The sequence below is a fragment of the Haematobia irritans genome, chromosome 3 (genome assembly GCF_050003625.1).
Source record: "Haematobia irritans isolate KBUSLIRL chromosome 3, ASM5000362v1, whole genome shotgun sequence".
NCBI classification, from domain to species: domain Eukaryota; kingdom Metazoa; phylum Arthropoda; class Insecta; order Diptera; family Muscidae; genus Haematobia; species Haematobia irritans.
This window is the reverse complement of record NC_134399.1, coordinates 170,822,343-170,883,290: the sequence shown is the minus strand read 5'-3', so window position 1 is coordinate 170,883,290 and position 60,948 is coordinate 170,822,343. Positions and strand designations below refer to the sequence as shown.

At 30.8% G+C, this 60,948-nt stretch overlaps 2 protein-coding genes and 3 long non-coding RNA genes across 5 annotated transcripts; 2 read left to right on the top strand and 3 right to left on the bottom strand.

The window, feature by feature from the left end:
* Positions 1 to 1,323: 1,323 nt before the first annotated feature.
* Positions 1,324 to 8,566, top strand: LOC142229785 (uncharacterized). Its single transcript, XR_012720491.1, has 4 exons — positions 1,324 to 1,551; positions 1,616 to 1,942; positions 2,057 to 2,892; positions 8,387 to 8,566. It is a non-coding gene; the product is annotated as an uncharacterized LOC142229785 (long non-coding RNA).
* A 1,806-nt stretch (positions 8,567 to 10,372) lies between these two features.
* LOC142229264 (uncharacterized) lies at positions 10,373 to 11,716 on the bottom strand. The gene is made up of 2 exons (XR_012720371.1): positions 11,336 to 11,716; positions 10,373 to 10,832 (listed from the first exon to the last, which is right to left on the bottom strand). It is a non-coding gene; the product is annotated as an uncharacterized LOC142229264 (long non-coding RNA).
* Positions 11,717 to 12,991: 1,275 nt separating this feature from the next.
* Positions 12,992 to 13,856, top strand: LOC142228847 (uncharacterized). Its single transcript, XM_075299371.1, has 3 exons — positions 12,992 to 13,122; positions 13,180 to 13,307; positions 13,408 to 13,856. Exons 1-3 carry the CDS (start codon positions 13,045 to 13,047, stop codon positions 13,766 to 13,768), a joined length of 567 nt encoding a protein of 188 aa, XP_075155486.1. The 5' UTR covers positions 12,992 to 13,044; the 3' UTR covers positions 13,769 to 13,856.
* Positions 13,857 to 15,942: 2,086 nt separating this feature from the next.
* On the bottom strand, positions 15,943 to 16,418 carry LOC142232209 (uncharacterized). Its single transcript, XR_012721058.1, has 2 exons — positions 16,220 to 16,418; positions 15,943 to 16,152 (listed from the first exon to the last, which is right to left on the bottom strand). It is a non-coding gene; the product is annotated as an uncharacterized LOC142232209 (long non-coding RNA).
* Positions 16,419 to 20,489: 4,071 nt separating this feature from the next.
* bsk (mitogen-activated protein kinase dJNK) lies at positions 20,490 to 22,512 on the bottom strand. The gene has a single exon (XM_075299150.1). The coding sequence runs from the start codon at positions 22,048 to 22,050 to the stop codon at positions 20,917 to 20,919; it is 1,134 nt and encodes a 377-aa protein (XP_075155265.1). The 5' UTR covers positions 22,051 to 22,512; the 3' UTR covers positions 20,490 to 20,916.
* Positions 22,513 to 60,948: the final 38,436 nt, after the last annotated feature.

Below are 60,948 nucleotides of genomic sequence, written 5' to 3'. Positions count from 1 at the left end.
TTTCAGACAGGTAAGTATATTTTTCGGAGTGTAGTTTAACGGTTTACAGTATTAAGTTGATTCTTTTTGTATATCATGTGAATTTCTTTTTTTTCTGTATTTTACATGTTTTACATATTAATTTTCAGAATTTTTGTGGATTTTCAGAGAAATTTGTTGAGCACCTTCGATATTCCAACAGAAATTGTTATATCAAAGGTACTCAGGTCAAATATTTTATATTTTGTTAATTAACACGTTGGGACAATTACAAAAATGGACAACGACATCTTTACCTGGAATTTTTCCAATTTCTGCGGACAAATGTTTTTCTTTTTCTTCTTTTCTTTGTTTGTTTTCCCTTCTCTGGATATTTAACTCTCTCCACTATTGAATTCGCCAACCATAAGAATTCATACCCCTGTGTCTGTGCTGTCTCAAACACGTGGTGAGTACAGCTAGCATCACCACCACTGAGTCGAACCGGGTTATGTCTACGCTCTAATAGTTCCCAAACTGTAGATGATTATGAGTTGCCTATCATTATGGACATTGATACATTTGGGAACACAAAAATTAGTTTCCATTAGTAATGAAATTAAAGAGAAATTACATAGTGGAAATAATGAAACATTGCAGTTAGCCTTTTTTTACAGTGTAATTCGAAATGCATGTCTCACTGAACTCTGATTAAATCCTAATGCCAAAATTAATATTTATCATACATTTTACAATGATTTTCATTTATTTCAAATATGAACATATGTGAACATATGTGAACACACTTTTACAGCATTTTCTTAATAATTTAAAGGACATTTTTATACAATCTGTTAAGTATAATTAAACGTGAACAACAAACATTCTTTTCCACCGTAAAACCTAACCTCAAAAACTATTGTAAAATGTATGTATCACTAATGGATTGAAGCTGAGACATGTTTTACATAAAAACGTGGCTTGTCCTCACAAATTGCCAATCAATTCCATTTCAATCCATCGTCACAATTTCCTACATTAATTATTCAGCAAATGCTTACCTTTTTTACTTCACCAATCCTTTATTAATTTCCTTAAGTATTATCACCCACAAAACACACTATCAGTTCAAATATATACTTCACTTTTTTTTCTAATTTTTTGTCCAGGGGCTGATGTGTCTTTTTCCGCAACGTTAAACCAAGTGAAAGATGGGTTTGTTCAAGATTTCACTAAAGGTACCCTTACCATATTCCAGTCCGTTAGGACCAATCTTGTTCCCGTGCGGTACGTTTTCGTACTGGGTATGAAATTCGAGTGTGTTATTGTGAATGTTACTCATTCAATTAGTGTGCGTAACGTGTCGCAAACTTAACTCAAAGAATGGGCAAAACAAAAAAGGAAAATGTAAATAAATAAAATAATGTGATCTTCATTACGGACATCACAAAGCCATCACTTTTTGCGAAATCAGTGTAGCTAAAAGTGTTGGGAATATAAAATAAAATAAAGTGAAATCATAAAGATTACCCATGTGTCTTATCATATGTGTATTTCTGTAAGCGTTCCGTGTCTGTTTACATTGTTATACAGGTAAGAAATATCAATAACTCGTCTTGACAATTTTCATAAATTTTGTATTTCTCTTTCTACACAGGTATATGGAATGGAATTTCCTATGATAGAAGTGTTTCTATAAAAACAATTTTATGATGTCTGCGGTCAATGAAACCAATCTTGTTATCCCAATTGTTCCATAGACGTTGTGCTCTTGAGAATAGCCGGCCATAATACATTCCAAAGAATGTAAGAATATATAAGCAAATTGCCCCATTATATTTGAACCACTGGGGTGAATGTGCGTGTGGACAAAATAGACATGATTTTGTTTAAGTGCCAGAGAGGAAAGATAGATGAAAAATAATAGTTTGTGTTGTCGTCTGTGATGTAATTATGCCTTTTAAATATTGGAGTGGTTACAAAGGTACGTTATGTAGAGAAATTTTGTGGTTTTTGTTTATACGGTATTAGACTGTTCAATGTAGTGAATGTTATTGCCTTGACCAATTCTCATAAATGTCACTTTATTTTTATACAGGTACAAGGAATTTTCTTGTTGGTGAACATTCAGCAATTGATGTCTTTCCAGTGTCCATGGGTAGTTATCATGGATAAAACGGGTTGTTTTGTTTGTTCCAAGTGTGAATTGTTCTACCTGTTGCGTTCTTGTGTGTGGCTATAGACAATATATACCTAATTATTGTGGCCCAACTAATATTACAAAGAATTTGGTTTGGATTGGCAAATGTGTATATGGACTATGGCTATAGGTTTTATTTATGTACCTGATTTAAAATTGGAAACTATTTACACTGCAAAAAAAGATAAGTATTTTTTTGAGAAATCATTTAGATATAGCAATTTCTAATTATTTTCCTATATCCAGGTATATCACGTTCGTTTCCTTTAATGATATGTGTTTCTCCTAATTTAGGTACTATTTTCGTGTGGCTTGTGTGAATTGGTGGATTTTGCAAAATTGTAAATGTATAAAGACATGCGAGAATGATTGTTGGAATGTCTATGGCATATGTTACGAACTTTCTGAAGCGATGGTGGACATTATCCGATGACTCGATTACAACAATGTATGCTTAATGTCGGAAATAAGAGACAATGCCTTCCTCCTACAATTCAGCTAAGATAAGTTTTCCTCTTTATGAATTTCATATTAATTTTGGTAAATACTAATTCATTCTTTTTCTTTTTTTTTTCAGGTTTACGAAAAAGTATCTAAATTGTACTAAAGTCGTTTTCTCTTTTCCATAGGTGCTGCGTCAACAAAACAAAAATGGATATATTTCCTTGAACATTGAATGCCAAAATATAAATTTTACACCGAAGCCTTGAATGCCGATCATATAGATTTTGTCGGTAAGAATTATTATTAGCAAGTCATATGTATCCTTTGTTTTATACTCTTAAATGCTGTGCGTGTATGACCCCGATATATTGACCTTTTAGTGTTTCCACTTCGTATTGGCAATTTCCAATTGCTTTTCGAATTCGGCACTTCAGCCAAGGTCTACATAATTTTGCATTTATCCCCTTTGAGAAATTGCTTTGCACGAAATTTTTTCTAAAAACTTCTTGCCCTTCATGAAATGTCGTAAAGCGGCTTCTCTTGTTGTAAGACCTGACATTTCGCTCATATGCCTCGTGTAATTTTCCTTTAATCTTTTTATGCAAGATTTGCATTTGGTCTGCTTTAGGTAAAACCATTGTTTCGCCATCCTCCAGAGCATTCAATTTCCTTAAGATCTTATAGGCATCAGCATGTGTTATCATCTGATATCCTGTAAAGGCAAAATAGGGTGATGTACCTGTGGACGAGTGTATGGTAGATCGTAAGGAACACTCTATTTTCGAAATATTTTCATCCCATTTGGAATGATCTGTTTTCAGGTAACACCTAATGCTGCTTAAAATCGTTTGATTCACTCGCTCGCTTGCATTTGCCTGGGGGGAGTGAATTGGTGAACGAATATGTCGTATGCCAAACATTCTCAACAGATCTTGAAATGAATCCGATAAGAATTGTTTTCCATTGTCGGAGTGTATGAATTCAGGTACTCCGAATTTATGGAAAACTTCTTCTACCAGGAATTTATTTACAGATTTTGTTATCGCTTTGTTCATAGCCTTTAATAAAACAAATTTGGTCTTGTGATCCAACACTATAAAAAGAAAGGCTTTACCAGATTTCGTCCGTGGGTAAGGTCCTAAAAAATCAATATAGATTTTTTGAAATGGTCTTTGTGTGACAAATTCATTACCCATAGGAGGTCTTAGCGTCTGTTTTGGATGTTTCACTTCCTTGCAAACATCACATTTATTTATAAAGTCCCTTATTTGGGTGACCATTGATGGCCAATAAAAATATTGCCTAACATTTTCCAATGTTTTTACCATACCACTGTGAATAGTATTCTCATCGTGTGATTTCACAATTATCCCCTCGGTCAATCCCTGTGGAGGCCAAATACGCCAACAACTGCCTTCTGATTCAACATCATCTCGATTAAATCGAACTCTTTTATACACAACTCCGTCACAGACTTTTAAGTCTGGTAGCCGGTTTTGGTTTTGTTCAATAGTATCCATAAGAGATAGATAATCCTCACTTTTAAAAGCCTCCGATTCGAAATCGATTATGCCATTATTATCCACTAAAAGTTCATCTATGCTCAAGCGAGACAACATATCCGGGACTATATTCTTGGTTCCTTTCCTGTGTTCAATCGAAAATTTGTAACCTTGCAATTTCAAGCTCCATCTGGCAAGTCGACCATTGAGATCGCTTTGTCTCATCAGCCATTGGAGACTTGAATGGTCGGTGATGACAGTAAAGTCCATAAGTTCTACATACTGTCTAAAACGTTCAATTGCCAAAATAACGGCTAAACATTCCTTTTCAGTTGTTGAGTAGTTACGTTGGGCAGTGTTTAATTTCTTTGAAAAAAATTCGATGGGATGTTCACCATCGTTATCGTCTTTTTGAAAAAGCACTGCACCAACACCAACGTTTGAAGCATCGCACTGAATATAGAATGGTCGCTCAAAATCTGGGCTCGTTAGAACAGGACTCGAAACTAAACAAATTTTCAATTTTTCAAATGAATCCAAGGCCTCAGGTGTCAATATAAATTTAGGCGATTTTTTCAAAGTGTCCGTGAGAGGTGCTGTGAGGGTAGAGAATTCATGGATGAATCGTCTATACCATCCTACAGTCCCTAAAAACTTTCTTACGTCTTTCTGGTTCCTCGGTGGTTTTATGTTTGTTATGGCCTCTACTTTTGAAGGATCAGGTTTCAATTTACCTGCTCCGACAATATAGCCAAGGTATTTCAATTCGCGATAACAAAATTTCGATTTTTCCATGTTAATGGTCAAACCTGCGGCTGTCAACTTATTCCCTACAACATTTAACATTTCCATGTGTACCTGGAAGTTCGGTGACACAACCAATAGATCGTCTAGGTACACAAACACACGGTCTCTCAACTCTGAAGGAATCACTTTATCCATAAGTCGACACATTCGTTGCGCAGCGTTGCACAGTCCAAAGGGCATTACCTTAAATTGGTAATGTGGCCTGCCTTGGACTGTGAACGCTGTCAACGGCCGACTTGATTCCTCCAGAGGAATCTGCCAAAATGCGTCCTTCAGATCTATGGCGGAAATGTAAAATGTGTCACCAAGTCTAGCCAATAAACCATCTATGTTTGGTAAAGGATATGCATCCTTTCGAGTTACTTTGTTTAACTCCCTCGCGTCCAAACATAAACGATTTTTATTGGGTTTAATCACTAATGTCACTCTATTATTCCATTCCGCATTCTTTGCTACCTCGATCACATCTAATTCGATCATTCGATCCAATTCTTCATATAAGAGTTTTTGTACGGCTGGACTAACTGGAAAATATCTCATTTTCTTTGGAGTTGCGTTTCCAACGTCTATGGAGTGTTTTTCCAAGTTAGTTTTGCCAAGACCAAATTTCGAGTAGCATCGGAATGAGAGTTTAACCTTCTCCAAAATCCTTTCTTGTTCATGAGTCAGTTCATGCATGTTGTTGTTCCGTTCGGGAGACTCAATCTCACAAATGGAGCTGTTATCCATTATTATCTTTATTCCTAACTTTTGCCATAAATCATAGCCTATTATTAAGCTTTGTTTTAAATGTGGGACCAAATAGAAAATCATTTCCTCATTCTTATCGCCACATTGAACTAATAATTTAACTTTTCCAATGATTTGTAAAGGATTGCCACCAGCAGTATTGATGGTAGATTTAAAATCTACTATTGGCACATTCATGGCTTCTATATTCTCTAGACAATTTCTGCCTAAGCAACTTACTGCCGCTCCGCTATCCATTAAGCCATGAAATTTAACACCATTTAGTTTTATGTCCATGTAAGGTCTAATATCCCTTTCGTTAGATAAACAAGTCGATTCTATCTGTTTCCTCTCACTTTTCCGTTTCTTGTACCTTTCTCTTGCCTTTGATACCCTCTTAGTCATTCTCGGTATAAAATCCTGAAATATCTCGTTTCTCTTCTCGATATAGTTTTGTAATCGTACTTCGTAGGGAATTATAGGGTAAATCTTACTACCTGTATTCGGTTTCACTCCATGTTGAAGAATTTGTGTAGATTTCGAATTTGTTTCTAACAAAGAGTTGTCATTATTTCTCCCAATGGAGGAACTTTCAATTTCTTTACTAGAGTCCGAAAAAGATCCATTTTGAAAAATGTCTGTCGATTCCGTGTAGGTATGATTGGGAATATTTTGTGAATTTGACGAAATTTCATTTCCATCACAATATTCAAAATTCTCGTTTTCGTCAATATTACAGTTATTTTCATGAATAAAGTTTCCATTTAGATTCCGCATGTGAGTTACTGGGTCTATTCGGATTTTGAACATGTCTGCCCAGTTCTTGCCATGTTCCGATTCGGGTTTCCCATACATCGTGGGCATTTAGGCGATGTGGTCCCATCGAACCCACATCTGTAACAGAAAATATTCCGTTTTTCTTCAGCGCAATCTATAAATGTGTGGCCATTTCTTTTGCAATTCCAGCAGACAAGTTGTCTAGCTAGTCCAGCATCTTGATATAAATCCTCCACATCTTGGGTCACTTCTAAAGTTTCGTTTTCACCAATGTCCAATTCATTCACACGTCTATAATTTTGATCTTGTCTTCTGTAAGAGATTCTTTTCAAAATATTCTTTTCTGCTCTCTTACATTCCTCAAGAAGGCCGTCGATTGTCTCTATATCTTTTGGGAATATTAATTGAACAAGTCCCTCTTTTAAATTATCCTTCATGATACGAACTAATTCATGTTCATGAATAGGAATTCGAAGTTGGTTTCTTAATTTGACAATTTCCGATATATACATATCCGCTGTCTCCGAGGGCATTTGTCGTCTCTCCATGATTCGTCTTTGGATTTCGAAATCGCTTTCGAAATTCCTGAACTTTTTAATAAAATGGTACTTAAGGTGATCCCATTGACAAACAGGATTTTGTTGGCGAAATTGCCAAATCCAATCATGGGCTCTCCCAGTCAAGAGATGGTGAAATCCTTTAACAAAAGTGTCCCAAGGACAATTGTAATCGAGTCGTAAAGACTCAGCTCGGAAGACGAAATCTTCGACGCTCACTGATTTAGATGAGCCGTCAAATTTTAACCCCCACTTTTGCAATTGCAAAGGAGTAATTGGCTTAGGTGCAAAAGGCGAATATTGTGGTGGTATGTTTTGTACATTATGAATTGATTGCGGTTGTTGTTGTCGAGGAAAAGAAGGATGTATTTGAGGCAATGTTTGGTTTGGTGTATCATGCAATGATGAATGGAAATTGGGCAATTGTTGTTCTTGGGGTTGGCGGTTATTCATCCGGCCATATGCCGATATATTTTGTCTATGATTATAGTTATCGAATGAAAGATTTCCCTGAGAATCAATAGAATCCCTAATAGCCTGTGGTATCATAACTGCGAGTCTGTCTTCTAACATACGCATCATGTCAGCCTGTGCAGCTTCCACTGATGCACTCACATAATTCCTCAAACTTATTCCATCTGCGTTCACAGCAGCTTCTGAATTTACATTTTCGTTTACAGTTGGAAGTCTTGTGTCTTGATTCGACATTCTTGAAAATTCTCTCCTGATTGATCTAGCCGTGATGCTACTATACTCAGGAGTTGTTATTGAATGTAAAGATTCAGGTGAGGAAGTTGTTTGTGGGCCTAAACCGTTTTGAGGGCGTACTGACATTAGAGGTGGTATATTACCTCTATCTACAACTGTTCTATCCGCTATAGATCCTGCGCCAGATGAATTTCTATGTCCCGAATTATTGATATTAGTATTCTCGTTCGCGTTCGAACTCAAATTACTGGAATTGGGTCGAAAAGTTGCTGCGTTTGGGTTTAGGTTATTATTTCTTGCAGCTATTCTGCTAGAGGATCTCGATGGTATATTAGGTCCTTGTCTACCTGGCATGACGAATTCAATTCCTATGTTTCTCTGTCTTTGTTCCAATTAAATTTTATTAAACAAGTATGAGAACAAGTTGTAAAAAAGGTAGAAATTGGTAAAATCCAAAATAAAGAGGTCGATAAAAAAAATTATTGTAAATGATTAGAAAAAATATATGTATGTATATATATATTTTTTTTAAGTTATCTGTAATTCTGTAAATTTTCAAAATTCATATATACAAACTAAATTTTTGTTAAATATATATAGCTACTATTTTTGTTATATTTTTTTGTATAATTTATCTTTGTTAGTAAGACAATAACTAAACATATAGTAATACACATAAATATCTTTTTTTCTTTTCTTTTCAGATACTATTATTTTCATGCAAGGCTGAAATTTGGTAACTGGTCTGGTCGGAGACGAGAATTATGGAAATCCAAAAACAATCTTCAATTAAATATACTTTTTCTTAAATATTCAATTTAATTCTAATTTTAAGATAGAATTATAATATATAAAAAAAAATTTGATTGTTTGTAAATTTTAAATATTTGTTTTTTTAATAAACGAACAAAAAAATTCGATTGAATTTTAAATCTTGGTGGTTTAATTAAAGGTCATTGGTTTAATAAACACAGGTTTGAAAAAGCATTAAAAAAAATATAAACTAATTAATTGAATCTAAATTCCAAATCATAATCAGTTTGCCTTTAGAAAATGAAACAAATAGTTATATCTGGCTCTATAGCCTTAATAAACTATGCCTTCATTATCCCTTAAGCAATCGATATTAATTAGGAAGTTGGGCTGAACACTTGATTTTATCAGAATATTGTTGCGAATCGGCATGGAGCTAAAGTTCCTTCCGTGACATCCAACATTCGTAATAAATTCGCATGTTAGGCTTGGACTATTGGATGAAAGAGAAAACTGAATTGGATGTATGCTAGAGTTAAAATGTCTATGGAGATTTTTTTTGTAAGTATCGTTTTCCACTTTTTCGTTTGAGCTCTATATTTGTTAATAAGGCTCAGCTTCTGGACCTATAAACATCTCAACTGCTCCACGTTGCTGGGCGCCAAAAATGTCACAACCCCCTTATTAAAGCGAACCTGGTACGTAGTGGTGTTATGCTGCGGCCTAGCTCGCCGGATGGGGTGGTTCTTTCCGCTTTTTAGGGTTTTACATTTAAAATATTTAATGTACCAGTATGTTTTTCTGAACCAGAGCTGGGAGTATGCAAAGGGTGTTAAATAGCAATTAAGCATATACAGCTCTGATGTTTTTTTTCGGTATTTTCTCTCAATGAGTGAAATGGTATGGGTGATTCTCTCAACCAGTTAGTTCAGGGATGGGATGTGGCTATTGACGGTTATGCTTTTTCATGCCAGGTTTTATTTTCTTGAAGAGTTTAAAAATTCAAATGTATTGGATTTCCAAAGTGAGACAAAGATGTTGTGTCTCCTTGGCAAGCCCTCCCCATATGACATTTCTGTCATCCGTGATATTTCTTGTGCCAATTAAAATTTAGAAATATCCCAAATGTACATCTATCGTATCCTAACGACCGTTACATTTCAGCCTTTTTTAAATGATTTCTAACACATTTTGATTCTTTTTCTTAAACATTTACATTCTTAGATATAGTTTATTTTTATTGTTTTATAATTTTTGTATATATATATATATATGTTTAAATTCCTATATAATTTTTTTTAGAATTAATTTAATAAATTTTAAATTAGAATATGACGTTAGAAAATGTTTTAAATTTTTATAATTACATTTATGTTATATTTATGATATTCAGATTAAATAATAATTTCAAAAAATAAAATTTATATTTTTTTTTTAACAAAATTGAAATATTAAAGATTAATAGTCAAATATTTTAACAAATTGTCTGCAGTTTTTTTTTTATATACGGGTTCAGTAAAGATTTTAAGCAAACTTTTTATGTTAAATTTTATAAATTTAAATATCTTATTTTTTTAACAAATTTTTAGATATTTTTAATCCAATAATTTAAAAATTGTTACACTTATAACAAATCGTTTTATTTATATACTAGTAGTTTTAGAAATTATTCATATAGTAGCTTTATTGGTTTTTGGTTGAATTTGGTAATTTGTATATTTTTTTTTACAATGTAGTTATACGGTTTGTAGTTTTCTAGTTTTGTTTTAAATCATCTCACATTTTTTTTTTTTTGATATGATTTTTTTTTAATGTATTCGCATATTTTTGTTTTATATTTGAATTTTCAAATTTTTTGTAGTATTTATTGGTAAGTATATTTTTCAGACAGGTAAGTATATTTTTCGGAGTGTAGTTTAACGGTTTACAGTATTAAGTTGATTCTTTTTGTATATCATGTGAATTTCTTTTTTTTCTGTATTTTACATGTTTTACATATTAATTTTCAGAATTTTTGTGGATTTTCAGAGAAATTTGTTGAGCACCTTCGATATTCCAACAGAAATTGTTATATCAAAGGTACTCAGGTCAAATATTTTATATTTTGTTAATTAACACGTTGGGACAATTACAAAAATGGACAACGACATCTTTACCTGGAATTTTTCCAATTTCTGCGGACAAATGTTTTTCTTTTTCTTCTTTTCTTTGTTTGTTTTCCCTTCTCTGGATATTTAACTCTCTCCACTATTGAATTCGCCAACCATAAGAATTCATACCCCTGTGTCTGTGCTGTCTCAAACACGTGGTGAGTACAGCTAGCATCACCACCACTGAGTCGAACCGGGTTATGTCTACGCTCTAATAGTTCCCAAACTGTAGATGATTATGAGTTGCCTATCATTATGGACATTGATACATTTGGGAACACAAAAATTAGTTTCCATTAGTAATGAAATTAAAGAGAAATTACATAGTGGAAATAATGAAACATTGCAGTTAGCCTTTTTTTACAGTGTAATTCGAAATGCATGTCTCACTGAACTCTGATTAAATCCTAATGCCAAAATTAATATTTATCATACATTTTACAATGATTTTCATTTATTTCAAATATGAACATATGTGAACATATGTGAACACACTTTTACAGCATTTTCTTAATAATTTAAAGGACATTTTTATACAATCTGTTAAGTATAATTAAACGTGAACAACAAACATTCTTTTCCACCGTAAAACCTAACCTCAAAAACTATTGTAAAATGTATGTATCACTAATGGATTGAAGCTGAGACATGTTTTACATAAAAACGTGGCTTGTCCTCACAAATTGCCAATCAATTCCATTTCAATCCATCGTCACAATTTCCTACATTAATTATTCAGCAAATGCTTACCTTTTTTACTTCACCAATCCTTTATTAATTTCCTTAAGTATTATCACCCACAAAACACACTATCAGTTCAAATATATACTTCACTTTTTTTTCTAATTTTTTGTCCAGGGGCTGATGTGTCTTTTTCCGCAACGTTAAACCAAGTGAAAGATGGGTTTGTTCAAGATTTCACTAAAGGTACCCTTACCATATTCCAGTCCGTTAGGACCAATCTTGTTCCCGTGCGGTACGTTTTCGTACTGGGTATGAAATTCGAGTGTGTTATTGTGAATGTTACTCATTCAATTAGTGTGCGTAACGTGTCGCAAACTTAACTCAAAGAATGGGCAAAACAAAAAAGGAAAATGTAAATAAATAAAATAATGTGATCTTCATTACGGACATCACACAATTTTAAGCGTAATATCTATGTTTTCAGAACTTTATTTTTGTTTTTATTTAAATAAAATATAACAAGCTGGTTGCGCTTGGCGTTTCACAAAAAATAAAATGGCTCTTCTTAAAATTGATTTAGATTTATATATTTCTTTAATTTTCAACCAGAATTGGCGATCCATTATTAATTTCATTGCAGAAATGCCTGTTTTTAATGTAAAAATAAATTTGTCTTTGATAATGTTTGTCGAACATCCCCTTATGCTATGTTCCCACTGACTCGTTTTCCTCATTCGTTTTTCTAAAACATTTCACCGTTCATACCGAGTTGAGATGTTTTAAGTTTGACGGTTGCCATGGAAATTCGAAGTTCCCATTTTCTTTAAATTCAAATATACTCACCGCTTGTTCAAATAAATACCGCGGTCTCAAAGGGAAAACATTTTTTTAAGTTATTTTCACGTCCCTATGGTCTCCAAAGCCTTTCTTTATTAATTTTTTCTATGAAATTTATTTTAAAAATTTGACATATATTTTGAAATTAGTATGTTCAGTCAGAGCATATTCCAAATTAGGGGCGTTTACATTATAAAATTAACGTGTTTTGGAGGAAAACTTGTGCTTTTAACATGATTTTTTGTATGGGGAAAACGACTCGTTTTGAAATGCTTATAAAGGGAAAACATCTCAAACCCCAAAACATGCTTGGTGAGAACGCCGTATTACACTCAATGTTTTTTGTACCACCCAACCAGTAAAAATAAAAGTTGTTTTGATTTTATGCCAACACTTCCCCGCGACAGCCGAACACGACCTTATACTACCGGATTTGTCGCCACAACGTGTTGTGTCGCAGGGTTTATCCGACCATATAAGGTGTCCTTTACAGACTATCAGTTACTGGTCGGGGGCGCGACTCGACGGCTTTATTCTCTGCTTCCGATAAGTTTTAGTTTGTAACCGATTGTTTTTGATTCTACGAAGTGCCGTCGTATTAAAGGGATGGTTTTAATAAAATTGCAAAAAAAAACTTTCCCAAAAAATCATCCAAAGGAAGACTACCATTTGTTGCTGCAGAGTCCCCAACTCTGTCTCTCATTTTCTGACAAAAAGTGGGAACGACTTCCTGTATGAGTTTGTCATAATTATGAAAAATTACTGGGTACACGAACGGAGCTATTATTGTAATTATCGAGGCAATCTATTTTTGAGTAAAAAATTATCAAAATTGGCAGCCCTTATGGTACATATTACAAGGTTGTATCGATCGAGTTGACTGAACATCGAAATGTATCGTATGTTGCCCGCATGCAATACTGATAGTAAACAACAACATGAATTGTTTGGCAAAAAACATTAATAATTTATTAATTCGTGCAGATTCGGAGGAATTTCTCAGCGACATGTATAAGGTAATATTTAATAATTGAACATAAGCTTTAATAAACGGTAAACTATCGTATTTTCAGATATGTCTACAAAAAGTGAAGAAAGGCTCATTGGTGTTGGTCATAACCTCTAAAAATTTCAATTTTTTCTCGTCGCCGATAAAAAGAATGAAAATAACTAAGGAACAAATGAAGCGTTTTATAGTAATGTAAGATAGTATAGGGATTTTACGTTGGACATTTTGGATTTTGAATTTAAATCAAGCAAGGTATCTAAAATTTCCATTTTTTCCTGTTTCCTTTTAATAGAAACTATAACACGATTGAGCAAATCACACAGAAATTGATGGATTTATGCGAATGGTCACTATTACCAAACTTTGTTGTGGTGGACGTGTCTGATTTAATATCATCGGAATCGTGTTTATCATCAAGTCCTATCAAAAGTCTTGGTTTATGTGCCGCTTCATTTCTAGAATATTTGCGTGCAATAACTATTCAAAAAAACGATAATACCGAAATAGTGAATGGTCTTTTTGTTGTGAAAGAAGATGGAGAGAAAATCGGTAGCATACAACTTCAATTGCTACAGAATTTATTTTTCTACAAAACTGATATATTGGACGATCTTAACGATTTGACAATTTTTTTGGAAACTGATGCACAGTGAAATTGGAAAATGTGATTGCAAGTGAAGGCGTTGCTTGTGATTGCAGCAAGCAATAAACATTCAAGATTTTGTAAGATTGGAAATGTAAGTATCCTGTTGCATCTTCTCATTTGTATGTACTTTTGAATGGAATGCCGAAATGTCATGTATGAGAACACAACACTACCACTACCACAAGGACGTATTCCATGATAAATGGGAGGATTATCCCACAGACACTGAATACGTATAATCTACGAAAATAAATTAGACATATCGACCCCACTATGGATGCCTTTCCAGTACTGTGTAAAATAACAACAATAGTCGGAATGGCAAATTGTTATATTTGCCGGTCAGATATGTTTCCTGTTACTTTCCGTACTAATTATGGTATAAGAACGTTGCAAATAAATGCTACTACCATTATAATGTAATAAATGAAGCTGAAATTTAAATAATACGTCCAATTTAAACAGTGATATATTGACATAATCATTATAGAAGATATAGGGATGCAAAAGCCGAAAATCGACTTTTTGTTATCTTCAAATTCGACTAATTGACTTTTTGATATTATTGATTTCAACTAATCGCCTCTTTTGGACAAATTTAACTAATCGACGTTGTTGCCCAAAATCACATAATCGAATTTATAATTTTAAAAAATATTTTAAAAAGCATAGGTTGAGACATGCGGTGAATATAAATGCGCAAAAATATTCGGTTTCATGAAATATTAAAATATATATTTTGAGAAGCAGAACACAACTCTAAAGAGCAGAGTTGCATTCACCATGTAGTACCTAAAATAAAATCGTGCTCTTGTGTAATGTAAAGTGAGCTGGATTTGTCGTCCAGGTTTCAATACAAGCTGAAGTAAAGAATTAGTATAAAAAATATATATTTTGTTTTAAAACACGTAGTTATATTCAATTCCACTGCACAGCGACGCCATGATATGAAAACAGGACCTTGTTTATGCGCCGTTCACACTGTACTTTTATCCGTACAAAATGTCACAAACTTTTCGAGAAAAATACCACATTCTGAAAATAAAACAAACCCATTTTGCCGACGGAGAATGAAGTCGATGACCAGTTTTAAAATTGATGTAGGTTTTAGCTAATTTTTTACCTTCAATTCAAAAACATATCTAGTATCTATAATTATTTATGCGTCGTCCAGTCTATAAGTTTATCCGGATGGACGAACGTTAAAAATTTTCGGACGTAGTAAAATATCGATAAATGGTTATTGAACCCATTAACAAGCTCCGGCATCGATTATGTTTCGAACATAACTTATAGAGTGGCCAATATCTGGGATATGTTCTATGAATTTAGTCGGGCGGAACTGCCTCAAATGATCTTGAATTAAAGGGAATTTTTTTATAGATTGACAATATCACCCGTTTTTCACTTCCCTTATTTCTTTTAAATTACCAAACAATTTCCAATTTTGCAAATTGTTTTTTTGATATTCTTCCATTCGACCGTTTTTCGCGGCAGGGTTGCCAAGCGCAACACAGCTGAAATAACAGTTCTTAAAGATTAAGCCTAATGGCGTTTTCTTTTCTTGTTAAAAATGCGCACTTTTTTTGCATTTTGCCCGGAAAATGTACTTTTTAGGTTCTTTTCTAAAAAAACTGGCAAAAGTGCGAAAAGGCTTCGAATTCTGTTGGGAAAATAGCGCCACGCATAGAGGCAAATTACGGGCATTTTCAGCACTGCCAACAAACGAGAGTGCTGCGATTGCCCTGTTTCATTCTTTGAATTCTTTTCTGCCCGCTGAAATGATAGCATTTTTTTAGGTTGCTGGTAACATTTTAAAAATGCGCATTCTGTACAGACAAAATGAAGGCAAAGCACTTTTTTCAGAAAAGAAAACACCATAAGATCAAGTTTTCGCACGAAAAACTGTTATACTCCATCCCTGCCAGCATTTCATACCCTGCCAACATTTTTTGAATTTGGGGGCGCTTCTGAGAATCCCCATATATAATATACGACATCAAAAACTCGTCGGAAAAGCGCCGTCACTATTGAGAAGTTGTACCACACCAAGTTACTACGAAAAAGTTTCTCATCAGTGCAATTATTAGGTGCCTATTTAGATCAATTTTGAAGGACGCCATTAAGAACCCCTGCAAACTATCAGAAAAAGTGCATTTTAAGATAATTGTAGAAGAATCATTGTGGTCAAGTAAAACACGATTGTGTAGATGTTTATTGATTTGATTAAACATTTATAATTTCTTATAAATATAACTTTTTTCGGTTTATCTCATCACATTTAACATAATTTTTTGCATTAATAAAATAATGATGTTGAGTTTTAAGTAGCAAGTTACATATTGCAGCGTCTATCAGCCAGTTTGTTTATTTTCGATGGAGACAGCGTGCCTGGAAAAATATTTGAAAAACGATCACTTTATTCTATTTGAAAAGTCAAAAATTGTTCACCATATACCTTTCACAATTTTAAGCGTAATATCTATGTTTTCAGAACTTTATTTTCGTTTTTATTTAAATAAAATATAACAAGCTGGTTGCGCTTGGCGTTTCACAAAAAATAAAATGGCTCTTCTAACAGTAGTGACTTTCAAAATACTTTCATGTACATTTTGTACTTTTTGATATGCTTCCCCATCAGAGTTCGCGATGGTTGTGGTGACATTTACGAGTCTGTGGTAGCGATGAGGATGAAATGGAACTTTGAAATTGTCTGTTGTGTCTACTAACAAATTTCTTTTTGTGTAGCAGAGATCTACATTATCTTTTCACAATGAATGCTAATGCTGGACAAATTTAGGACTCCAAATTTTAAGATTATTAAATGGCCTGGCAAAACACGATTGTTTAAATGTTTATTATGAAACATTTATAAATTCTCATAAATATAACATTTATACGGCTATCACATCAATTTTAACACATTTTTATGCATTAATAAGAGATTGATGTTGAGTTACAAGTTGTAAGTTAAATGTTGTAGCGTCTATCAGCCAGTACTTTCTTTCCCAATGGAGGCAGCGTGTCTGGAAAAATATTTGAAAAACTATCACTTTATTCCATTTGGAAAATCAAAAATTGTTCAACCAATTTACTTTTCACAATTTGAAGCGTAATAACTATGTTTTCAGCACTTTATTTTCGTTTTCATTGAAATAAATTATAATAAGCCAGTTGCGCTTGGTGTTTCACAAAATATAAAATGGCTCTTGTAACAATAGTGATGGCAAAATATTTTCATGCGAATAGTGATGGCAAAATACTATCACAGTTGGCGATTGTTGCAGTGTCACTTACGAGTCTGTGGTAGCGATGAGGATGAAATGGAACATTGAAATGCTGGCAGGGGATAGGAGTATTTTCCAAAAACGCTATCTAGATATTTACAAAATGGTCCTAGTAAAAAGTTTGACATTCATTTTGGTCTAATATTAGCCTAGTGTGACCTTACCCTCATCCCATCTTTCAAAGCTTATTGAATTCAAATAGTTTTCAGACGTCCTCAAGAATGAGATGATGTGGCATTGTGCTCTTATAAAGAGAAAACAAATGTCAAGGTGTAGAGGGCTATGAGAAAAAATTGTTTTATTTGTCAATTTTTTCCAAAGCAGCTCTGCCCAGGAATAAATTTAAAACGGCAATATTCACATAAAACCATATAGAATATTCGCTTTAAAATACACATACGTTTTATTTTAATTTTCTACAATCGTTTTGGTATTACTTTTGTGGGTTTTTATTCAAAAATTTATGAAAAACACAAATGTTATGATATTTTCCGACGCAAACAGCAGTACATTTGAGAGACACGTCGACGCAAACATTATGATATTTTGTTGGCAGAGACCTCTGGTGCTTCAGTTTTGCTATGACAAGACTGCATCTTCTTCTCAATTATCTTTGGTTATTCGGAGAGAATAAAAACACAAGAGAACGAAACTGTGAAGCTCATTATCATGCAGTTTTTGTCGGCGTTCTCAAATATCATACAGTTTGCGTCGGCGTCACCCAGTTCAGTTCTCTGCCGGCTTTACGAAACGTAAGGGAAATAGGATTTAGAACCTACGTTATAGTAACAAATGTTCTTATTTATAAATGTTTTCATTCCATTATATTTATTGGCAGACAATTTAAAATTATAACTGCCGATGACTATAAAGAATTTATCAAAACAGCGCTTCGACCGCAACGTCGGTAATGCCAAAGCTGCAGGCATTATGCGACATCTATACGGTTGACATTTGTTTCCTGCGCAGAAGAGAACTTTTCGTCCTCTTGTATTTTCATTCTCTCTGAGTTATTTCTGGATGAACTACAGATAGCGCGCTATGCCAGAAGATTAACATTATCAAGATGGGCTATATGAGGAAACGAACTTTTCGTTAGTAGATGGCGTTAACTTACATTGAAAATTTGTTGTAGCGATTGTAGTGTAAAAACATTTTTTAAAATTTGTCGATTTTTGACATATGCAAAATTAATGATTTGTATTAAAACAAGCCTACATTTTTAAAACAAGCCTAATGTGTTCATGAATAAATGTCATTTGGTGTTTAGTTAGCATTTATAGTGAACCATATAGTTCTAAAGTCACTACGAAAATGTATTAAGATTCCATCCCCGCAATGCCGTAAGTGTAGACCTGCAGTAAGCATGCTTTACGATATCCTATTCATATACTTAAACAGGATTGTGAATAAATTAATTTGATTGAGGATTATATCTGCGAATTTTCTGATATATGCACCCAAAGAGAGTTGTTTGCAGACCCATAATCATGAAAAAAAAACAAAGTCCCCTGAAATATCGCATTTGGGAATTTTTAAAGATATTGTAGGTTAGGAATATCTTAAAATTTATATTTGTTTTTTTTTCAAAATATTTTTTTATTTTATTCTTTGAGTATAATTTGGTAACATTTTGGAAATTTTAAATTTTACAAGTTGTTGTCCGCTAAACAACAAAGAACAAAAATATGACAGCAGATTTGTTTCTATGAATGTAAGGCTATGGTCACACTAGGCAAATATTTGACCAAAATGAGTGTCAAACATTTTTCCAGAACCATTTTCCAAATATCTGAATACCGTTTGTGGAAAATAATCCTACCATGATGTTATATATCCAATATAAGATTAAAATGTTCGCTAGTTTGGCTGTGGCGACGGATTATTGTTTGATTTCTGTCAAATATTTGCCCAGTGTGACCATAGCATAAGTCTTACATACCTAAAAGTTATTACATAGAGTTGTTAAGGACCTATAAACTGATATGTTGAAAAGAGTTTATATAGGCCCATTATTGCTATAGTCTCCATATAGACCTAGCTCCAGTTTTGATCTCTGCGGAATCAAGAGCCAGCAATTTTGTTTCGTTGTGTTAGAAGTTGACCGATATCATTCGATTTCTTGATATAGCCTCCATATCGTGAGCATCAAGTAGCCAAAATTTGCTTACGATTTGTCAGATATTTGGAACCGCGATTTCTTACTCCAAAAATATTAATTTTATCGGTGCATGTAGTCGCCATTGGATTTTCAAATTTTTCTTCAGCATGTCGCAGTTTTTGGAATTCGCAATCCTGAATCCGTATTGTATCAAGTTTGGAAAGCGACTTCTCTTCAGTTCCGTAAATAAACATGCTAAATATAGTCTATATTGGACCACTTTATGAGGTTGGTGGATGTTATTTAAGCTACAGCGCTGCCGGACTTGGAGCCACATTTTACATTCTAGCGACATGGTATCCATTATATATGGACAACATTTATTTACTCGTATAAGTATAGTACACGGATCCCAATGCTGTATAATTATTTTTTGATTTTAAACTTTATGAAAGATCCATGGCAAATGTTATGCCCGGTCATATCACATCAAAAGAATAAATAAATCAAAAAATAATTTTCTGTAATTTTTTCCCTTCTGGATCAATTAAATTTATAAAATTCTACGTTTCTTTAAACTAGCATGTCTTGCTTACTTCCCTTACTTACCCGCATTGCTTTTGTTGTCCTTACCACAATGTCAAAGGGGCATGTTGTATTGGCAGGTTTGCCGCTACTTGGATTATATAACATTTACAACCTTAGGGATGCTGTTTAGTGAAGATATGCCCATACTAATGCACCCTCACCTCACTTGACCAATGAAACTACACTATCCCAGTATGGAAATTTTTGTTTGTGTACAAACACAGTATAGCTATTCTTAGACCTACATCCTTCAAAAAGCTCCATTCAAATATTTTTGTTTTCTATAAAAAGAACTTGCTTTACGAATATTTTCTAAACGCTCATGTAACATTTCCGTAAAGAGGGGTGGTGATAAATTAATGGGGATAAGATGGTTAGAGGTTGTGGTGGCGGTGGTGGTGTGGATGGTTGGGTATAGTATACAACATTCATTTTGAAAAGAACATTACCAAACAACTTTGGGCAAAACTTCACTCAGCAGTTCACATGTATGTATGTGTACACGCACAATTTTTATGAACACCAATGGGACTCACAAGGTGCTAGTTAAGTATGAAACCTTGAAACATTAAACAAAATGTTTTTTTTTTTTTTTTGGTGGAGAATTTTGGTGCATGTTTGCGTTGACACCACCATCACTACCCACGTTTACCACAAGTATATTGGTATATAGTATAAATGTCCTCTATTTAGAGAGTGAGTGCGGTAATGTGTACCCATTCCAATCTCTAATGAATTAAAAATTGCCACGGTTTTAATTGGTTTTGCTAAAAGGGTTCATTTTTGTTCTCTTTATTAATGTTTAATTCAAAATTTCATTTCATAGCCTTAAACAAATATTTGTTGTTGTAACCTTATGCAAAAGGACTCACCAGCTAACGCAGCGGCAGCAGCATTTGCACCACCACCACCTTTGTAAACACTAACAAGAGACGCCTACAAAAAACAAGTGCCGAAATAAAAATGCGAGCTGGAGTTTTTTTGTGGTTTTTTGTTTGTGATTTTTGGGGGGTTTTACTAAATCACGTACCTTTATTCGGGTTACGATGATATTTTATTAGTTATTTAATATTTTATATACATTATCGTATATTAAAAGCTTTTTTGAATTAAATTGAATGAGATATTGTAATTTATTGTTGTTATTTTTATTATTATTATTATTAATTTTTAATATTTCTACCGAGTGTTATTGGAACCAGCATTGGTATTATTACTTGTATGGGCTTCGTAATCCATAACTTCTTCATAGATCAGTTCCTTCCATTGCTCAACATTATGCTCTCTCTCATCGACACTGTGATCATAGGGCTCTGGGGCCGGAGCGTTAACCTCCTCATTGTCATACCAGACATGAATGTAACTGTGTAATAATGCTTTCTCTACCGAAATACGTTGCTCTGGGTCAATGACCAACATCTTGCTTAACAAATCACGGGCTTCGGCAGCCTTTCGCCGGCTCTGTTCATTATTGTCACTAGGAAACAATACATCCGGGAATAGACGATCAAATGAATAGCCTGAATATCGAGGCCTATTCTCGACATAATTTCGGACAGTTGGCTGCAAACGTTGCATAAAGTTTGTCGAGGGCGTACCCAGCTGCTCTATGATTTTATTCCATTGATCAATGTGATCGGTACCAGGGAATAGGACTCCACCTCTTATCATCTCACCCATAATACAGCCCACAGACCATATATCCACATTCTCCTTGTAACCCATACCCAAAATGACTTCAGGTGCACGATAATATCGCGTGACAACATACGGTGTCATCATAAATGTTGTACCAGCAGTTCTGGCCAAACCAAAATCCAATATTTTCAATGTACAATCTGCCTTTACAACAATATTAGATGGCTTTAAATCTCTGTGTATAATACCGGCCGAATGCAAATGCTTGATTCCGCACAACATCTGATACAGCAAATAAGACATACGGTCGTGATCCAAATCCATTTGTATGACCTGACATAGATTTGCATCCATCAACTCCATGACCAGATAGACATCTTGGAACTCCTCCAAGCTGCGCTGGGGCGTAAATGCATTAAGTAATCCAATGATATTCTTATGATTTACTAATTTCATGAGCTTAAACTCCCGATAAGCTCGTTTGGTATGTGTTACATTTTGGAATGGACGAGACAATTTTTTTATGGCAACATTTTGTTCGGTTATGGTGTCATATGCGGCACACACAATCCCCTGGGCTCCGGACCCAATGGGCCTTAAATTCTGATACCGATTGAGTATTGTAAAATTGGTATCGCCCACTTCCACCGTATAGAAATTATGACGGGAACTCATATTTCTTTCTGTTTTCGGTGGCTGGCTAATTTTTCCCTTTACCTTTCTTCAACAGCGGCAACGGACAACAGCGACAACGACGGATATTTTTATTTTCTTCTCTATTGCATTGGCATTGTGTATGGTACTCCTCGGTAATTTGCTGATGGCTGTTAGCTCTTTTTCTTTGCTTGCTGGTGACTGCTTAGATGTTGGCCCTTTTTTGCTTCATTTAGGGTTTTTTTATGTTGTGTATTAATTATACGCAAATATGACGCAAGGTGTTCTGCTTCGCGAAAAACTCCGTCTAATAACAATCAGACCTTTCGTTAGAAAGGTTTCTGAATTTTTTTTGTATTTCTACACACAATTTCCACAAAGAATCAATCGATCGATTTTATTAGTACTCCAACGAAAAAAACTGAGAAATACCTTCTGAGCTTCTTCTTCGTTCGTTTTTCTGCTACTGCGCTTTTCTGCTACTGCGCACTCTTGTTATCGTTGAGAGTGTTCAGTTCTTGGCTGGCCGTCAAAAATATGCAAGAGTGTATGTTCAGGCTGTCAAATACACAAAAAGTGGATGGAATAAAAACGATAAAAATAAAATGATGCCAGATCATTCAATTAAAGCAAAGGCAATAACCAAAGAAATAACCAAGGAAATTTTGAAAAAAAAAAATTTTTTTGCTTGGTTTATAAAACATAAAAAAGAGTAGCAAGAAAATATTTGTATTTTAGTTTTTGTTCTCATATATATTGTAAAACACAAACTATCAAATTTTACTATGTATGAATTCAAACGCGCATGACTGTTTTTTGTTTAGGCATTTCAAAAATTTCTGGCATCTCTCTTTAGCCGGCAATACTACCGCTAGGAGTTAGAGAGTTAATTTATTTGTGATAATATACATTTCCCCAAAGATTTTTTAGAAAATTATTATTATAAATTCGTTAAATGTTTTATTCTATTTAAGCTTTTACCATTACATTAACTGAAATGGAATTTTAAGAGCCATCTCAATTGCCATACCAAAATATGGCTACTCCCATATTGCATATATGTATTACACAAAGTAAAACAGGAAATGAGGGTTGTTAACAACATTACATATATTTGTTGACATACCTATTGCAAAAAAAAAATTGTACTAAATCGTTAAATGAACACATGTACTATATGTATAATAGAGTACTAAAATGTAGGTTGACACAGTGGAAAGGATGTTTTTTTTTTGAAGCACCTATACTATGTGTTGTAGTTTCCACCAAGAAGGTATGGAATATGCGAGGTTTGTGGTGGAAGTAACGATTTACTTACTTGATTTAAACTAGGGCTGTCTTTCGGGACCCTTTTTAAAAATCACGGGATTCGGGATTTCAAAATATAGAATTCCGGGATTCCGATTTCGGGTTCCCGAAATTTTCGGGATTCTTTAAATATTTTAAGTAATAATAATCTACAGCGTTGAAAAAATTGCATTACATTAAACCAATTTAGTTTGATTCAATTTTATTAACAAAAAAAAAAAAAAAAACACTACAACAAAAGAACATAAGAGTAAATAAAAAGCAGTTTTAAATTGCTATCATACTTAACGAACACTTAGTCCAACTCAACATTGTCAGCCATTTCATATCCCTATCTTACTCAGCAAAACATTTTAAGGATTAGGTTACATTAGGTAATTTTCGTATATGTTACTTGTAATCAGGGCTGCCAATAAAATTTCAAGAAAAATCGTCACTTTTTTCCGAAAAAATCGTCATAATCGTCACTTCTATTTTAAAAATCGCCAAAAAAAATCTCTAATGTAAATAATATTAAAACAAACAAATTTGCTTAAAAACAAAAGTATTAATTTCATATAGAGAACAGAAAATTAACATACATAACTATGCATTGCATCAACAAAAGCATAATGAACTCAGTTTTGTATAAAAATAACATAATAAAAACATTTTTATGATTTAAGTTTTTATTTACAAATAAAAATAAAGATCTTTAATATTTACGTCTATAATCGGGCAACGATCTTCGACAATTTGATCAAAAACTCTTATTGATTGACTCTCAAACTAAGAGGTACAATTTTCTATATAAATAAAATTTTAACAAAATCTTCTTTAAAAATAAAATGTTGAGGAAATTGTCTATAGAAATTGAATTTTTCAAAGATTTGTTTAGAAATAAAATTTTGCAAGAATGTACTATAAAAAAATAAAATTTTGACAAAATTTTCTATGAAAATAAAATAAAATTTTCTCTGAAAATAAATTTTTGACAAAATTTTCTATGAAAATAAAATTTTGATAAAATTTTCTATGAAAATATATTTTTGACAAAATTTTCTATAGAAATAAATTTTTTAACACAATTTTCTATAGAAATAGATTTTGACAAAATTTTCTATAGAAATAAAATTTTGACAAAAAATGTCTATAGAAATAAAATTTTGACAAAAAATGTCTATAGAAATAAAATTTTGACAAAATTTTCTGTAGATATAAAATTTTGACAAAATTTTCTAAAGAAATAAAATTTTTACAAAATTTTCTATAGAAATAAAATTTTCACGAAATTTTCTATAGAAATAACATGTTGACAACCTTTTCTGTAGAAATAAAATGTTAACAAAATTTTCTATAAATTCAATATAAAACATTTCTTTTGAATAAACCAAAAATGTTTTATATACTAACCACAAAAACTTCAAAATATTTTTTTTTATTCTGATAGATTGTTGGTAAAATTTTCTTCAAATTTTGGTGGTAGATTATTTTTGGAATGAGTGGAAACCGTGATACTAATACTGTAGATGTAAATTGAGGTATAGCTCCTACATGTGTGAAATTTCTAGCAAAAACTCTTTTTGCCTGGCTCTAAACGTGTAAACGTACTGCTTCTACACGCAAAGAAAAAAAAACGTTTGGAAAACGTCTACCGAAAACGTTTTTCTCTTGTTAGTTTTTTGAATTGCTTCGAAAATTTTAAACTTTTATCACCAAAAAAATTCGTTTGTTACAAAATTTTTATTTTTTTAATACAAAAAATTATTTTTGAAACAACAACACAGTCCATTTCGTTTATATCAAACACTGTTCTTTTCTGACTTTAGCTCTTTAATAAGACACATTTTACAGTTCAAAATTTAATATAGTACAATGTAATGTTCAACATTTTTTCGGAATCTTCCGAACATATCTGGAATATATGTAAAAAAAAACTTTGGTCGAAGCAGGGATCGAACCCACGACCCTTGGCATGCAAGTCAGACGTAGCAACCACTGCTCAACGGTGCCAAACTAACTGTTTCTGTTAAATAAACTTTGTTTATTCGGCTCGTGGGCGCCGCAAGCTATGCTATATAAATATAACTTATATGGATAATTATCTATTTATGACCATAACAGGTACATAGCTCAGTGGTTAGTGTGTTGGCTTACAAAGTGCATGATCCGCGGTACGATTCTCCGTCCAGGCGAAAAGTAAAAAAAATTTTAAAAATTTATAAAATCGTATAATTTCTTCTACATTGCTGGTATTACAGGATAAGGTGTTAAGAACTAAAAAACCTCGTGGATGTGAGAAAGATGTGAGGGAAAATGCAATTAGCAGGAAAATAATGTTTTTTTGAGTTAGTCTTTATGAAATTGTTTTTACATCCTGGAAAAGAATAAACGTTTATCACAAAAAGTATATTCTTTTCTTCCAAATACACTTCCTTACAGCGACAAGCAAATGAGAAACGAACTTTGTTTGTCTAAAATTTCGTTTGGGAGGAAAGAATTATTTTTTTGCGTGTATTCTAAACTTTTGAACGGAACTAATATCGTCATTTTTGGGGCAAAAATCGGAAAATCGGCATTTGCTATTTTTTGAGTAAAAAATCGTAAAAATGCCGATAAATCGGCAAAATTGGCATCCCTACTTGTAATAGTCCTTTTTAATATTAACTCAATTTATCGGGTATGAAATCTAAGGGCCGTTTACACTGAACGAAGACTCCCATTTATTAATAAACAATCATAAAACGCCACAGTTCTAATTAGGGCTGTCATTCGGGATCGATTTTGATAAATCCCGGGATTTCAATATATAGAATCCCGGAATGTCGGGATTTTCCGGGATTTTTTCGGGATCCCGAATTTTTCGGGATTCTTTAAATATTTTATGCAATAACAATTAACAGCGCCCAAAAATTGTTGTAATTCAATTTTATTAACAAAAAAATAACAAAAGAACATAAGAATTAATTAAAAACCAATTCCTGTCATACTTAACGAATACTTAGTCCAATTGAACAATATGAAGAAAAGAAAACCAAAATTAAGACAAAACAAATTAACACATAATTTCCTATCGCTATCTTACTCAGCAAAAGGACTTTGATTCGATTAGGTCTATCTTCGTACACTGTGTTAATCCTTTTGTACTTCATTGTTTTAAGTAACTTATTAAAAATATCAAGGCATCCAAATTTTTATCAGATAATCGCGATCTAGCCATGAACTCATTGTTCAAAGGAGGACCTTATTGGTTAGTTCGATTTTTGATGAAATTGTCCTTTTTGTAGTATACTTCATCTCTAATACATTCTTATTTAATTTGTACCATAAATTTTTCGGGTATGAAATCTAAGGGCCGTTTGTACTGAATGAAGACTCCAATTTATTAATAACTAATGCTAAAAAGCCACCAATTAAATAAATTGGAATTAGTTTTTCGGGATCCCGAAAAATCCCGGGATTCAAAACAAAAAATTCCGGGATTTCGGGACGGGATTTATCCCGATTGACAGCCCTAGTTCTATCAAATGGGAATTATTTTTTCGGGCAAAATCCCGGGAAAATAAAAAATCCCAGAATTCGGGATAATCCCGGGATTTTCGCGGAGGGATTAATCCTGAATTCCGGGATTTTTTGTTTTGAATCCCGGAAATCTCGTTTGACAACACTAATTTAAACAAAAAATTATGGCAACCTAAAAAGATTAATTAGAAATTCACAAATAAAATATTGCCAAATTTATGAGATTTATTGTTATTGAGTATGTGATGGTGCGATGCGATTTTTTGGTTCACTCCAAATCATGAAAATGGCAAAATACCGCTATTTATATGACAGTAAAGTGAAGAGTACTAAAGCCGGTTTAGTTATAAATGGACATAAACCCAAAGTAATTTGTTAGTAGGTACAGCAGGAAAGTCTGCAGGAAAAGGAAAGCGGTCACTATTTGACACTGTCTGCTATTTTTTCAACCCGATTATATTAAAACATGTTATAGTTTGGTTGAAACGAAAAAAAAAAAAATAAAAACAATATATTATTTTAAGAATATTTTGATCCAAATGATAGTTTCAATCACAGTAATAATTGGGCATAAAAAAATACTTTATTAAAAATTTAATTGATTTCATTAGCAAATTTCAATAATTTTTCATTCAATTAAAACTTTAATTGATGTTGATTGCAAAGGTCCATTATTTTTTAATTAAAACTTGTAACTTTTTTCGATCCCTTTGTGAACTGACTTAGTATTTTTAGTTTGATTAAAACATTGATTGTTTACAATAAATTTTAAATCAAAAAATTTCAATCTCTTTATTTATACTTAAAAACTTTAAATCATTGACTTAAGGTCACTCATTACCTTCAATAAATTTTTTAATTGGAAATATTTTGATGATATTTTTTCTGAGTTGCACGCAAAAAAAAAATTTTTGATTCAATTACGAAATTAATTGATCAAATTAATTTTTTAATTGAAATGTCTTCAATCAGGTAAATAAAAGTATCAACCACAGTTTTAATTAGGCATAAAAAAATATTTTATAAAAAAATTAATTGATTTCAGTTTTTTAATTGATTCAATTAAAAATTGAATTGATGATGATTGGAAAACACAATCGGTTTTGTAATAGATTCAATTAATTATTTAGTTGATCTTTTTAATTAAATGAGTTTTGCAATCGACATCGATTAATTTGTTTAATCAAATTGTTAGTTAATTGGAACAATTAATTGTTAAAAAAATGATTGTATCAATTCATTTTTTAATAAAAGACGTAATTATTTACAATCACTTTCTTAATTGACTTTGTGTTTTTATTTTGATTAAAAAATCATTGTATCAATTAGTTTTTATTAAAAATTAAAATAAACTCAATCATTTTTTAGCTGACTTGGTCTTCCGAGTTTGATTTTAATCATTAATTTTTTAATTAAAATCATTAATTTTTTAATTAAAAATTCAAATTAGAAATTCAAATCCTCAAAAAGTTGAAAAAATTCCGCATTTTTAATTTGCCCTTCCAATACTAATTGCAATAATTTGTCAAATTGAACAAAATAACAATTAACAATAATAAATTTTATTCTGTTGTTTAAGAAAAATAGTTAAAATTTCTTAAGTGCTATATGAAGTTCAAGAGAGACACAATTTAAGTAAAATTTACTCATTTTAGAAAAATATGATCTGCGAATTTAGTAAAATCGAGTTCTTCATTTGTATAATACTTTTAGCCAATTTTGGCAAAATTTATCTAAAATTATTACAAATCACACTGAAAAAATATTGATCTAATATGAAAGATTATGCAACATAATTTTAAGAAAAGCAATCTACGCAATATTAAGGACAGACTTCTTTAAAATAATGAGATCCTAAGTGGAAGAAAGTTTATAATCTTTGCTTCAATTGCTTTCATTAAATGTAGGAAATTTGTGTCCCTAGCACGGTCCTAAGCACGGTTGCCATTTAAGCCAAAAATAATCTACAAAAATTTTAATTCTATAGAAAATTTTGTCAAATTTTTATTTCTTTAGAAAATTTTGTCAAATTTTTATTTCTATAGAAAATTTTGTCAAAATTTTTTTCTATAGAAAATTTTGACAAAATCTTATTTCTATAGAAAATTTAGTCAAAATTTTATTTCTATAGGAAATTTTGCCAAAATTTTATTTCTATAGTAAGTTTTGTCAACATTTTATTTCTATAGAAAATTTTGTCAAAATTTTATTTCTATAGCAAATTTTGTCAAAATTTTATTTCTATAGAAAAATTTGTCAAAATTTTATATCTATAGAAAATTTTGACAAAATCTTATTTTTATAGAAAATTTTGTGAAAATTTTATTTCTATAGAAAATTGTGTTAAAATTTTCTTTCTATAGAAAATTTTGTCAAAATTTTATTTCTATAGCAAATTTTGTCAAAATTTTATTTCTATAGAAAAATTTGTCAAAATTTTATATCTATAGAAAATTTTGACACAATCTTATTTCTATAGAAAATTTTGTAAAAAATTTCTTTCTATAGAAAATTTTGACAAAATTTTATTTCTATAGAAAATTTTGTCAAAATTGTATTTCTTTAGAAAAATTTATTTCTATAGAAAATTTTGTCAAAATGTTATTTCTATATAAAATTTTGTCAAAATTTTATTTCTATAGAAAATTTTGTCAAAAATTTATTTCTATAGAAAATTTGATCAAAATTTTATTTCTATAGAAAATTTTGTCAAAATTTTATTTCTATAGAAAATTTTGTCAAAATTGTATTTCTATAGAAAATTTTGTCAAAATTTTATTTCTATAGAAATTTTTGACAAAATCTTATTTCTATAGAAAATTTTGACAAAATCTTATTTCTATAGAAAATTTTGTAAACATTTTATTTATATAGAAAATTTTGACAAAATCTTATTTCTATAGAAAATTTTGTCAAAATTTTATTTCTATAGAAAATTTTGTCAAAATTTTATTTCTATAGAAAATTTTGACAAAATCTTATTTCTATAGAAAATTTTGACAATATCTTATTTCTATAGAAAATTTTGACAAGATCTTATTGCTATAGAAAATTTTATTTCTATAGAAAATTTTGTAAAAATTTTATTTCTATATAAAATTTTGTCAAAATGTTATTTCTATAGAAAATTTGATCAATATTTTATTTCTATAGAAAATTTTGTCAAAATTTTATTTCTATAGAAAATTTTGTCAAAATTTTATTTCTATAGAAAATTTTGTCAAAATTTTATTTCTATAGAAAATTTTGTCAAAATTTTATTTCTATAGAAAATTTTGTCAAAATTTTATTTCTATAGAAAATTTTGTCAAAATTTTATTTCTATAGAAAATTTTGTCAAAATTCTATTTCTATAGAAAATTTTGTCAAAATTTTATTTCTATAGAAAATTTTGTCAAAATTTTATTTCTATAGAAAATTTTGTTAAAATTTTATTTCTACAGAAAATTTTGTCAAAATTTTATTTCTATAGAAAATTTTGTCAAAATTTTATTTCTATAGAAAATTTCGTCAAAATTTTATTTCTATAGAAAATTTTGTCAAAATTTTATTTCTATAGAAAATTGAAATGTGAAAATTTTATTTCTATAGAAAATTGTGTTAAAATTTTCTTTCTATAGAAAATTCTGTCAAAATTTTATTTCTATAGAAAATTGTGTTAAAATTTTCTTTCTATAGAAAATTTTGTCAAAATTTTATTTCTATAGCAAATTTTGTCAAAATTTTATTTCTATAGAAAAATTTGTCAAAATTTTATATCTATAGAAAATTTTGACAAAATCTTATTTCTATAGAAAATTTTGTAAAAAATTTATTTCTATAGAAAATTTGTCAAAATTTTATTTCTATAGAAAATTTTGTCAAAATTTTATATCTATAGAAAATTTTGACAAAATCTTATTTTTATAGAAAATTTTGTGAAAATTTTATTTCTATAGAAAATTGTGTTAAAATTTTCTTTCTATAGAAAATTTTGTCAAAATTTTATTTCTATAGCAAATTTTGTCAAAATTTTATTTCTATAGAAAAATTTGTCAAAATTTTATATCTATAGAAAATTTTGACACAATCTTATTTCTATAGAAAATTTTGTAAAAAATTTCTTTCTATAGAAAATTTTGACAAAATTTTATTTCTATAGAAAATTTTGTCAAAATTGTATTTCTTTAGAAAAATTTATTTCTATAGAAAATTTTGTCAAAATGTTATTTCTATATAAAATTTTGTCAAAATTTTATTTCTATAGAAAATTTTGTCAAAAATTTATTTCTATAGAAAATTTGATCAAAATTTTATTTCTATAGAAAATTTTGTCAAAATTTTATTTCTATAGAAAATTTTGTCAAAATTTTATTTCTATAGAAAATTTTGTCAAAATTTTATTTCTATAGAAATTTTTGACAAAATCTTATTTCTATAGAAAATTTTGACAAAATCTTATTTCTATAGAAAATTTTGTAAACATTTTATTTATATAGAAAATTTTGACAAAATCTTATTTCTATAGAAAATTTTGTCAAAATTTTATTTCTATAGAAAATTTTGTCAAAATTTTATTTCTATAGAAAATTTTGACAAAATCTTATTTCTATAGAAAATTTTGACAATATCTTATTTCTATAGAAAATTTTGACAAGATCTTATTGCTATAGAAAATTTTATTTCTATAGAAAATTTTGTAAAAATTTTATTTCTATATAAAATTTTGTCAAAATGTTATTTCTATAGAAAATTTGATCAATATTTTATTTCTATAGAAAATTTTGTCAAAATTTTATTTCTATAGAAAATTTTGTCAAAATTTTATTTCTATAGAAAATTTTGTCAAAATTTTATTTCTATAGAAAATTTTGTCAAAATTTTATTTCTATAGAAAATTTTGTCAAAATTCTATTTCTATAGAAAATTTTGTCAAAATTTTATTTCTATAGAAAATTTTGTCAAAATTTTATTTCTATAGAAAATTTTGTTAAAATTTTATTTCTACAGAAAATTTTGTCAAAATTTTATTTCTATAGAAAATTTTGTCAAAATTTTATTTCTATAGAAAATTTCGTCAAAATTTTATTTCTATAGAAAATTTTGTCAAAATTTTATTTCTATAGAAAATTGAAATGTGAAAATTTTATTTCTATAGAAAATTGTGTTAAAATTTTCTTTCTATAGAAAATTCTGTCAAAATTTTATTTCTATAGAAAATTGTGTTAAAATTTTCTTTCTATAGAAAATTTTGTCAAAATTTTATTTCTATAGCAAATTTTGTCAAAATTTTATTTCTATAAAAAAATTTGTCAAAATTTTATATCTATAGAAAATTTTGACAAAATCTTATTTCTATAGAAAATTTTGTAAAAAATTTATTTCTATAGAAAATTTGTCAAAATTTTATTTCTATAGAAAATTTTGTCAAAATTGTATTTCTTTAGAAAAATTTATTTCTATAGAAAATTTTGTCAAAATGTTATTTCTATATAAAATTTTGTCAAAATTTTATTTCTATAGAAAATTTTGTCAAAATTTTATTTCTATAGAAAATTTGATCAAAATTTTATTTCTATAGAAAATTTTGTCAAAATTTTATTTCTATAGAAAATTTTGTCAAAATTGTATTTCTATAGAAAATTTTGTCAAAATTTTATTTCTATAGAAAATTTTGACAAAATCTTATTTCTATAGAAAATTTTGTAAACATTTTATTTATATAGAAAATTTTGACAAAATCTTATTTCTATAGAAAATTTTGTCAAAATTTTATTTCTATAGAAAATTTTGTCAAAATTTTATTTCTATAGAAAATTTTGACAAAATCTTATTTCTATAGAAAATTTTGACAAGATCTTATTGCTATAGAAAATTTTATTTCTATAGAAAATTTTGTAAAAATTTTATTTCTATATAAAATTGTGTAAAAATTTTATTTCTATATAAAATTTTGTCAAAATGTTATTTCTATAGAAAATTTGATCAATATTTTATTTCTATAGAAAATTTTGTCAAAATTTTATTTCTATAGAAAATTTTGTCAAAATTTTATTTCTATAGAAAATTTTGTCAAAATTTTATTTCTATAGAAAATTTTGTCAAAATTTTATTTCTATAGAAAATTTTGTCAAAATTTTATTTCTATAGAAAATTTTGTTAAAATTTTATTTCTATAGAAAATTTTGTCAAAATTTTATTTCTATAAAAAATTTTGTCAAAATTGCATTTCTATAGAAAATTTTGACAAAAGTTAATTTCTATAGAAAATTTTGTCAAAATTTTATTTCTATAGAAAATGTTGTCAATATTTTATTTATTTAGAAAATGTTGTCAATATTTTATTTCTTTAGAAAATTTTGCCAAAATTTTATTTCTATAGAAAATTTGGTCAAAATTTTATTTCTATAGAAAATTTTGTCAAAATTTTATTTCTATAGAAATTATTTTTCAACTGTGGCAACCGTGTTTCTTCCTCATAGAACGAAATTGTGAAGCGAAACTGTGGCAGTCATGAGGAAAATTTCTCTAATATCATGCAGTTTTTGTCGGCGCTTCTCTCAAATATCATACAGTTTGCGTCGGCGTCACCCAGTTCAGTTCTCTGCTGACTTTACGAAACGTAAAGAAAATAGGATTTAAAACCTACTTTGTAGTAACAAATGTTCTTTTTTTATAAATGTTTTCATTCCATTAAATTTTTTGGCATACAATTTGAAATTATAACTGCCGATGCCTTTATAACTAACTTATCAAAACAGCGCTTCGACCGCAACGTCGGTAATACCAAAGCTGCAGGCATTGTGCAACATCTATACGGTTGACATATGTTGTTTTTGTAGAAGAGAAATTTTCATCCTCTTGTGTTTTTATTCTCTCTGCTCATAGTAAAGAAAACCCTTTCTTAATTTATGAAATCGCCTTTAAATTAGGATAGAGTAAAACAGGTTTCCTTTTATCGGATTGAATACATTTTAATGCATTTAAATGTGAATAGGTAAATCATTTTTTTTTCATAAAACATTGCGAAAAGTGTGAGAAATTTTAATTAAAAGTGGTGATTTTGTAGAAGAAAGCTCCTCAATTTGGGGATAGGAGCCTAAAAAATCCTAGAAAAGATTTCAAACAAATTTGTTGCCCGTCTTGCGTATTAGTAATTTTAATTATATACATCATACGCTTGAACCTTTCACGAAAACATTGAAGCTAATAAATAACACGCTCTACTGCTTTTAATTAATTACTTTCAGAGCATACAAGCAATAACAGCTGCAATATGATTCTTCATCTCTCAAGCAAATGGGCGAAGTAACAATTTCAAAATGTTTGTAAAAAATCATGAACAATTTATTTTTCACATTTAAAACTTGTTGATATCTTCCACTTATCCCATTTAATGTCTGCCACATAGTGTCCACCAGACATATAAAATGTATTCTTTATTAACCAACAAAATAGACCAAATGTGGGTCACAAAAGTCCCAGACGAAATAATTGGCTTATAAAGACGTATACAATATTGGATGTTGAAACTAAATTTGTCACGTCTATAATTCGTGACTAGAAAGTTTCTCCCACCACACATATAGATATCATACCATAAAAACCAGCAGACTGTGATAATGGAAATGCTTTCTTTCTTTTTCACAAAAGATAACTTTGCTTTTATTGAAGTGAAATGTGGTAAATTTAAGAGACGTATTTTTGGAGATGAATGAATTGAACAAACTTTTGGGATATAAGTTACCAGTATTATATACATTTTATTGAGTTTCCCTCAAGGTATTGATTCTGAGTCAAGGATGCGGCTTCTTTAAAATAAAGACCTATCTAACTTTAAATCTTGGATCAATAAAATTAAAATTAGAACAGAGATCTTATTTATCCAATTTTCATTCCGTTGCAATTTGCAATTTGTTAATAAAGCTATTCACGTGCAAACAAATGCCACTTTAAAAGTCGAAATTATAAAAGATATGTTTTCTAATTCCAAAAAACTTTAAACCGAAGATGCAAAATTCTAAAAAAAAAAACATAGTCTATATTTGACGTGTTTTTATCTTAAATCTAAAGAATTAAAGAAATGTTTCCTAAAATATTGAGTTGAGTTGAATGCGTGTTCTAAATTTTTTTTGTTTCATAATATTTCAATGGGAGCCGCCGTGGTGCAATGGTTAGCATGCCCGCCTTGCATACACAAGGTCGTGGGTTCGATTCCTGCTTCGACCGAACACCAAAAACCTCATCCAAAAACCACCTCAGTAATACTGGTGACATTTCTGAGGGTTTCAAAATTTCTCTAAGTGGTTTCACTGCAATGTGGAACGCCGTTCGGACTCGGCTATAAAAAGGAGGTCCCTTGTCATTGAGCTTAACATGGAATCGGGCAGCACTCAGTGATCAGAGGGAAGTTCACCAATGTGGTATCACAATGGACTGAATAGTCTAAGTTAGCCTGATATATCGGGCTGCCACCTAACCTAACCTAACCTTCATATTAAGTTAATATACTTAATATCAGTGTAGAATGTGTACCAGGGGTATTTAGAGGCTTTGTCAACGCGATTGCGGAGGGATACTGATCGCAGTTGCCACTCTACCAAAATTTGAAGAATTTTTTATCAAAAATCTACCAAATTTAAAAAACCTTATATTGAAGTTTTGCCAATTTTTCTTATTTTGTATGAACATTATGTTCTTTCTTTAAAAGAAATGTTTTATTATTTTATTAGTGATAAAATCTCCTTTTAGCGAACAATTTTTTGGTGTATAAATATCCCTTACACTGTAAATGCAACTTCAAAAAAAAAAATCCCTTCTCTAACATATGTTCCAAACATATTTTGCAGGAAGCACATATAAAGGGTGGTTAAATTGTAAGGGCCGATGTTGAATGTGAACCACACCTAAAAGCCACGATTTTTTCCGAATTTTATTTGACATTTCTCTATTTCAGACTTACTCAATTTGAACCAAGGACCAGGGTTGGCCTGTCACAAACTGTGACTTTTGCGACGGTATAATACGTATGTCGCAAAAGTCGTAAACCTGCTGTAGAAAACCAAATTTTGAATAGAAGAAATCCTGAACATTTTTTAATTTAGTTTGACATCATTCGCTGTGAGTTTCTGCCGAAATTTGTGAAAGTTTTCCCATGATCAAGCCTATTTTCTTAGGTGGTATCGAAATTCCCGTTGGTGAGTGTGCAAAATACCTTGGGGTTATATTGGACAGGAGACTGAACTTAAAGTTAAGAAAGGACGAGAAAATCCACGGTTACCCTGAACTCGTGCAAAAGGCAATAGGGAAAATGTGGGGACTAAAACCGAAAATTGTGAACATTCCTAAGAATTGAAACTTCTTCGCACATACCATCGTCTTTGATATCATCGAATTCGCTGCCTAGCTGACGCGACTAATGTATTTTCAGTTTGCGACTTTTGTTACTTTTTCTACATTTACGACGTTTACAACTTTGCGACAGTCGCAAACCTAAAAGAGTTTGATACAGACCATCTCTGCCAAGGACGTCGTGAATGAGCAGAATGGTTCCAAGAAATGGCAACAGTGGATGATCAATTTTCGTAGAAAATCATCTTCAGTGATGAGGCATCAGTGTAGCCAGGCGATTTTTGATTCTTCCCCCCAAATCTTAAGAAAAAAACCCCTAAATTGGTCTAGACTTTTTTCAAAAACCCCCAAAAAATTTAAGAATGTTAATAAGCCAAAAAGGTGTCCCAAATTTCGTTAAAAAATCCTGCAGTGATACACTTCCACTATCAACACTATCCACAAATTCGGGTTTATTTGTCTAAAATTGTATATCAATATAAAGGGCAGACAAAACAATATAATTCAATGTATAAATCTTTCAAATCAAATTAATTAAAACAACGGCTTATAAAATATAAATAATAGAAATAAAAAATAAACAAAAATTAAAGTTCAGTAAATATGTACATTATTCGCCAAAATTGTAGGCGTGAAATTATGAGACCAATAATTTAATGTTACAATACCATTTCTTAATTTGTTTTTAATTGTATCAAATATTAAAAATGCCCCTTCAACAGATGCGTTTAAAACAGAATGTCATTGCTTAACATACTTGCTTGTATTTAAGAACATGGGATGACTTCCCTCATTTTTTTTTCAAAATGCATGCCAGAATTGTTCTAAATTTTGTTGAGAATTGCTCCACTTTATAGGGTATAAAATAATTTTTTTTACCCCCAAAAATCCCCCCAAATAAATGTTACCCCTAAAAATCCCCCTAAACGTGTAAAAAACCCCTAAATTTGGGGGAAAACCCCCAACCTGGCAACACTGTGAGGCATATTTCACCTCAGTGGATTCGTCAATAAACAGAATTGCCGCATTTGGGCGAATGAGAATCCAAGAGTGATTGTCGAAAAACCAATGCACCCACAAAGAGTGACTGTTTGGTGCGGTTTATGGGCTGGCGGCATCATCGGGCCGTATTTTTTCCAAAATGAGGCCGGTCAGGCAGTTACTGTGAATGGTGTTCGCTATCGTGAGATGATAACGAACTTTTTATGGCCCGAATTGGAAGATATGGATGTGGACGATATGTGATTTCAGCAGGACGGTGCCACTTGCCACACAGCTAACGAAACAATGGCTCTTTTGGGCAACAAATTCAATGGCCGTGTTATCTCACGTAATGGCGATGTCAATTGGCCGCCAAGATCATGTGATTTGACACCTTTGGACTTTTTTCTTTGGGGTTATTTGAAAGAAAAGGTGTACGTCGATAAGCCAGCAACAATTCAAGAGCTAAAGGATGAGATAATTCGGCACATTAACGGCATAGAACCTTCATTATGCCTCAGCGTCATCGAAAATTTGGACCATCGGATGAAGGTGTGCCACCGAGGTCGCGGCGCCCATTTGGCCGATATTTTTTTCCATACATAATTGAGTATTACCAATATATGATAATAAAATAAAATTACTATAATTTCCTAAATAGTTTGTGTTTTATTCAAAATCAACATCGGCCCTTGAGATTTTAACCACCCTTTATTATTGGATATTGCCGAAACATTATTATGTTTGTTTTACGTGAACATATTATGTGTTTGGTAGCATTTTGAGCCCAAAAATATTATATGCTTGGAAAAATTTTCTCCCAAAGAAGATTGTGCTCAAAAAATTTATTTCTGCCTAATTGCATATTCCCTCTTAACTTTCTCACTTTCACGAGATTTTTTAATTCTTAGCACCTTTTCTGTAATACAAACAATATTGAAGAAATTATTCAATTTTATAAAGTTTTTAAATTTTACCTTTCGCCTGGACGGAGAATCGAACCGAGGACCATACAGTTTGTAAGGCAACACATTATCCACTGGGCTACGTATCTGTTATAAGTTACATTTATATAGCATAGTTTGCAGCGCCCACGAGTCCATGCAAACATAACACTATTTAACAGAAACATACATTTGTTGTCCACGTGGAGCAGTGGTTGGCATGTCTGCCTTTCATGCAAAGGGTCGTGGGTTCAATCCCTGCTCCGGCCGAACACCAATTTTTTTTACATTTATTTTTATACCCTCCACAATAGGATGGGGGTATATTAACTTTGTCATTCCGTTTGTAACACATCGAAATATTGCTGTAAGACCCCATAAAGTATATATATTCTGGGTCGTGGTGAAATTCTGAGTCGATCTGAGCATGTCCGTCCGTCCGTCCGTCCGTCTGTTGAAATCACGCTAACTTCCGAAAGAAAGAAGCTATCGACTTGAAACTTGGCACAAGTAGTAGTTATTGATGTAGGTCGGATGGTATTGCAAATGGGCCATATTGGTCCACTTTTACGTATAGCCCCCATATAAACGAACCCCCAAATTTGGCTTGCAGACCCTCTAAGAGAAGCAAATTTCATCCGATCCGGCTGAAATTTGGTACATGGAGTTTGTATATGGTCTCTAACAACCATGCAAAAATTGGTCCACATCGGTCCATAATTATATATAGCCCCCATATAAACCGATCCCCCGATTTGGCTTTAGGAGCCTCTAAGAGAAGCAAATTTCATCCGATCCGGCTGAAATTTGGTACATGGTGTTAGTATATAATCTCTAACATCTATGCAAAAATTGGTCCACATCGGTCAATAATTATATATAGCCCACATATAAACCGATCCCCCGATTTGGTTTGCGGAGCCTTTAAGAGAAGCAAATGTCATCCAATCAGCCTGAAATTTGGTACATGGTGTTAATATCTATCTAATAACTATGCAAAAATTGGTCCACATCGGTCCATAATTATATATAGCCCCCATAGAAACCGATCCCTAGATTTGACCCCCGGAGCCCCTTGGAAGAGCAAAATTCATCCGATTCGGTTAAAATTTGGTACGTGATGTTAGTATATGGTATCCAACAACCATGCAGGAATTGGTTCATATCAGCCCATAATTATATATAGTCCCCCTATAAACCCATCCCCAGATTTGACCTCCGGTGGATAAGCAAAATTCATCCGATCTGATTGAAATTTAGTACGTGGTGTTAGTATATGGTCTCTAACAACCATGCAGGTATTGGTTCATATCAGTCCATAATTATATATAGCCGCCATATAAACCGATCCCGAGATTCGGTTTTGGAGCCTCTTGGAGGAGCAAATTTCATCCGAGTCAGTTGCAATTTGGTACATTGTGCTAGTATATGTCCGTTAACAACCATGCCTAACTAGGTCCATATCGGTCTATAGTTATATATAGCCCTCAGATAAATCGATCCCAATCACACATAAATTGGTGCATATCAAGTTCATAATTGTAGCCCCCATATAAGCGACCCCCATATTTCAATTCTGGCTCTCCACGTACCGCGCAAAAGTCCATATCGATTCGTAATTATTTGTAGACTTACCTAACATATACATAACTTTTTTGTCTAATATATACCACGAATGGGCTAGCTCACAATTTAGAAGACGATGTTAAGAAGTGTTAAGATACCTTGACATCGGTAAGTATTACCACAACGCAAGTTATTCGATTGTGGGTGACAGTCTTTCGCAGAAGTGTCTACGCAATCCATGGTGGAGGGTACATAAGATTCGGCCTGGCCGAACTTATGGCCGTATATACTTGTTACATATATAATATTTTACATTTGGATAAAATATTATTTTTTTTTATTTGCTAAAATAACAGTTTTGTACCAAAGAATTTGTATAAAAGTTTGACATTTTCGAAGAAATTCAAAACTCTAACAAAAAAAGAACGTGAAGTCGAGTTTAAACATAAATAATTTGAACATATACACATACATTTATTTAGGCGTGAACTATTTTTTACCAATATTTAACACCACTTTTACATGCATTTAAAATGTATCGTATTATAAATATGAATTTTTATTAACGAATAATTTTGTATTTAATTTCATTTTTACCTTTTAGGCCGGTATTAAGTTGGCAGTGTAGCATCCTCTACTTGCAGCAAAACTATCAACCAATTATCAGAATAAATTCAGGCAGTTCATTAAACCCAACAATAAACCACACTTGAACCCTCCGAAAAAGGCTTTACATTGATAGCCGGCTTATTCCGAAATAAATTCGTACAAACATCTCTCTTTTCCTTTGCCACCATCAAATCCAACCAACTTCACTCAAATCGATGATTTGATGGCGGCAAAGGAAAAGAGAGATGTTTGTACGAAATTATTTCGGCATAAGCCGGCTATCAATGTAAAGCCTTTTTTCGGAGGGTTCAAGTGTGGTTTATTGTTGGATTTAATGAACTGCCTGAATTTATTCTGATAATTGGTTGATAGTTTTGCTGCAAGTAGAGGATGCTGATGGGGAATGTGGTAATTCCGAAACGTGCGTCTTACAGTCTATAGGGATTTGCCCAAATAAATTTGATAAACATTCTTTTCCTCTGTTGGTTAAGCTACACTTGTAGTTTAGTCAATGTATGGTTTTAAGCTGAAATCAAAAAAACAACAACAAATTTTATTTCTATAGAAAATTTTGTCAAAATTTTATTTCTATAGAAAATTTTGTCAAAATTTTATTTCTGTGGAAAATTTTGTCAAAATATTATTTCTATAGAAAATTTTGTCAAAATTTTATTTCTTTAGAAAATTTTATTCTATAGAAAATTTTGTCAAAATTTTATTTCTACAGAAAATTTTGTCAAAATTGTATTTCTATAGAAAATTTTGTCAAAACTTTATTTTATAGAAAATTTTGTCAAAATTTTATTTCTATAGAAAATTTTGACAAAATATTATTTCTATAGAAAATTTTGTTAAAATTTTATTTCTTTAGAAAATTTTGTCAAAATTTTATTTCTATAGAAAATTTTGTCAAAATTTTATTTCTATAAAAAATTTTGTCAAAATTTTATTTCTATAGAAAAGTTTGTCAACATTTTATTTCTATAGAAAATCTTATTTCTATAGAAAATTTTGTAAAAATTTTACTTCTATAGAAAATTTTGTAAACATTTTATTTCTATAGAAAATTTTGTTGAAATTTTATTTCTATAGAAAATTTTGTCAAAATTTTATTTCTATAGAAAAGTTTGTCAACATTTTATTTCTATAGAAAATCTTATTTCTATAGAAAATTTTGTAAAAATTTTACTTCTATAGAAAATTTTGTAAACATTTTATTTCTGTAGAAAATTTTGTCAAAATTTTATTTCTATAGAAAATTTTGTCAAAATATTATTTCTATAGAAAATTTTGTCAAAATTTTATTTCTTTAGAAAATTTTATTCTATAGAAAATTTTGTCAAAATTTTATTTCTATAGAAAATTTTGTCAAAATTTTATTTCTATAGAAAATTTTGTCAAAATTTTATTTCTATAGAAAATTTTGTCAAAACTTTATTTTATAGGAAATTTTGTCAAAATTTTATTTCTATAGAAAATTTTGTCAAAATTTTATTTTATAGAAAATTTTGTCAAAATTTTATTTCTGTGGAAAATTTTGTCAAAATTTTATTTCTATAGAAAATTTTGTCAAAATTTTATTTCTATAGAAACTTTGTCAAAATATTATTTCTATAGAAAATTTTGTCAAAATTTTATTTCTTTAGAAAATTTTATTCTATAGAAAATTTTGTCAAAATTTTATTTCTATAGAAAATTTTGTCAAAACTTTATTTTATAGAAAATTTTGTCAAAATTTTATTTCTATAGAAAATTTTGTCAAAATATTATTTCTATAGAAAATTTTGTCAAAATTTTATTTCTATAGAAAATTTTGTCAAAATTTTACTTCTATAGAAAAGTTTGTCAACATTTTATTTCTATAGAAAATCTTATTCTATAGAAAATTTTGTCAAAATTTTATTTCTATAGAAAATTTTGTCAAAATTTTATTTCTATAGAAAATTTTGTCAAAACTTTATTTTATAGAAAATTTTGTCAAAATTTTATTTCTATAGAAAATTTTGTCAAAATATTATTTCTATAGAAAATTTTGTCAAAATTTTATTTCTTTAGAAAATTTTATTCTATAGAAAATTTTGTCAAAATTTTATTTCTATAGAAAATTTTGTCAAAATTTTATTTCTATAGAAAATTTTGTCAAAATTTTATTTCTATAGAAAATTTTGTCAAAACTTTATTTTATAGGAAATTTTGTCAAAATTTTATTTCTATAGAAAATTTTGTCAAAATTTTATTTTATAGAAAATTTTGTCAAAATTTTATTTCTGTGGAAAATTTTGTCAAAATTTTATTTCTATAGAAAATTTTGTCAAAATTTTATTTCTATAGAAACTTTGTCAAAATATTATTTCTATAGAAAATTTTGTCAAAATTTTATTTCATTAGAAAATTTTATTCTATAGAAAATTTTGTCAAAATTTTATTTCTATAGAAAATTTTGTCAAAATATTATTTCTATAGAAAATTTTGTCAAAATTTTATTTCTATAGAAAATTTTGTCAAAATTTTATTTCTATAGAAAAATTTGTCAAACTTTTATTTCTATAAAAAAATTTTGTAAAACTTTTATTTCTATAAAAAAATTTTGTAAAAATTTTATTTTATATAATTTTGCACATTCATTTCGTGGTATTTAGGTTTATACCCCAAATTTATTTTAACAATACCCCTCAAATGCCGAGATTTACTAATTCGGTAGAGGCGGTTTAGGGTATGATATATAGTCGGGCCCACCCGACTTTCTATTTTACTCAATTGTTTTAATTTACTCATGAACAATTATTTGGCGCCACCTGTGCCGAAAAAAATCTTATGTCGTAAGAAATTTGTTTTCTATTCATTTATTGTCCCAAAATTGAAGCTTTTGGTAGCAGTTATAGTATGATAAAATCCCGAAAAAGCTTTTTCATCCAATAATTTCTCTTCAACCCCTACGCTCTGGAAAAATCTCTCAACGTCTTCTTAATTAGAACTCTCTTTATCAAGTTGATGCAGAATTATTCTGCATGTCTGTTTTATTTTTGTTTTGATGGTTCTGGGATATAAAAATAATCTAAAATGGAATGTAGAACGGATATCGCATGAAAACACTAACGCACACACACACACAAAATAGGAAACGCTAAAACGTTCATTTTACAGGCATAAACAAAAACCGTTAACCGTACTCACATGTTGTCTTTTACACACATTCCCACACTTAGTTATGACAATGATAGCCCCCCCACAAAAAAAAAGAAAAACACCAACAAGTAGAGATGGGTAGTTGACATTTGCCTGTGCCCACATCCACAATGGTAACATAAAACGGCGCTTGTAAATCTGAAAAATGAACATAGGATAGATATCGAAACACGTGAATTTTTAAAGCACTGGGTGGACGTTAAAAAATACTCAAGTACCATTTTGATGACATGCTATCGTGTTTGTGTTTTCGAACGCTGTATTTCCTATAACAAAGATAAAAATCTGTTTGAGACTTAATTTCGTTTATTGAAGTTTCTTGTTTAAGAATTTATGTTTATGCGTCGATTTATAGGATTCGGATGTGTGAATAGGATAAAAAGATCTGGCTATAAATCTTAGTGGATTGCAATAAAAGAAAGTAAATATTAAAAAAAAAAACACAAATTCATAATTCTAAACAGATTTGGTGATTATGTATATCATAGTTAAACACTAACTACATAAAATCTCTTTGACATTTAAGTGATTGTAAACAATGAAACAAATTTGAACAAACAGATTTGGGATAGTTTTATATTTGGGAATTTTTATTCATCGGAAAAAATATGACAAAATAAGTTTCATATAAATTTTATTTTAATTTGGAAAAATATTCACTCGAAAATTTAATTAATTTCATTAACATTAACAAAAATCAATTTCAAAAATTAGTTTAATCAAAATCGACTTTTTGATTAAACCTGTTTTATCTTAAATTTTAATAAAATATGGAAAAATATTTACTCAAAAAAAAAAAAAACACTAATTACACTGAAAAAAAGCATACTCGGTTCCAAAGATTTTGTCTTTACTTTAAAAAATTTGGTATTGATTCCGAGCCAAAGAAGCGGAGAATACAAGTAAGGATACTTTTAAGACACAATTCTCTTTTAAATTTAGGTTTTGTGTACTTGCTTCTAGGAAGCAAAATTTAATTTTTCGCTTTCTCAGCTTTTTTTCTTCATATGCTATCAAAGTCTTTTAAGAACGAGTTTACGGCAACTTTATTTTCCAAATTAGGACTCGACTTCCAGTAGAAATTATGCTATGTTTGAAGTAAAAAACTTCTTTAAAATAAAGTGTTGAAAAACATGTCCTATATTTGAACGATTTTTTGCTTTGTAGTCAAGATGCCAAAAGACAACAAATTTAAAGACAATTTCATTAAATTTAAAGAATTTTTCTGAATTATTAAAGTCAAATTGACCTTAGCCTATAAATTTTTTCTTTCATGTTAAGATACCCATTTTTAAGTCAAATCACTTAATTATAAGGACAATACGACTTCATTGAAAAGTTTATCGACTTTTGGACAAGGAAAATAACTTTATTTTAGAGAAATGCGTCTTCTATGCTAAGCAAAATTTGTATTCGTATTTTAAAGACATGAAATCTTTAACCTCACGACAATATTTTTTTCAGTGTAAAAATAAACTTTTCGACTAATCCAATATTTTGTCGATCTTTAAAATCGATCAATCGAATTTTGATTTTTTTAAAATTCGTATCAAATTGGTCAACCGCCAGAAATTTTTATATACCCCAAAAATATGACAAAATAATCCATACAAATTTTAATAAAATTTGGAAAAGTATTCATTCAAAAATTATATTATAACTTATTAACAATAATTATTTTCATTATAATTAATTAAAATAATATTATAGCAAAAATCTATATTATAAATTAGTAGAATCAATTAGGGATACAAAAGTCGAAACCCGACATTTTGTTTAATCCAAATTTTGTCTATCTTCAAACTCGACCACTTCTCTTTTGATTTTTTTTTTTAAATCGAGTCAAATTGACTAATCGTCTATCAATGTCGGTGAAAACCAATTTTTGATCAATTCTACAATCCTCTAATCGAACTTTAACAAAAACATCGAAAATTTGAATTTGAATTAAAAGCAGAACTTGATGTAGCAGAAAATTTAAAGTCGCGATTACAAAATTTGTCTTCTCAATAAATCAATAGCGATTTTTTTTTGAAAGTCGAAACATAATAAAACTCTAAATTTGGAAAATTCGGTAAAAGTCAGAATGTGGAAGAGTAGACTTTTAGAAAAGTCAATAAAGTCAATAAACTTGACGTATTTCTTTCAATTTTGCATTTAAAAAACCTGAACACCCCTCATTTTGAAGGTGTGTGTGTAGAATGTTGCTCCTATTTTGATTTTGGAATTCACTCTTCAGTTGTCAAAATGCCGTCCAAGCAAGAAGAGTAGCGTATCAAAATTTTGCTCGCGCATCGCGAAAATCCGAGCTACTCGCACGCAAAGCTGGCAAAATCGCTAAAAGTTGTCAAATCAACCGTTACAAATGTAATTAAAATGTTTGGGGAACGTTTGTCGACAGCCAGGAAGTCTGGATCGGGGGGAAATCGAAAACCGGAAGCCGCTGAGACAACAAAGAGAGTTGCCGGTAGTTTCAAGCGAAACCCTAACCTCTCTCTCCGAGATGCCGCAAATAAGCTGGGTGTATCGTCTACAACCGTGCATCGAGCCAAAAAACGAGCCGGACTATCGACTTACAAGAAGGTAGTGACTCCAAATCGCGATGATAAACAAAATACGACGGCCAAAGCGCGATCCCGGAGGCGACGATGCTGACGAAGTTTGACTGCGTGGTAATGGACGACGAAACCTACGTCAAAGCCGACTACAAGCAGCTTCCGGGACAGGAGTTTTATACGGCAAAAGGAAGGGGAAAGGTAGCAGATATTTTCAAGCACATAAAACTGTCAAAGTTCGCAAAGAAATATCTGGTTTGGCAAGCCATCTGTACCTGTGGCTTGAAAAGCAGCATTTTCATAGCTTCCGGGAGTGTCAACCAAGAAATTTACGTGAACGAGTGTTTGAATAAACGTCTGCTGCCTTTCCTGAAGAAACACGGTTGTTCCGTACCGGTTTGGCCGGATTTGGCATCTTGCCATTACGGTAAAAAGGCCATGGAGTGGTACGCCGCCAACAACGTGCAGGTGGTTCCCAAGGACAAGAACCCTCCCAACATGCCATAGCTCCGCCCAGTTGAGAAATATTGGGCTATTGTCAAGCGGAACCTAAAGAAGACCAAAAAACTGCCAAGGACGAGCAGCAGTTCAAGGCAAACTGGCTTTCTGCGGCGAAGAAGGTGGACAAGGTGGCTGTACAAAATCTGATGGCAGGTGTCAAGCGTGAGGCCCGGCAATTCGGATTTGGAAAAGCGAAAGCCTAACTGAATATTTTTCCTGAATTTTACACAAATTGAACTTGAAAAAGAAATTTAATTTGATTTTTTAAATAAACGATTTCACCGATTTGGACGCGTTTTCCCTTGACCAAATTTTGACCGTATCACCCTTTATACTTATGTGTACGTCTGGCCTACAATCGAAATCTTAGCTTGTGCAAAAGCAGTCTCCAACATAAAAATTCAAATTACATTCTGAAGCCGGGATATAAGTCGCATTTACTTTGATGCCAGGCACGATTGGAGACCCATCGCCCACACTCAAAAAACAGTGAACCCACCAAGAAAGAAAATTTTAGTTAATTTTAGAGAAAAAATAGATCAATTTTAGAAAAATTTAACTAAACTGTCTGAGTGTTTCAAAGCTTCTCTAAGTGGTTTCACTGCAATGTCGAAAGCCGTTGTAATTGTCTTTTTTTTAATACTTTATTCATGATATTTCGATACACCATCGGTGATCATCTTCAGCGAGATATTTAATTTTACAAAGTAATAGACTTTCTCCTTACAACATTTTTGGTTGATTGTTTTTGAAATGTTGGCAGATAATTCTATACTGGGTGGCAACCGTGACCAGCAACTCTCTTGCTCTTTCGAGTAAATATTTATTGTGTAAAATCTGTGGCCTTTTGAATCTTGCAGGGCTTCATCTAAAAAGCCCTTGCCTTCTTTGAATTTGAACTCTCATTCGCCGAACAATTTCAGGAGCATTATAATCGCAACACTGTTTGAGGTCACCAATAATAGCCGGTGGTTTATGTTCCCAAAAATAAAAAATAAGATATGACCCAAAACAAAAGCAACGACTTTTTTGGTGTTTTATGATGGGGATTGGGGAGTTTTTTTTTCAAATACTAAAGTGTATGCAGTAAATTATTCTCTCTCTCTCTCTAAATACAATACTTATTAAAGTATATGAATATTTCAAAAAATTAAAGGATGGTCCTCCATCTCTTTCCCTCTAACATACACAGAGTTATAACATATACTTCCTGTAGACACGCGTAAAAATTGAAAAGTCCACCACAAAGGAGATAACACGCAATCATCATATGGCGAAAGCATAAAACTGTCAATGTATGTCTTAAATTAAAAATACTGAATAAATTGTGCGGTATGATGAAACATCCAGAATTAAGTACAAATATAAGAAGAATGTAGAAGTGGGAGTGGGAGGGGGTTGGTTGAATGTACCCACCACCATGTATTATGTACAAAACTCTCTTAAAGACGATCATTTATAATAGAATTTATACATCTAACAATGGACGACAAAAAAAATTTATTCTGTGGCCCCCTATTGTGGCAACCCCTTATTTCACTTAAACTATTCCGTCCATTGTGGGCAACTTCTCACAAATCTCAGATTGATTCTCGCTTCCATGTTTAGCTCAATGTCAAGGGACCTCCTTTTTACAGCAGCGTACGGTGATTTATACGGTGAACGGTGTTTCAAAAAATACCTGATTAAAAATTAAAATACCTGATTAAATGATTCAATTAAAAAATTAATTGATGTTGATAGCAGAACTAAGTAATTTTTTATTCAAAACTTAACAATTTTCAAACACTTTCTTTACTTTTAATTGTACCAATTTTTTTTAATTTAAAATTTAAAATTTTTCAATTGTTGAATTAATTGGCTTAATGTTTCCTCTTTGATTAAAAAGTTAATTATATCGGTTAATTATACCCACACTGTGGAACAGGGTATTAAAAGTTAGTGCATATGTTTGCAACACCCAGAAGCAGACGAGATAGACACATGGTGTCTTTGGCAAAAATGCTCAGGGTGGGCCCCTGAGTCGATATAGCGATGTCCGTCTGTCCGTGAACACATTTTTGTAATCAAAGTCTAGGTCGCAGTTTTAGTCCAATCGACTTCAAATTTGGCACAAGTATGTGTTGTGGCTCAGAATAGATCCCTATTGATTTTGGAAGAAATCGGTTCAGATTTAGATATAGCTGCCATTTTCGCCCGATATCGACTTATGTGGCCACAGAAGCCAGAGTTTTACCCTAATTTGCTTAAAATTTTGCACTAGAAAAACAATTAGTACTATAGTCAAGTGTGCCAAATTTTATTGAAATCGGTTCAGATTTAGACATAGCTCCCATATATATCGTTCGCCCGATTTACACTCATATGACCACAGTGGCCAATCTTTTACTCCGATTTAAATGAAATTTTGCGCAGGGAGTACAATTAGCATAGTAGCTAACAGTTTGGCTGATAAGTCCCCGGTCTAAGAAAGAAAACCACATTTTTTTTGTCAAAATTCGTTTTTATTATTCGACATAGTTCCCTTCAACGATTATAACGACCTCTCAATTTTTTGATACCATTTTGGTAGTACTCCTTTGGTTTCGCCTCAAAATAGGCCTCTGTTTCGGCGATCACCTCTTCATTGCAGCCAAATTTTTTTCCCTGCGAGCATCCTTTTTGAGGTCTGAGAACAAGAAAAAGTCGCTGGGGGCCAGATCTGGGGAATACGGTGGGTGGGGAAGCAATTCGAAGCCCAATTCATGAATTTTTGCCATCGTTCTCAATGACTTGTGGCACGGTGCGTTGTCTTGGTGGAACAACACTTTTTATACCCTGCTCCACACTGTGGAACAGGGTATTATAAGTTAGTGCATATGTTTGCAACACCCAGAAGGAGACGAGATAGACACATGGTGTCTTTGGCAAAAATGCTCAGGGTGGGCTCTTGAGTCCGTCTGTCCGTCTGTCCGTGAACACATTTTTGTAATCAAAGTCTAGGTCGCAGTTTTAGTCCAAAAGTATGTGTTTTGGCTCAGAATAGATCCCTATTGATTTTGGAAGAAATCGGTTCAGATTTAGATATAGCTCCCATATATATATTTCGTCCGCTATGGACTTAAATGGCCCCAGAAGCCAGAGTTTTACCCTGTGGCCCCCTATTGTGGCAACCCCTTATTTCACTTAAACTATTCCGTCCATTGTGGGCAACTTCTCACAAATCTCAGAGTGATTCTCGCTTCCATGTTTAGCTCAATGTCAAGGGACCTCCTTTTTATAGCAGAGTACGAACGGTGTTTCAAAATATACCTGATTAAAAATTAAAATACCTGATTAAATGATTCAATTAAAAAATTAATTGATGTTGATAGCAGAACTAAGTAATTTTTTATTCAAAACTTAACAATTTTCAAACACTTTCTTTACTTTTAATTGTACCAATTTTTTTAAATTTAAAATTTTTCAATCGTTGAATTAATTGGCTTAATGTTTCCTCTTTGATTAAAAAGTTAATTATATCGGTTAATTATACCCACACTGTGGAACAGGGTATTAAAAGTTAGTGCATATGTTTGCAACACCCAGAAGCAGACGAGATAGACACATGGTGTCTTTGGCAAAAATGCTCAGGGTGGGCCCCTGAGTCGATATAGCGATGTCCGTCTGTCCGTGAACACATTTTTGTAATCAAAGTCTAGGTCGCAGTTTTAGTCCAATCGACTTCAAATTTGGCACAAGTATGTGTTGTGGCTCAGAATAGATCCCTATTGATTTTGGAAGAAATCGGTTCAGATTTAGATATAGCTGCCATTTTCGCCCGATATCGACTTATGTGGCCACAGAAGCCAGAGTTTTACCCTAATTTGCTTAAAATTTTGCACTAGAAAAACAATTAGTACTATAGTCAAGTGTGCCAAATTTTATTGAAATCGGTTCAGATTTAGACATAGCTCCCATATATATCGTTCGCCCGATTTACACTCATATGACCACAGTGGCCAATCTTTTACTCCGATTTAAATGAAATTTTGCACAGGGAGTACAATTAGCATAGTAGCTAACAGTTTGGCTGATAACTCCCCGGTCTAAGAAAGAAAAACACATTTTTTTTTGTCAAAATTCGTTTTTATTATTCGACATAGTTCCCTTCAAAAGCGATACAACGATTATAACGACCTCTCAATTTTTTGATACCATTTTGGTAGTACTCCTTTGGTTTCGCCTCAAAATAGGCCTCTGTTTCGGCGATCACCTCTTCATTGCAGCCAAATTTTTTTCCCTGCGAGCATCCTTTTTGAGCTCTGAGAACAAGAAAAAGTCGCTGGGGGCCAGATCTGGGGAATACGGTGGGTGGGGAAGCAATTCGAAGCCCAATTCATGAATTTTTGCCATCGTTCTCAATGACTTGTGGCACGGTGCGTTGTCTTGGTGGAACAACACTTTTTATACCCTGCTCCACACTGTGGAACAGGGTATTATAAGTTAGTGCATATGTTTGCAACACCCAGAAGGAGACGAGATAGACACATGGTGTCTTTGGCAAAAATGCTCAGGGTGGGCTCTTGAGTCCGTCTGTCCGTCTGTCCGTGAACACATTTTTGTAATCAAAGTCTAGGTCGCAGTTTTAGTCCAAAAGTATGTGTTTTGGCTCAGAATAGATCCCTATTGATTTTGGAAGAAATCGGTTCAGATTTAGATATAGCTCCCATATATATATTTCGTCCGCTATGGACTTAAATGGCCCCAGAAGCCAGAGTTTTACCCTAATTTGCTTAAAATTTTGCACAAGGAGTACAATTGGTAGTATAGTCAAGTGTGCCAAATTTTATTGAAATCGGTTCAGATTTAGATATAGCTCCCATATATATCTTTCGCCCGATATGGACTAATACGGTCCCAGAAGCCAGAGTTTTATCCCAATTTAGTTGAAATTTTGCACAGTGAGTAGAATTGGCATTGAAACTATGAGTGCAAAATTTGGGTGAAATCGGTTCAGATTTAGATATAGCTCCCATATATAGCTTTCGCCCGATTTACACTCATATGACAACAGAGGCCAATTTTTAACTCCGATTTAGTTGAAATATTGCACAGGGAGTAGAATTAGGATTGTTGATATGCGTGCCAAATTTGGTTGAAATCGGTTCAGATGTAGATATAGTTCCCATATATAGCTTTCGCCCGATTTACACTCATATGACCACAGAGGCCAATTTTTAACTCCGATTTAGTTGAAATTTTGCACAGGGAGTAGAATTAGGATTGTTGATATGCGTGCCAAATTTGGTTGAAATCGGTTCAGATTTAGATATAGTTCCCATATATAGCTTTCGCCCGATTTACACTCATATGACCACAGATGCCAACTTTTTGCTCCGATTTAGTTGAAATTTTGCAGATGGAGTAGGATTAGCATTGTATCTATGCGTGCCAAATTTGGTTGAAATCGGTTCAGATTTTGATATAGTACCCATATATATGTTTTCCTGATTTCGACCAAAATGGTCAAAATACCAATATTTTCCTTGTAAAATCGTCACTGCTTAGTGGAAAAGTTGTAAAAATGACTCTAATTTTCCTAAACTTCTAATAGATATATATCGAGCGATAAATCATAAATAAACTTCTGCGACGTTTTTTTTTAAATTGCTTCAGATTTAGATGTTTCCCATATTTTTTTCTACTAACATTGTGTTCCACCCTAGTGCATTAGCCGACTTTAATTTTGAGTCTATAGATTTTGTAGAAGTCTACACCCAGAAAAAAGTGAAGTCTTTAAGTTAAAATGAACTCATTGTGAAGAAAGTTGAACTTCGTATAGCGCCAAAGACATTCTTATTTGTTTGAACAATGTGATTTTCGTATAAATTAGGTAGAATGCATTCCGTATATTAGTTAACATTTTCCTATATTTATGTACCACTATACTACAGAATGAAAAAATTTAACTGAATTGAATTCATATATGGAATGATTTTATTGAACTTTTTTTCATTCATTTGGACAAATCTTACATATTTGTGGTAAACCTTTTACTTCAAATTTAGATCTGCTTACCTTACCTTAAATACAATTTTATGTATTTATATAAGCAAATTTTTTTCAATAAAAGACATGTTTTATTAATATATTAAATATATTTATTTAGAATCAACAGCATCGACTGCCCTTGAAATATTAAAACACATTTTTTCTTCTTGTAGTACCTTTCACTTTGAATAATTTGCTGCCAAGCAATTTTGTCCACCTTTTACAATTTCAATTTTTTCACAAAATGGTAGCGTCACTGAATATTACCTGATAATAGAAGATTCCAAAATGAAGTCGAATGAAGGGGTTGTTATTCTGCTGGTGTTTTCTTTTTTATAAACCAATTTTCAAAAAACGAACATTTTTCTCACTAATTTAAAATAACAAATATTTTATATATTTTATTTGTTTTTTATAATATTATTTACTATATTATTTTTTAACAATCTCTCCGTATACCATAACAACGCGATTCCAACTAAAAAAACAACCCACGCGCAAACATATCGATTACATCAAAGACAGGTATCGATTACAGGTAGATTAAAGAAATGTAGGAAATTTTCCTATATTCTAACAAGTGTGTTTCCTTAAGTTTTGAAAGGATTGAATACTTATTAGTACGAATGAACTAAAAGATTCTTCTATGCCAAGTGTTATTCGTATGTATGATAAGCTTTCTATAATAAAGGAAGTCAGAAATCTTACTAAATTTGAGGAAACTTGGTTTTAGTTCGGTTTTTGTTTATTTTTACGAATGCTTTGTTATCAGTGAATAAAATTTTCTTGTTCAGTAGTAAATTCTTATACCCAGCGAAGAAAACAGTATTAGTAAAATTCCATGCCCTATTCTAGTTTATGAACTATTCCTAACTGCTTTCAGTTTAGGATTTTTTTACTGAAACAAGTAAATTTTATTATTTCACACAAAATATTAACTGAGTGGAAATAAAATGGCTAAACTAAATTGATGAACATTTTTTCCTTTAGTTTCGAGACACTTTTTTCTGGGTGTATCAAATTCTGTCCAGATCGAGTGATATTTAAATGTATGTATTTGGACAAACCTTTGTATATAGCCCCCAACACATCTGACGGATGTGATATGGTATCCAAAATTTAGATCTACAAAGTGGTGCAGGGTATAATATAGTCGGCCCCGCCCGACTTTAGACTTTCCTTACTTGTTTCTTCTTCATATGGGGCCGTTTTGCCGCGATTTCGACCTTCAAACGCTCCAATAACGCCATATAATAGTCACTGTTGATGTTTTTTCCCTTCTCAAGATAGTCGATAAAAATTATTCCATGGCGGGGGCCGACTATATTATACCCTCCACCACTTTATAGATCTAAATATTCGATACCATATCACATCCGTCAAATGTGTTGGGGGCTATATATAAAGGTTTGTCCTAAATACATACATTTAAATATCACTCGATCTGGACAGAATTTGAGAGACTTCTACAAAATCTATAGACTCAAAATTTAAGTCGGCTAATGCTCTAGGGTGGAACACAATGTTAGTAAAAAACAAGTAAAGAAAGTCTAAAGTCGGGCGGGGCCGACTATATTATACCCTCCACCACTTTATAGATCTAAATTTTCGATACCATATCACATCCGTCAAATGTGTTGGGGGCTATATATAAAGGTTTGTCCTAAATACATACATTTAAATATCACTCGATTTGGACAGAATTTGATAGACTTCTACAAAATCTATAGACTCAAAATTTAAGTCGGCTAATGCACTAGGGTGGAACACAATTTTAATAAAAATATATGGGAAACATTTAAATCTGAAGCAATTTTAAGGAAACTTCGCAAAAGTTTATTTATGATTTATCGCTCGATATATATGTATTATAAGTTTAGGAAAATTAGAGTCACTTTTACAACTTTTCGACTAAGCATTGGCGATTTAACAAGAAAAATGTTGGTATTTTGACCATTTTTGTCGAAATCAGAAATACATATATATGGGAGCTATATCCAAATCTGAACCGATTTCAATCAAATTTGGCACACATGACTATATTACTAATTGTACTCCTAGTGCAAAATTTCAACCAAATTGGGCCAAAACTCTGGCTTCTGGGTCCATATAAGTGCATATCGGGCGAAAGATATATATGGGAGCTATATCTAAATCTGAATCGATTTCAACCAAATTTGGCACGCATAGCTACAATGCTAAATTTACTCCCTGTGCAAAATTTCAACCAAATTTGGCCAAAACTCTGGCTTTTAGGACCATATTAGTCCATATCGGGCGAAAGATATATATGGGAGCTATATCTAAATCTGAACCGATTTCAATCAAATTTTGCACACTTGACTATACGACTAAGTGTTATGTTTGTACAAAATTTCAAGCAAATCGGTATAAAACTCTGGCTGCTGGGTCCATATTAGTGCATATCGGGCGAAAGATATATATGGGAGCTATATCTAAATCTGAACCGATTTCTTCCAAAATCAATAGGGTTCTATTCTGATCCAAATTAGGAATATGTGCCAAATTTGAAGGCGATTGGAATTAAATTGCGACCTAAACTTTGATCACAAAAATGTGTTCACAGACAGACGGACGGACGGACATGGTTATATCGACTCAGGGACCCACCCTGAGCATTATTGCCAAAGACATCATGTGTATATCTCGTCTCCTTCTGGGTGTTACAAACATATGCACTAACTTATAATACCCTGTTCCACAGTGTGGCGCAGGGTATAAAAAAAAAAAAAAAAACAATTTTCTAATATCTATATAAAATTGTTGAGTTTTTTATAAAGTTCCCAAGGTATCTTATTTTGAGTTTGAAATTAAAAAAATTTCTATATAATTTCTTTTCACTTGTTTCTCATTTCAGTATAACCTTCACTCCAAAAAAATTTCTGAAAATTGTTTCATGGTGAAAACGAATTAGCAAATCTGACATTTACATCCTATTTGTTTCGACAAAAATGTCCAAGTTCATTTAAAAGCCGTCTAATTTAGAAGAACGTTTAAGTCATTTGCAACTTTTAAAAAGAATTATAAGACTTAATCGCAAGAATCAGTGTTATGTTCGTCCTTGCTGTTGTCCTTTTTTAATCATCGCATAGTAATGCTGATTAAGAAAATGACCTCTGCCACAATTTGCTTCAACTGAGTGCGATTTATGGTTAAAATACATATTGCCGTCCATTAGTCCTGTGTGAATTCCTTGCCATGATGATAATGACCATTCGCCGAAAAACGAAACAACAACAAAAATAAAACCATCAAAGCCCCAAAAGGCACTTATAGATGAAACCAGAAAAGGAAATGAAAACATTAAACACATACACCGATGGAATATCTAATAGAGAGAATGAGAGAACGACGGAAGTAAAAGGCCACATTAAATAAGCCATGGCAACGACTCATTAAAACAAGTCGCACTTGGATGATATCAACCAAACTTCCTCAAACACAATCTGCTTTCATGGTTTTTGAAAAAGTCACATGTTGTGAGATATCCTAGATGGCATATCCTTTTGCTGTCAATGCAATCCCAGTGGACAGTATCATCTCAGCATCGTAAAGTTTCAACACTTTATCTGTCAAGTAAGTGGTCTATGATTTTCTTTTTTTTTTGTATTTAAAATATTTAAATTCCCAGTTTTTCGTTTAACTCATGGATATTATGAAGTCTGAATAGGGTCTACAAGGAATTTTGCTTATCTTGCACAATTTTTTTTGTGATGAAATGTGTTTTAAAGACTTTTGAAGGAGGGATTAAAATTTATGGCGTGGAGTATACGCTCCAAAAAAAAAAAAAAAATGGGTTTTGTTTTTGATTTCTATCGGTAAAAATAAAATTCTAAAATTATGTATTAGCTAAAAAATTACAAGAGTACCTTAACCAACTGAGGGAAATATGTTTGTCAACTTGATTACCTATATCAAAATCTTTGATAGGTAAAAAAATCAGATTCAATCACAAAATAAAAATGGTCCAATTAATTTTTTAATTAGGAAACAGCCCGATATTTCAGGCTCACCACAGTGGTAAACATCACTCTTATAACTGAGTCCCGATTCCAAGTTAAGCTCAATGAAATGAGACCTCCTTTTTATAGCCGAGTCCGAACAGCGTTTCACATTGCTGCGTCATTGCTCTTTACCGCGATACCGGCAGAGTGGTATCGCGTCCAAAAAGTGGACGAAAAGAAATGGTAAAAATACTAGACTAAAATTGGACGAAAAAAAACTGTAACAACACAATAGAAATGAACTGAAGAATGAAGACCGGAATCCACGCCGCAGTGGTAGAAAACTTGCTCGCGAGTTGAACATATCGCGGGAACGGATGTCACACCCATTGGAAAATGAGCTTGGACTAAATCCATTGAAGTTCCAAAAGTGGTAGAATTCTACAAAAAATGGTAGATTTTTTACAAAATATTTCACTCCAACTAAGTACTTCACAAATTTTCTATAGAAATAAAATTTTGACAAAATTTTCTATAGAAGTAAAATTTTGACAAAATTTTCTATAGAAATAAAATTTTGACAAAATTTTCTATAGAAATAAAATTTTGACAAAATTTTCTATAGAAATAGAATTTTGACAAAAATTTCTATACAAATTTAAATTTTGACAAAATTTTCTATAAAAAGAACATTTTGACAAAATTTTCTTTAGAAATAAAATTTTTACAAAATTTTCTATAGAAATAAAATTTTGACAAAATTTTCTATAGAAATAAAATTTTGACAAAATTTTCTATAGAAATGAAATTTTAACCAAATTTTCTATAGAAGTAAAATTTTGACAAAATTTTCTACAGAAATAAAATGTTGAAAACATTTTCTATAGAAATTGAAATTTTTACAAAATTTTCTATAAAAAGAACATTTTCTATAGAAATAATTAAAAAAAAATCATTTTAACAAAATTTTCTATAAAAATAAAATTTTGAAAACATTTTCTACAGACATACAATTTTGACAAAATTTTCTATAGAAAAAACATTTTGACAACATTTTCTATTGAAATAAAATGTTGACAAAATTTTCTATAGAAATAAAACTTTGACAAAATTTTCTATAGAAATAACAGATAAAATTTTGACAAAATTTTCCATAGAAATAAAATTTGGACAAAATTTTCTATAGAAATAATATTTTGACAAAATTTTCTATAGAAATTGAAATTTTGACAAAGAAATAAAATTTTGACAAAATTTTCTATAAAAATGAAATTTTAACCAAATTTTCTATAAAAGTAAAATTTTGACAAAATTTTCTACAGAAATAAAATGTTGACAAAATTTTCTATAGAAATTGAAATTTTTACAAAATTGTCTATAAAAAGAAAATTTTCTATAGAAATAATTAAAAAAAATCATTTTGACAAAATTTTCTATAAAAATAAAATTTTGACAAAATTTTCTACAGACATACAATTTTGACAAAATTTTCTATAGAAAAAAAAAAATTGACAACATTTTCTATTGGAATAAAATGTTGACAACATTTTCTATTGGAATAAAATGTTGACAAAATTTTCTATAGAAATAAAATTTTGACAAAATTTTCTATAGAAATGAAATTTTGACAAAGTTTTCTATAGAAATAAAATTTTGATAAAATTTTCTATAGAAATAAAAAATAAAATTTTGACAAAATTTTCTATAGAAATAGTATTTTGGCAAAATTTTCCATAGAAATAAAATTTTGACAAAATTTTCCATAGAAATAAAATTTGGACAAAATTTTCTAGAGAAATAATATTTTGACAAAATTTTCTATAGAAATTGAAATTTTGACAAATTTTTCTATAAAAAGAAAATTTTCAGAAAATGTTCTATAGAAATAAATTAGAAAAAATCATTTTGACAAAATTTTCTATAAAAATAAAATTTTGACAACATTTTCTACAGACATAAAATTTTCTAAAGAAATAAAATTTTTACAAAATTTTCTATAGAAATAAATTTTTGACAAAATTTTCTATAGAAATAAAATTTTGACAAAATTTTCTATAGAAATAAAATTTTGACAAAAATTTCCTATAGAAATAATATTTTGGCAAAATTTTCCATAGAAATAAAATTGTGACAAAATTTTCCATAGAAATAACATTTTGACAAAATTTTCTATAGAAATAATATTTTGGCAAAATTTTCCATAGAAATAAAATTATGACAAAATTTTCCATAGGAATAAAATTTTGACAAAATTTTCTATAGAAATAATATTTTGGCAAAATTTCCATAGAGATTAAATTATGACAAAATTTTCCATAGAAATAAAATTTTGACAAAATTTTCTATAGAAAAAAATGTTTACATAATTTTCTATAGAAAAAAATTTGATATAATTTTCTATAGAAAGAAATATTTTGACAAAATTTTCTATAGAAATAAAATTTTGTCAAAATTTCATTTTCTATAGAAGTAAAATTTTGACAACATTTTCTATAGAATTAAAATTTTGACAAATTTTTCTATAGAAATAAAATTTTTACAAAATTTTCTATAGAAATAAATTTTTGACTTATTTTTCCATAGAATTGAAATTTTCTATAGAAAATGAAATTTTGACAAAATTTTCTACAGAAATTAAAATTTTGACAAAATTTTGTATGGAAATAAAATTTTACCAAATTTGTATAGAAATAAAAAGTTGGCAAAATTTTGTATAGAAAAATTTTCTATAGAAATAAAATTTTCAGGAAATTTGTCTATACAAATAAAATATTGACAAATTTTCTATAGAAATACAATTTTAACAAAATTTTCAATAGAAATAAAATTTTGTGCCTGAGCTGTTTTGGAGAGTAAGGTTTCGAAAATCTACACTTTTGTATTCTTAGTGCCAAGAATACAAAAGTGTAGATTTTCGAAACCGTAGAGCCACTATCGTGTAGCGGGTGATGGGAAGAAACTTATGATGAGTATTTGGGTGGACCAATTGAGTGGAACGATCACAAGAGTTTTGTATCGAACTCAATTGATGCCATTAAGCCGAGGCTTGCGTTATAAAAAATGTTTGACATTTTTTTTTCGAGTGTGTATTATGCCTTTTATTTTTTTGTTTTATTTCATTACAGTTTTATTGTATGATTTGTATTCGGTTTTTTTATTAAATTTTTTATGTAGACATTTTATTCCAAATCCTTAAAACACGTTTGCCTATTTTAAGCTTTCGGAGGCTTCTTTTTTTTATTAGCCTACTCTTTTACGGCAGTTATCAAAAGGCAATGAAATATTCGTTGATTTTTGGATGCTATGCAAGATATGGATTCCTTTTAAAGTATTTTGTTCTTTTTAATTCTTTTTATGAACTGTGATGAATATTCAAGAGGGTTGTTTAAATTTTGTAATGAGATATTTTTATTATCTTTTTACATCAATGTTGGTGTTACATTAAAATTGAGAGAGAAGGTGGGTGCCAAATGTAATGGCATGGTATTAATTAATTGCATTGTATTTTTTTTTAATTTTCTTAAATAATATTCCCTTAGAATACTCCCTATTCTTAGAATACCAGCAAAAAACATTGGAATTTGTTTCACTTGCATTTCTTTTTAAGTGCATACCGGGATCCTCTATCAATTTTTTTCATTTCCAATGAAGTTCTTTTGAAGCAGTCTTAGAAAATACGCTATTTGGCGGTTTAACGAGAACATTTAAATTTTGGACAATTAAATGCCGCCAAAAAGAATGGAAAATCAACAAAAAATTAAAAAAAAAAAATAATGAGATAATGGATAAAGTAAAAGTGAAAATTTCACCCAGCGTGGATTTGAACCTGTGCTGTGCCTATTGTCTTTTTCACTTCCATGAACGTTTTTTTGAAAAGGTTTTGCAACTTAGTTGAATTTTAAAATTTTTATTGAGTTTAAATGGAATATTGCTACAAAATATTTGATTAAATTTTTTTTTTCATTCATACAATAACATCTCGAGATGTAGTTAAATAGAATGTTACGCCTTGGTGTCATATTACTTTTACTCGTATCACAAACATTTGAAGAGACGTTTCGACGTTTCGTGTTCCATGGCGTTTTTTTGGCTGAGTGTGCTACGGCTTTCTGTTATGGTGCTAAAATACCCAGGTTCAACCCATGGTCCAACCGAAGAAGTTTTTCAACTTGTAAAAATTGGTAGATTTCTTACAGTTCAGTAGATGGATAGAATTTTTGATGTTTTGGTAGATTTTGCAAAACATTCCTCTCCAACGAAGAGGTACTCAGTTACATTTTCTATAGAATTAACTTTTTCAAAAATAGAAAAACATTTTGAAAAAATTTACTACAGACAAAAATTTTTTGACAATATTTTCTTTGCAAACAAAGATTTGACAAAATTTGCAATAGAAATAAAAATTTGACAACATTTTCTATAAAAACAAAATTTTAACAATATTTTCTCCAGAAAAAAAAT

What these genes read in the sequence shown, in the direction of transcription:
- LOC142228847 (XM_075299371.1), top strand. Translation starts at nt 13,045, where the DNA reads ATGAATTGTTTGGCAAAAAACATTAATAATTTATTAATTCGTGCAGAT. An exon ending in TTCTCAGCGACATGTATAAG is followed by an intron (nt 13,123 to 13,179) that starts GTAATATTTAAT and finishes TCGTATTTTCAG; the next exon opens with ATATGTCTACAAAAAGTGAA. An exon ending in ATGAAGCGTTTTATAGTAAT is followed by an intron (nt 13,308 to 13,407) that starts GTAAGATAGTAT and finishes TCCTTTTAATAG; the next exon opens with AAACTATAACACGATTGAGC.
- bsk (XM_075299150.1), bottom strand. Translation starts at nt 22,050, where the DNA reads ATGAGTTCCCGTCATAATTTCTATACGGTGGAAGTGGGCGATACCAAT.